General features: G+C 36.5%; 4 protein-coding genes and 1 long non-coding RNA gene across 7 annotated transcripts; 2 read left to right on the top strand and 3 right to left on the bottom strand.

Annotated features, from left to right (window-relative positions):
* Positions 1–15,340: 15,340 nt before the first annotated feature.
* Positions 15,341–16,166, bottom strand: LOC143361924 (histone H2B). Its single transcript, XM_076801638.1, has one exon. The coding sequence runs from the start codon at positions 16,095–16,097 to the stop codon at positions 15,726–15,728; it is 372 nt and encodes a 123-aa protein (XP_076657753.1). The 5' UTR covers positions 16,098–16,166; the 3' UTR covers positions 15,341–15,725.
* A 1,103-nt stretch (positions 16,167–17,269) lies between these two features.
* LOC143362348 (histone H2A-like) lies at positions 17,270–17,924 on the top strand. The gene has a single exon (XM_076802410.1). The coding sequence runs from the start codon at positions 17,321–17,323 to the stop codon at positions 17,693–17,695; it is 375 nt and encodes a 124-aa protein (XP_076658525.1). The 5' UTR covers positions 17,270–17,320; the 3' UTR covers positions 17,696–17,924.
* Positions 17,925–39,062: 21,138 nt separating this feature from the next.
* Positions 39,063–39,792, bottom strand: LOC143362246 (uncharacterized). Its single transcript, XM_076802245.1, has 4 exons — positions 39,734–39,792; positions 39,610–39,668; positions 39,372–39,539; positions 39,063–39,178 (listed from the first exon to the last, which is right to left on the bottom strand). The coding sequence occupies exons 1-4, from the start codon at positions 39,790–39,792 to the stop codon at positions 39,063–39,065; spliced, it is 402 nt and encodes a 133-aa protein (XP_076658360.1).
* A 16,624-nt stretch (positions 39,793–56,416) lies between these two features.
* LOC143362002 (uncharacterized) lies at positions 56,417–66,254 on the top strand. 3 transcript variants are annotated; one of them, XR_013083565.1, is made up of 5 exons: positions 56,417–56,444; positions 56,829–56,931; positions 57,008–57,328; positions 65,192–65,607; positions 65,775–66,254. It is a non-coding gene; the product is annotated as an uncharacterized LOC143362002 (long non-coding RNA). The 3 variants fall into 3 exon arrangements; XR_013083563.1 differs by having other exon boundaries at positions 56,432–56,498; XR_013083564.1 differs by lacking the exon at positions 56,417–56,444 and adding an exon at positions 56,481–56,598.
* On the bottom strand, positions 57,432–58,487 carry LOC143362000 (uncharacterized). Its single transcript, XM_076801770.1, has 2 exons — positions 58,097–58,487; positions 57,432–57,769 (listed from the first exon to the last, which is right to left on the bottom strand). Exons 1-2 carry the CDS (start codon positions 58,129–58,131, stop codon positions 57,487–57,489), a joined length of 318 nt encoding a protein of 105 aa, XP_076657885.1. The 5' UTR covers positions 58,132–58,487; the 3' UTR covers positions 57,432–57,486.
* Positions 66,255–69,848: the final 3,594 nt, after the last annotated feature.

The raw sequence follows: 69,848 nt of genomic DNA, 5'->3' as shown, positions 1-69,848 counted from the left end.
TATATAAAATTCATTATTACAATCATGATAATAATCGCAATAATAATGATTAAGAATTTTAATACGCTCCCTCCGGCTGTACAGTACGTTCCATGACTTATTTATGTTTTAAGGTAACCATTTTTCATAATTTTTATGTGGATTGAAAAAGGTTATCAAGATCCCTGAATTGTGCAATATTTTATCTTTTTTTCATTTTTAAAATTAAGAACTATACGTATGTAGACTTTTACGACTGACTGTTCGTTTCTCTTGTATAAGTTATTCGGCGAAACACTACTTCTATACACTAATTACCTATTTTATCACGTGAAATCCTTTAAACATTTTGTGAACTTGAAGAAACAAATAAAAGAGGATAACGAAAAAATTACATCTTTTTAGGATTTTATTGTGATGTCTTTTATGTTTTGCAGTTTTATCATTCAATTTCGTACGCACAAATAAAGATCACACTTTAATAAATCAATATTCTTGTTATCAGATAACAAATTATTGCGCTGCAAATTTTCTAGGCGCGGCGGAGGATAATCTAATTAAAACCCTCCAAGAATCTCAAGTAAATTGCTGAAGGATTAACCCAGTAATGCGAGCGCCCTATTTCGAAAACATCTAAGAAAACCGCCCACGAAGTTCCGAAACAATTTATTTGCGTGACAACGTTGCAAATTTTTAATCCTCCGAAGTTCGCTTATTTCATTAAAAGTGCTTGCTAACTTAAAATCAACAGCCCTCGCTCCGTTTACGCAGCAGGAACAGTAATCAACGAGTGCAAATTCATATAAAACTTCTTTCAGAAACTGTACGAAATAATCGAGTCCACCTAAGTGAATGGTATTAATGAAGCAATATCTGCTGATAATATTTCTTTCCTAAGATAATTTTTTATTCGGAATTTCCTGTATGACTTGTTCAATCTTCAAAGGTGTTAATGTCGTCTAATTTGGTTCGCCAGTGTACCTAATTGCTAACGAGCGAGACAATCGATGTTAAGAGCGACGTTAAACAGAAAAGGATGTTTGAATGAAGAGGAACTTCTACAAGCTGAGTAAACAGTCAGCAGACCGTGGCTCGAGTGACTCTGGGTACATTGTCTCGTTCCAGCAATTTTTTCTTACAGAAAGAAGAGACTGTGGTCTCTGTAGACTGTGCCGCAATATGTACTGTATTTTTCTTTTTTTTTTTTTCTTGTTCCTCCACCATTCCTGACTCTTGAGAAAAAGGCGACATCGAGGTCTCTGCGGACGTCTGCATTGCACACTCCTCGTTTTTTGGTCCACGGGATTCCCCCCTTTTCGATTAACTTCTGTCTCCGCTTGCGGTTGTCAGAAACTGCACCAAGACGTATCCCGCCTCCCGAAAGATTTATTAGGCCATTGTTCGCGCGAGAGCATTCACTCTCTATCACTGACATTGTGAGTGAATCGCCGGGTCGTAATGTTCGATGGAGCAAATTATGTATTGTTACGGGTTATTACGGCGGTGTCTAAGAATGGAATCCAATGGTTTTTCCACAAATGGAGAGGAAAACGGAAGAATGTTGGTCGTAGAGAGTTCAACTTTCTCAAACATTTTTCTATATTGAAGTTTCGGAAACAAATAGTGATTAAACAGTGCAATCTTTCGAGATGATAAGAGCAAAGATAACTGGATTGATAATGGAGAGAGGTAATTAAATATCATAGTTCTCTGTTTCTTTCCTCGAGATATGGACGGCATTCAGGATTTAAAAAATAGTGATAAGGATATAGAGGGCCTGTTAACAATGGTCTCTTAGCAAATGCGGTCGCTGACCTAATTCAATCGCGCACGGTCTCTCGCGCATAATCGTTAGATCATACTCCGTATTGAATATTCTGAAGAACAATTTCATTTTCAAAACCCTTTTACGGAATTCATTGCTTCCATCCTTTTCCCTTCCACCTTCCCTCCATTACCCTCCTACTTTCCCTTTCCTGGATCCTCCCAACCCCTCACACCCTTCCTTAGATCCCCTCCTCCACTGTACCCTTCCCGAGATCCCCTCCAACTTTCCTCACTTCCCTAGACCCCCTTCACCCAAACGCCCGTACTTGGAACAGCTCCGCCTTCCCTAGATCCCCTCCAACCTTGCCAAGATCCAATCCACTCTTCCCTAGATCCTTTCATAGAGTTTTATTTAGATAGAGGGCGCTAGAAGACCACCGATGTTGGTATTGCAGATCGGGTAACGTGGGACCGCATGTTTCAAGTTCCACTAGATGGCGCCACCATTCGATGCTTGGCGGTCGGTAACTACTTTTAACACAGACGAGGTCACCGACGAGATATATACAGACAGAGAGGATAGGAGAGTGCTCACGCCCGGGGTTTCGGCGTTCCCACTTTCGTGACATCGCCGCTTTAGCATGGCACAGAACCGTGTCGTCTTTCCTGGAACAGAACCGTGTCGTCTTTTAGCATGACACAGAACCGTGTCGTCTTTCCTGGAACATAACCGTGTCGTCTTTTAGCATAAAACCGGACGCACATTATTTTTTTAACCAGGATTAGAACGTACAGCTTAATTGTTGTATATGAAATATGTAACTAACATGTAAATCTTGGGTACAAAATCTCTAATTAATATAAATTAAGAATAATATTAATTGTAATGATACGTATTTTATATTTCTTTCCAATTTTGTAGTTGCAAACTCTAGTTGTAAAAAATGGAAAACCCGGAAAAAATCGAACAAATACAGATTTCATATCGAAGTTTAAAAGCGACCACCCTGAAAATTAATTTAATAATGAGCTATTGTCATCAACACTATCTTAAATTTTTTCATATATTTAGCTACTGTTATTATTAATTGAAAAAAATTTTCTTTCATGAATAAATATTTTTTCCACCTCAGCACCATAAGATTTTTACTAGATTACTTTAAAAACATATTAGAACTATTTTTAAATAATTTTAGTCGAAAACATTCTAGTTTACTCTTTATTTCACCGTTCTACTAATTTTTTATGGGCTGCATTGCAGCTCTGTTTAACACTCATTTACAACTCGATACCATAGTACCATCCATATTCAAGGAAGAACAATTTTTTGCGACGATCATTGAAAAAACAAAATAGTTTCCACAATTGCAGTACTTTAGTGCGTTTGTGACTTAGCGCCCAGAACACCTACCTGTGTTCTGTGTCCCATCTGGAGTTTTATGGTACGCTAACAATCGCTATTGAGTCGCAAGCCAGACCGTACAAGCGAATGCATCCACAACTTCCAGAGACCTGCCTCCAAACCTAATTAAAGGAAGGCTAAACATGCAGTGTGCACGAAACTCCTCAAAAGAGGTGGATTCCAGTCGCTCGTGTCATAAACCGCATTCGATACTTCATCGACAGGGTGATCTTACATATTGCCGTAACAGTTCCTGAACACATTATCATTCATCTGAAACTGCTTTGTACGACATTACACACGCCACATAATTTTTATTTTCTAATTTTGTCAAAGTAGTATATATAACAGAATCATACAAGTGTCTACAATTACTTGAAATCCAAAATACAGAGCGTTTCTGCCTCTGCGACTGTAAAAAAAGGACTTTAAAAGAATGTTTAGGTAACAGGTGGGCTGTCCTTCCAAAAGGCACCTTTGGCCAGAGTTGGGCATTATTTAGATAAAAAATTATTTAAATAACGATTCGAATAAAAGATACTTTATCTTTATTCGTTATTCGAAGATTCGAATAAAAAAAGTATCTTTATTCGACGAGTATCAGATAAATAATTTTATTCGACGAGAATTTATCTGACGAATAAAGATAATTTTTTTTATTCGAAGCGGATTTATTCGAACTTCGAATAATTTTTTCATCTTTTATCTGTATCTTTTATTCGAAGGCTTTGAATAAATCTTCGAATAACTTTTGCCGAGCGCCGAGCATCAAAGACTCAGCGACGACAGACGACATACAATGTAAGTGGATGGAGAATCGCGCACGAATGAAAGTTTAAACTTTTAGATTTTTCAACATATCCTCAAAAAATTGTGACGAGCGAATGGAGGGGATTTTCCTGATGAAAATAAGATCAAATTCGAGTGTAATCGAACAAGTTTCACTGATACGTAATGGTACGATAAAAATTACAATCTCATTAAAGACAGTCCAAATGATGTCGTGTTTGGACTCATTTCGATCGGAACAAGAACTACAACTCATTCGTCTTAACAATATTGTTCTGATTAAAAACATACAACCATAAAAGCATATATATACCATAACCTACAACCATAAAAAACATAAAAGCATAAATTGCCAGTAATGCTCGATTCTCCATCTGCTTACATTGTAGGCTGTTGGTCGGTCGCTGGTCTTTAAAGTTCGGCGTTCGTCGGTCCTCGTCGGGCGTCGTCGCTGTTCATTCGTCGAGCTGGCAAAAGTTATGCGAAGATTTATTCGAAACCTTCGAATAAATCTACGGATAAAAATACTAAATACAGTCCAATTTGTACCGTGTTTAGTGTCAGAAGTTTAATCAGAAGAATGCCACGAATTACTTGCCGCAAGTCCCATAAAAAAATAATGAAAAATAAAGAAGTTTCGCCATTGGATTTGTAGTTGTTTCACACCGATACCTCGCGACTCTACGAGCTCGGAACTTCAAAGACCAGCGACCGACCAACAGCCTACAATGTAAGCAGATGGAGAATCGAGCATTATTGGCAAATTATGCTTCTATATTTTTAATCAGAACAATATTGTTTATACGAATTAGTTGTACAGCTTATGCCGATCAAAACGAGTCCAATCACGACATCATTTTGACTGTCTTTAATGAGATTGTAATTTTTATCGTAACATTAGGTATCAGTGAAACTTGTTCGATTATACTCGAATTTGACCTCATTTTCATCAGGAAAATCCCCTCCATTCGCTCGTCACAATTTTATGAGGATATATTGAAAAATCTAAAAGTTTAAACTTTCATTCGTGAACGATTCTCCATCCGCTTACATTGTATATCGTCTGTCGTCGCTGGGTCTTTGAAGCTCGGCGCTCGGCAAAAGTTATTCGAGATTTTATTCGAAGCCTTCGAATAAAAGATAAATATAAAAGATGAAAAAATTATTCGAAGTTCGAATAAATCCGCTTCGAATAGAAAAAATTATCTTTTTTCGTCGGATAAATTCTCGTCGAATAAAATTATTTATCCGATACTCGTCGAATAAAGATACTTTTTTTATTCGAACCTTCGAATAACGAATAAAGATAAAGTATCTTTTATTCGAATCGGCATTTAAATAATTTTTTATCTAAATAATGCCCAACTATGCCTACGGCACACCAAAATCACTGGCATTCAAACGGAGAGAATATCCGTCTCCGATATAATGTTGTACGGAGAAGCGGACAGCGAAACTCGAGAACCCTCATCGCCGAAGTGTGGGCCACACAATGTCGGCTATATCGGTGTGAGACCAGGAGACCACTCCTAATCCAATTACAAAACTTCTTTATTTTTCGTTATTTTTTTTATGAAACTTTTACCAACATATTCGTGGCATTTTTCTGATTAAAATGAAACCAAATATGATACAATTCCGATGATATTTACTTGTAGAATGAACGATTGAAGTTTCGGACACGAAGAAGGACAGCGTATGAAAAGAAAGAGACGCGGAGAGTCCTTCTCGCCTTGAGTTCGACTGCTCGCTTTTCGCCGCGTTGCACAGTGCGGACAAATTGCCGAATTTCGGGCAAAGTCTAGATGTGGTTACTAATGTATATGTATTGACAATTACTGACAGAAAATGAAATTTAACAATACTATTATTGAACAAGATTCGGTTTGGTGGGACTGTAGCGTGTGAAGTTTTTAGCCGGACGGCCGGGATTCAAATCCTGCTTACTAACAATACAATTATTGATTATACATAAAGTTTATTGCTTATAAAATATAAAATGTAAAGAAACAATACTATAAGGTATAAAAAATAGCAAACAATACAATTATAATTAAAACTTAAAATGACTTGGACACTTTTCAAAACTTTTTTATTTAAATTCGAAATAATAATTTAAAATGTGTGTCTTTACCTCTATGTTAGTGACACTCAAACTGAAAATTTCATTGAAATCGGTTGACGGAGAAAAAAACAACGTGCATTGCAAGATATAAGAGTCTGTGATGTGCGTTTGTACAAATAGCAATAATACTGCCTCGAAATAGCATTATATGGATAAGAGCCGTCGAAAGTTAGTTTCATTACTTAACACTTTTATTTCGTTACTACCTCTACTTGAATAATTGCAATCCAGCATTAGAAGTGGTATTATCGGTTAAATAAGTAAAAAAATTAATTTTCTTTTCTTACTACGGATCACAATAAGAACGATTGAATTTTGTCATTACTTGAATATTGTATTTGTTCTTTTTTTTATTTGTTGGAATTTATTTCATAAACAGAACAAAATGAATCTGTTATTTCTTTAGAAGGAAGGATCGTTTGAATCGGCTTTTGATATACATTGTATCTGCAGTTAATATACATTGTATGTTGTCCCCGGCATGGGACCCTCGATCCTCTGATGTTCATATTGAACTGTTGCTCCTCTGTTTCGTTTTCTTGTTTCATTCACGACGTTTCTCTCAAACCGTAAAGACGTGTCTGACGACGTGCTATTAGAGAATTTGTTGAAATATAATCTCTATTCCGTGTGCTACAAAAGAGTGTGCTTTCATTATATATATACCCATATCCCATTATTATTCTATAACTATTACAGAATATATTTTGTTGAATAATCATTATTTTATAAATATCGCAATAAGTTGCAAATTAATTAATTACACCTATAAACTATCGATTATAAAATAATGATTACAATCGTGAACAATATGGAAAATAAGAAGGCAATAAGAGTGTAATGAAATTATACAATAAAAAATAATTATTTTCATTCTACACATTATACGTTTATTTATTGCCTATGTCACTGACGTTTCTTCCGTAGTTCACGAGTAAATGTTCTATTTAGGTAGCGAGCGCAGCATGTTTAGCGATACTGGTATTTGAGATCAGTGATAGTTCCACGTTCTTAGTTCCACAACCGACGAGAGTATCTCGACATTGGGGCCGTTACCAACCGCTCCCAGCACCCACCTGGCACCCACTTTGAGACTCGCAGTTTAACACGGGGGCTAGCAGTCTTTATATACAGGGTGGCCCACATAACTATGAACAGCTCAATATCTCGAAAACTATGCCATCGATTTTAAAGTTCTTAGTCTTAAATTGCATGGAACTGAAGGGCCTTTCTGACTACATAAACGTGAAGTGGCCTCCTTCCCTTTTAACGGGGGAGGGGAGGTACCTTTATAATTTTAAATGGAACCCACTATAAAATGTTACATATTTAGATTCTACTGGAAAAAACAAGTCAATTTTGTCTGAAACATTTTTTTGTCAGATACTTCTATGATGAGATATAACAGTTTGAAGTTTCGAGTTGTACTTTAAATTAAATGTTCAAAATGTCCACCACGGGCTTGTAAACATTTATTTACTCGAAACATCAAAGTTGTTCTAACATTTTTTAACATTTCAGGAGTCACTGAAGCGCAAGCGTCACGTATTCTTTGTTTCATATCCTCTTTTGTCGTCGGTGGTTCAAACATAACTTTGTCCTTTACATATCCCCATAAGAAAAAATCTAATGGTGTTAGATCGGGGGATCGAGGAGGCCATTGACGAGGTCCCCCACGACCTATCCATTTGTTCCCAAATTTTTCGTTGAAAAATTGCCTGGTGATGATTGCAAAATGTGGAGGAGCGCCGTCTTGTTGGAACCACATTTCTCTTCTAACGTGCAGTGGCACATCTTCCAAAAGCGCAGGCAAATGATTTTTTAAGAAATCACAATAACTTGCAGATGTTACAGTTTCTTGAAAAAAATAAGGTCCAATCACAAAATCTCCTATTAGGCCACACCAAACATTTAAAGACCATCGATGTTGAAAGGGAACACATCGCATCCAATTTGGGTTTTCCACGGCCCAATAATGCAGATTATGTCTATTTACATGCCCTGAATTCATAAAAGTGGCATCATCGGAAAAAAGTATTTTGCACAAAAAGTCATTTTCCACAACACCCTGCAGCCACTCACAAAATCTTACGCGGTGATCGTAATAATCTGCTATCGAAAGCTCTTGTGATAAAACCATGTGATATGGATGATACTTTTGCCGTTTCAAAATTCGTTGAATATGATGAACGACTAATATGTGATGTTTGTGCAAGTGTACGTTGACTAATATGAGGATATAATGTAATTGCAGCAAGAATACTGGCACTATTATTTTCATTAGTGACAGCTTTAGGTTTATTGCGAGTTTTTTTACACAATTCACCGTGCTCGCGAAGCCGCTTTTCTAAATTATGAAATGTTGCATGACATTTTTTGATCCCATAACGTTCAAAAAACATCACTGCTGCACGTCGATAATTTTTTTGGCATTCACCTAACGTTAATAACATATTCACTTCTGTGTCAAAAGTAGCCATAATCACAATGTTACTGCTTGAATAACAGCTCTAAACTGAAAACGTTTTCATAGATAAGTGAGTCAAACTCAAGAATTTTAAATATTATTGTTTGTGTTTCTTCATGAATAAGCAAAAAACTCAAGCGCGTATAATTCCATAACGCTATTTCCGAGCGGTTCAAGTACCTACAACTCGAAACTTCAAACTGTTATATCTCATCACGGAAGTATCTGACAAAAAATGTTTCAGACAAAATTGACTTGTTTTTTCCGGTAGAATCTAAATATGTAACATTTTATAGGGGGTTCCATTTAAAATTATAAAGGTACCTCCCCTCCCCCGTTAAAAGGGAAGGGAGGCCACTTCACGTTTATGTAGTCAGAAAGGCCCTTCAGTTCCATGCAATTTAAGACTAAGAACTTTAAAATCGATGGCATAGTTTTCGAGATATTGAGCTGTTCAGAGTTATGTGGGCCACCCTGTATATCTCGTCGGTGACGAGGTCACAGACGAGGTATAGGAGTAGACCAATCACCATATGGAGTTTCGTGTCTCACATGTAAACAACTGGTTTTCTTACGCCCTCTACGCTGACGAACGATAAATGTTGGAACTAGACCCACAAAAATAATCAAATCTGGTCAAATACAAATGATTGACGATTTATGTACATATCTGATGTTATGACTATATGTTCAAATTATATTTTTTTATTTGATGTCATTATGTTATATATCTACAATTATCTTTACCAATACAATATTAATAAATATAGATACCACGTTTCCAAATTATAGAAATACAATTTTCATATATATTGAACGTAAATAACATTTCTCCATACGTATAATTATTATTCGCATTTCTACAATTTTTTAACACTATTAATACGCAACCATTTTGAATATATTTTGTAACTGAACTTAGAAAAGAAATTAAATTGAAATTTACTATATATTTTCATGTATATTTCATTTAAACAACATAAATTTTAGCTTCAAAGAATCATGCAAAATATCAATTAATTGTGAAATTCGAAAGAGTTAAGAATTAATTAATCAATAATTATGTAGTTGATCTTTTTTGCAAGATCTTTTTCTGCAAGTTGTATTATTTTTTGTCACGTTTGTAGTGAGAAAATAAACGACGAACGCAATAGTACGACACGTACGAACACTACCGCATTCGTCAGACTCGTTCACTCTCACGTAGCGTCGTCGCCTTACGTTGCTTATACTATACACGTGCTACACACAAACGTACCTCTATTCTGTCCGTGTGAGCTGCCTGCTCGACTGTTCGAAGCGTTCCACCGAATTCACGTTACCAAAGTTTCGAGCGCCTGAGCCGCAATCGATTAGCGCAATCGATTCCCGGTTCGGCGAGGCGCACATTTTGCTACAACTTTTAAACTAAAAAGGATATCAATGCGAAATTTGGACCAAAAATCTTTTTTAAAGATCGGGTTTAATGGCGTACACTGAAATATGTTCTATATTTTTAAAATAATTTTTGTTGTTGATTTTTAAGACAAAGCCGGAAAATATGGTCAAAGTGCCTCCAAACCAAATTAATTTTTAGTCGTACCATGTTCAACAAAAAATTACGAAAGAATTCATGAATATTTCATGAAATTCATGAATTTTTGGTTGCAAAATCGATTTTTAAACAAATCCGAAAGCATAAAATTACCGATTTTATATCGAAGTTTTCAGTTTACCACGTTTATGTTATTATGTTATTTGTGTCTCATCGTGATTAACCCTTTGCACTCGGAGCCATTTTAACTCCAAAACGAAACATTTCTTCCGACCTAGAATATTGCCCTTCTATAGATTTTTTTCAGGTTATACATACAAAAATGGTGGAATTTACTTGTACAGTACTGAAGTGTTTAGTAATTTATTAAATACGAACAAATTTAATAAAGTCAAATATATTTTGGATAATGATACAGCAATTTTTAGTGGCGCCTTACAGTTGTCCTTCGAGTGCTAAGCGTTAATAATGTGTATTTTTTCCAGATTTTCCAGATTATGCAAACATGTTTAAGAAAATTGGATAATTGGATGACCAATCATTTGAAGAAAGTGCACATTTCGAATTGAAATTTCAAAGATACCAGTTTTATAAAAATTCACTAGTTAGATATTATTGAAATATTACAATCGATCTGATTACACTCGAGTTTGGACTCATTTTCACCAGGAAAAGCCCCTCAATTCACACATCGCAATTTTATGGAGGTATAATGAAAAATCTAAAAGTTTAAACTTCCATTTGTATGCTATTCTCCATCTGCTTACATTGTATGCCGTTTGTCAATCGCTGGGTCTTTGAAGTTCGGCGATCGTCGGACCTCGTCGCCGGTTATTCGAGCTGGCAAAAGTTATTCGAAGACTTATTCGAATAAATCCGCTTCGAATAAAAAAAATTATCCTTATTCGTCGGATAAATTCTCGTCCAATAAAATGGTTTATTCGACAAAGATACTTTTTTTATTCGAATCTTCGAATAACGAATAAAGATAAAGTATCTTCTATTCGAATCGTTATTTAAATAATTTGTTGTCTAAATAGTGCCCAACTCTGTCTGAAGGTAGCGCATTCGATTCCCGGTTCGGCGAGGCGCACATTTTGCTATAACTTTTGAACTAAAAAAGATACCAAAGTGAAATTTAAACTGAAAAAATTAAAAAGAATCGGGTTTAACGGTATATACTGAAATATATTTTGTATTTGTAAATAATTCTTTGTTTTTTAAATTTAATTACCCTTAAAAAATGTTCATAACTACTTATTATAAATATTGTTGTTCAATCTTTTTTCAATGCCAAATAATTAAATTTATTAGAATATATATGCTGTAAATGAAAAGCAATATCAGAAGTACATTGAATAGGTAGCAATTAAATAGTCAAATGAAATTAGTGATATCAACGTCGTATTTTTTAAAATTAAATTTAAACTACGTTCTTACTTTTGGCTAATATTGAACGAATTTAATTTCTTATTATTATGTTATTACACTGTTGTAATTGTAATTGCACAGGGAAGAAGACTGACGTAGTAGAAAGAACAAGAAAAAAGTGTTTAACGAAAAAAAATTATTCCATGCGGGATTCGATCCGGGACAAAAATATTCTCAGCCGGAGACGTTATTATTATTACATTACGCCTCCTTCGATGCACTCGCGTAACAGGCGTAATGGAATTAAAAGGAAACAACATTCTTTTGTTTCATTCATCATATGGGCCTAGCATCCGCGCGATGTCTGATAGTCTAGAGCCCCCCGAGCGTGAGACAGAAAAATACATTGGGTGATTGGTCTACTCCTATTAGGCCTGCAGCCAAGCTCGCATATGCGAGCCGAGCTCGGGTCGAGTCGAGCCGGGACTCGCTTTTCGAGTCGAGTCGAGTACTCGCACGATGCGAGCTGCTCGCACCGATGCGAGCTGCTCGCACCGATGCGAGCTACTCGCAACGATGCGAACTACTCGCACCGATGCGAGCTACCCGCACCGATGCGAGCTATCCGCACCGATGCGAGCTGCTCGCAACGAAGCGAACGGCTCGAAATAAAATCAGGCGTAAAATGACATGATGCGAGTTACAGCGGGAAGATCAGCACATCGATATTATCAAGCATTTTAGTATATTGACAATGCTAAATGTTTGCGATGTTTTATTATATATTTTGATAGTGAAATGTTGATTCAGAATTTGTATAACCCTTATTGAAAATAATTATGCAATAACAACTATTTCCTAGATTTATGTAAATAACTAGATGTGAAGAACGGTATTTTATATATTCCTTTATATTATACTCCGGTTCAGTGTACAGTCGTAAAAATGTATTGTCGCAAAATTGTTTATAATGTTGAAAATTAACGTTAAACTTCGTTAAATAGTTTTTGAAAGGAATGGATATATAAATATTGTATAATATTGATATATATTTGTACGCATTCGTGCCAATATGTGCCAGTCTACAACCTTTCACACATGTTGGAAGTTCCAACAGCCTGTCATTCGGTACTGTGCACGTATAGGTGATAAGATTTAAAAGGGCATAGCCGATTAAGATGGTCAAAACAATTGGAACCGCAAAAAGATTCCATTTCAAACAGTATTGATTTCTTGATTTTCTGGAAATGACAGAAGTGGATTTCAAAATTCTTTTCACGGAATCTTACCAATTTTCACAAGCAATTTCATATCTGGCGGAAATCGTGGACGAACACAATAATATAAATATTCATTGCCTAATCAATGTTACTTCAATATTTTTAGAACATTAAAAAAATATTGTTAAAATCACATGAATAAATAATATAAGAAATTGAAAAAATAAAAATGATGTATGGGAAAAAACATTTACCACCGACGGGATAAGAACCCCAGCATATCCGCTCCTTAGTTCGACGTCTGGCGATGTTACAAAACTTTACGAACATTCTGGTATATATCACACAAAATACAATTTATTCTTTCTCTTAAATCACATTTCTTAGGTCAAACAATTACTTGTTTCAATTTAATAATGCTAAAAATTACTTAATATATATCTGCGATAAAACCAACAAATGTAACTTTCCTCCTAATAGCAAAAACGTCGAAAAAATTTGGTTTTTATTGTTTTTTGACGATGATGTCTCACAACAAAAAATCTAAAAAAAATTGACGACACTGCCTGCTATAGTACTTTAACAAGGAACTAAACAGTAGAATAGTATGTTTTCACATTTTTGAAGAATCTGCATTTTTCCGATTTTTTGGAGGTTTTTCATTTTTTTACGACCACAGTTTGTAACAAAAAAATCTGAAAAAATTATCAAAAGTCAGCCTTAGAATCCAAAATATGTCACATTTTTTCAGAATTTTAGGAAGCATCAGAGTGCGGAAAATACGCGGAGAAGCGCGAAATCTAATTTACCCTGTAACCAACCTCATGGGCAAGATAGGGGGTTGAAATTTTACTCAGAGGGGTTTTTCTTAGTCAGCTTTCGAATTGTTCATTAATCATTGAAAAACCTCTAAGGGCAGTTTTGACCATAAATCGGCTAGGTCCTTTTAAAAGGATCTGATGTCTACGTTCAACACTCGTCATACTTTCTGTTTAGTTAATATTTTAATGTTTGTAAAAAGTTTACCGATTTTCATCTCGAAATCATTTTTCAATTTGCAATTGTTGGCTCTTCTCCGTGGATAACAGTCGATCTTTTATACGATGGTCCAAAATCATGCTAACTACCAAATAATTCGTAGTGGCAGCAAAGTTCAATCTACTTCCTAGCTAGACAATTAACGCAATTATATAACGCAATTTTTCCTGAGTTTTCATTACATGTCATCTAGTAGCTGTCACGCCGACCAAAGATCACGCCGATCAAAGAGCACGCCGACGAAGCGCCAGCATACATTGTAGACGCGGCGGCGACCTCGTATAAATACACATCAATATTATACAATATTTATATATCCATTCCTTCAAAAACTATTTAACGAAGTTTAACGTTAATTTTCAACATTATAAACAATTTTGCAACAACACATTTTTACGACTGTACACTGAACCCCGGAGTATAATATAAAGGAATATATAAAATACCGTTCTTCACATCTAGTTATTTACATAAATCTAGGAAATAGTTGTTATTGCATAATTATTTTCAATAAGGGTTATACAAATTCTGAATCAACATTTCAATATCAAAATATACAATAAAACATCGCAAACATTTAGCATTGTCAATATACTAAAATGCTTGATAATATCGATGTGCTGATCTTCCCGCTGTAACTCGCATCATGTCATTTTACGCCTGATTTTATTTCGAGCCGTTCGCTTCGTTGCGAGCAGCTCGCATCGGTGCGGATAGCTCGCATCGTGCGAGTAGCTCGCATGGTGCGAGTAGCTCGCATCGATGCGAGTAGCTCGCATCGTGCGAGTACTCGACTCGACTCGCACAATCGAGCCGAGCTAAGCTCGGCTCGCATTTTCGGGTACTCGCACAGCCCTAACTCCTATACCTCGTCTGTGCTTTTAATAAATAGGTATTTATTGATCAATTCAAATCGTTGTTTTCATACACCCAGAACATTCCTGACCATTCCATCTCAGTCTTTCCTGAACATTTTGATGCGCAAAGTACCGACGAAATCTGGCTGTCCCGTCGGTACTAATTCTTTTTGTCTGTCGGTAACGTCGTCCACCAGTTTCCGCGTTTTGCCGCTGCGAAAAATACTTAGGAGATTTTACGAAACAACCATTTTGTACGATTTACGAAGAAATAATATTTTCAAGGAAGAAAAGGAGAAGAACGGGCTTTCGTGAGTTCATACTGAAGAGAATAGGTAATAAATTGCATAGATTCACATTTCTCAAAAATATTGAAATTGTACTGCTTCTATTCGATCAGATATAAAATTGAAAAATATAGTTACGGTCTGCTTTTCGAAATACTCCTGATAGACGTTCAGAATTATAACTGTCCACTCCATTCCTATAATTTCAGACATGCAAAAAGTGGCTTTTTCGAAAAACAAATTACAACGAAAAATATCTGGATAAACTAAAGGAAAGTGTTAGTTCTACCAAAGGAATGTTGAAAGTAGACAAATGTGCCTCTCTACAATGCGGTACTTTCCCTTCCAGGAAAAGCCCGAACACTTTAGGAGTGCAGCAAACAAAAGACATCTCAGCAGGAATGCGTTCCTAGCACTAGATACTACCTGAGAAGGCAATCTTCTTTTAGTGACCGTCCCCCATTTTCGACACACAAATCCAAACGAGTTTTATGGTACGCCCACGTCTATCTTTCACAATGCTGCACAATGCCTTACAGAAGAAGTGTAAGAAAACTGTGACTTCGAAACGCTCCCACAATGCCTAGACTTTTCGTGGTCATAGAATACAATTGAGGGTGTAATAAACTAGTCCTTCCCTGATGCTTTTCCTTCTAGGACAAAAGGACTGTTCTGCGACTAGGCACAGGTATTCTCTAAAATATAAAGGTTAGCCATTTAGTACGTATCTACAAGAGCTCTTATGTGTTTTAGTACGTTTTTGCATTGTATCATTTCTTCTAACAGAAGGTTCAGGAATATCAAATAGTGAATTAGGCAAAATTTCGAGCGTATGAAAGATTTGTTGGTCCTGAAAAGGACCGTTGAGGTATAGCCGGAGAAAATCAGCTTATTTGGAGCTGGTATATTTGGTGACTGCCTTGGTGCCTTCACTGACAGCGTGCTTTGCCAGTTCACCAGGAAGAAGAAGCCTGACCGCAGTCTGGATTTCCCGGGAAGTTATGGTAGAGCGCTTGTTGTAATGCGCCAGCCTCGATGCCTCGGCAGCAATGCGCTCGAAGACATCGTTCACAAAGCTGTTCATGATGCTCATAGCTTTGCTGGAGATTCCGGTGTCAGGGTGGACTTGCTTGAGCACCTTGTAGATGTAGATTGCGTAGCTCTCCTTCCTCTTCCTCTTCTTCTTCTTGTCAGTCTTGTTGATGTTCTTCTGGGCTTTTCCGGCCTTCTTCACAGCTTTACCACTGACTTTCGGCGGCATGGTGAGAAGTCAACGATTGTTTAGGATCGACGAAAGGAGCACTGTATTCGGAACTCGATCAGAGAGCTGAATGATGATGCCGAGAGCGACCGCCTGCTTTTATGTGGTTTGCGTGATCAAACGGCGCACCAATCAGAGGCTCTCTTCAACCCGATTGGCGCGGCGCTGGTCCGTGGCACTCTCACAAGCAATTGATTTTATATGTATACTACACTGCACCACGTGTGCGATAAATTTCTAAAGTTTTTATTCAACAATTGCAAGTGCAATATTGCGACTGTGATAAATTATTGTATTGAAATTATAATTATATAGAATTTGAAACAATTCGGAACGAAATGAAGATTATTCATGTTTATGTATTTGCAAACATATACCGTTGGGTAGACTAAAACAATCGGAATTGTGTAGAACAAGAGACAACTAAATAATCCAACTAGTCATTCTTGGACATTTACTGTAACAAGATAACTCAATTATATCTCGCATTGTTACAGACATTTACGTAAAAATTTATTGTTTCGAGGGAAATCAATTTGTACGATGTGTATCTGGTTGATAAATTTAACCATTTACACGTTTATTTCCTGCGATAAAGATGAGTGAGAATATCGTAAAAAGAATAGTTCTTTCAGCTGGGAGATTTGTATAATGTTAACCACTGCTATATTTGTGCATAATATATACAAGAAACGTTATTATTTTAGAACATTGTAAAATAATATGTCTGTACTTTCATTCATTTTAAACGCACATATGTATTCGTTTATGGTGTTCGACGCAGGTATGGGGCATTTCCGTAGGCAAGAAGCAGATGTTAGTTCCACGTGGCTTTGTCCTGATCCGGAGCAGATGTCTACTTCGTGAACCCATACGAATAGCTTAACAGCTAACAGAATATTATACGAACATATGCTCATTTTATCAATAATAAATGTTACTAAAATAATTATGCTATAAATAACTACTATCTCTAAAAAAAAGGTAATACCATATTGAGAAAATATAATAGTTATCACAAAACCCTGTAAAAAATACACGGACTTCAGAAAGCGACCAGCGCCGCACCAATGAGACGGCAGCTCGCTTCTGATTGGTGTTGCCCTGAGCACGCCGAAGGGTATAAATACCAAGCTTCGACTCGGCCGGGCATCAATTCGTCCTCAGTCGAGACTGCTTACAGTTCGTTCTTCGAGTCTTTTGTTCTTCAGTGAAAGTGCAGGATGTCTGGCCGTGGAAAAGGTAGCAAAGTTAAGTCGAAGGGAAAGTCCCGCTCCACCCGAGCCGGATTGCAGTTTCCGGTGGGTCGCATTCATCGAATGCTGAGGAAAGGTCATTATGCGGAACGTGTGGGTGCTGGAGCACCGGTATACCTAGCCGCGGTCATAGAGTACTTGGCTGCTGAGGTGCTGGAATTGACTGGGAACGCAGCTAGGGACAATAAAAAATCCAGGATTGTTCCACGACACGTCCAGCTGGCCATCCGCAACGATGAGGAGCTGAACAAACTACTGTCTGGCGTCACCATCACACAGGGAGGCGTGCTGCCTAACATCCAAGTGGCCCTCTTACCTAAAAAAACCGACAAGAAAGCTTGAATTTGTTCACAACATCTACATGCAGAATTGGCCCTTTTCAGGGCCCAAAATCATTTAAACTGAGAAATTCGTATCCAATTCACTACTGTACGTTCAGTGCAGCTTGTTTCTCGAATTAAACGATCTGGAATTCGTCTGTGGTCATATTACAGGGTAATCCAGTAGATGGGGGCAATGTCGTTATCAAAAGATCACAGCGGGAAACGCGTTTTTTGGCTACACTCAAGTACACTGTCCAACAAAATAAAACTTTTTCCGAGTTTTGCAATACCAGTTGGGTGATTTTTACTTTGTCATTCTAAAACCAAATCCGAAAGTAGACTTGCTCTATCACGCAACGTTTTCGAAAAATATTGGTTTTTGCAAAAATGCATGATTTTGATAAAAAATGACGTGTTACGCAAAAACTAAACACGCGAGAAAGTTCAAGTTTGAGTCAAGAGATAGAGGGGGACTCTCCTCTACATATCCATATAGCCAATTATATTTTTAGGTACTTCCTAATACTTGTAAATGGTTGTTAAAGTTTAAAAATGTACCGACGCGGGTACTTTGTACGCTCTATTTTTGTATTTATGTGAAAAATCTTTTATCTAGCAGGAATTTACTATACAGGAATGCATTCTACAGACATTTCTGGTAAAGAAACCATTCACGAAAAGTATTTGGTTCCCTTAATATACGAGAAGGTTCAGAAAATATTCATTGACAGCTTGTGCGCGACGCGTTCGCGCCTTTTCTCGACTCGCCAGGGCCGTCGCTATGCGTAGTCGATGTTGGTACCACTCAAGAATGTCTTTACTTACTATGCTTAATTACATACATTTTTTTGTCTTTTTGGGTGCCAATCATTACAAAAAATTATAAAAATACGAGTTATATTCACATTTCTTTGTGGAAATGCTTAAGGGCCTATTCATATTTGCCGGGACTGGATGGTTTTATGTACGGACTCTAGGTCCAAGTACCGGGTTGCCGAAAATCTGTCGAAGATCGGATCGGCCTTCGTTCCAGCCGTTTGACTATTCCATCCAGCCGCCGCACAGTGTGACGAATGGCCTTTTAAGTTGGACAAAATTCTAAATCGCCTATTTTTCTATATTTATCGATTAATATGTTTACAGTTGTATAAAATATGAATAATTATTAATTTTTTACAACATTTAGTTGGTTTTTGTTAATTAAACAATATATTTTAAGTGATTTATAATTAAATATAAAATACAACAAAGTTAGTAATGGACCTATGTAACACAGAATGATTTAACAAGTACTAGATATTATCGAAGAAGACGTCATTCTTAATTATGGACAAAAAGAATGTAATTTTGGAAAAATTATAGTAAATGTTACTTTTTGGAGATTCAGACATATTCTAACGGGAAAGAATTATTCTTTGGTTTAGTATAAGCTAATATTGTTTATACCAATTTGTTTAGATTAATCTAATTTGTATTTCCTATTTAAACTTTTCATAATTTTATTATTAAGTTGTTATAACGTTTTCACGTATAAAGTAATAACGTAACAAATAAAACACTAACAATAATCACAGTAATTATAACAATAACAATAAAACAACAACAACAATAAAAGTAACGAAACTGAAAGATATAAGAAAAACGCAAGGGAGATGTACACTGCACGCTGATCGCTCTGAGACTGAAGAAACAAATTTTCATACGAAGAAATTTCGGGGGAAAACTCGGGGATCTTATCATTGTTCATTCCTTCAATGTACAATGAATGAGACCAATCCATAGGTTTCAACGAGTAGACTAAACAAACCGCTAAGTGGCAACGGCAATCGGCATCGGCTGCGTTCGAAACGCCCGGCCCGAGCTATGACTGTCACGAGCGTGTACGTAAAACGACGTAACTTCATTGTAAAAATTAGTATAGTTGCGCAACGTCGAGCAAGCCAATTTTGGTATTAAAATAAAGTAGAAAATCTCTACTTTATTATATGGAAAAATCATCGCGTGGACCGGCGTGGACCATATACTAATTCATTAACGAAGAGTAGTAACATGGGCGTTTCTGTGGAAAAATAAGTACCGTCTTTGACACTTAATTTACGAAAATAGAGGAATATTATCGATAATTTAGAATTACTAAAGTGAAAATACATGTTTTGAGATGTTATATCCATCATATATAGGAAATTTAAACACTCGTTAGTACATTTTAACATATTTCTAGCGCGTATGGAAATGTGCCCATTCATTTATAGGTTAGGTGTTCGTTTTTAGGTGAAGTTTACACGCTCTGTAAACATACACCAAAAGAATTTTAAGTTTTAATATTTAAGGGTTTTAATACATGGTTATTTTAGATTATATTAGCACAGTTAGTTTTTGTTTATTTGAAAGTTAATTTTGTCCAGCTAAAAAGGCCATTCGTCACACTGTGCGCCGTTTAGCTCGAGTCCGGCAAGCGGCTGATCATTACCAGATGACCTTTCGAGAGCGCGTTGACAGTTCTCTGCTGTGCGTGGCACAAAAAAAAAAGGTTTTTCGGGGCTCTACAGCTCCTTAGGTAAACTATCGGTATCTCTCCTCTACAACATTATGGAGATAGGAATCGTTCCTGCCTCTTCGTGAAACAGCATCACACATCCTTATATATTAACGTAAATTATACGTATATTGTAAAAACAAGAATAGTTGTTTTTTTTTAAGGAAGTATCCACTTTAGGAAGGGGATCATGCCATGTGAATTCGATCATTTTTTGGGGACTATGTCTCGAATTTTGATGACATTGAAATATGTTGTGGTCCAAGTGAAAGTGGAAGAAATCCGATACAATACTCCCAAAAGTGTCCGATATCGCGTGGAATGACTCAATTACATGATAATTTGTAGAATAAGAAGAATTAATTCCACATAAATTGTATATGGAAAATGTATATGGAAAACTTCTAAATTCTTGTCCATAATGATTTAAAAATGATTAGATGGAAGGTTCCGTGGCAGGAATGCGATGGCCTAAGTTATCCTTACAAGATAATTAGCAAAGGACGCACGCTGGTGTTTCACTGCCTCGGTACCTCGTTGGACAGAGCATAGGTACGAATGCGCGGCCGATTGGATCAGAGTGCAAGGAACAGGCCTCGTTTCACACGTACTTTCGGCTACAGTCGAAATATTGGCTACAGCGGACACTTTTTTGTTATTGTTGCGTCCTAAGACCTTACGTACGACGCGACAAGCGCGCGACCAAGGCCAGGTATAAAAATCCCTATCGACGACGTACCGACCATGGACGTCATAAATCAAAAATCCTTCCGAATGTACCTACCAATTTCGTCATTTTTAAGATAGCTAAAAGCAGCACATGTTGAACCTTGTACACCGTTAGCGTATTAAGATTTATAACCGTAGATGCTTGCGAACCAAATGTTGTACGTATACTTCCACTTTTCAATTTTCCACTATTCCCACCACCTTTCGAACACACCTTGCAACCAATGAATTCTAATCATATTAAACTTGTTCTCCGGAGTTTTGACTTACAATCACTTATAAGATATAAGATATAATTTAACAATGCTAAAATTAATTTGTGAAGCTGAGTTTTATTATTCCAGCGTTAAATTAGATTATAGTTTCAACTATTACTTCTTAACATTACAACTCAAATGAACAATATTCTCTTCTGTACTTCGAAAATGGATTCTGTTCGGATGCTGTGGTGGCATCCGGCGGCCGGAGAGCATCGGACGAGATCGGATGCCCAACGGCTTGCCGGATGACCTACACCGGATTGTCATCAGGCATCCCCGGGGTGTAGAGGGGAGTAAACTGTTCTGGTGTTAGGTAGAAAACCCCCGCTGTGTGCGGCTCTTAGCGTTTGTTGCGAGCATCTCGAGCGCCTCTCAAGTGGCCTTGCTAGGGTTCCGGTGCGTATGGATTAGGAAAACGTGGTAGTATCCATACTAGCATTCGTCTCCGGCAAGTATGAATGGACCCTAAAGGTCGCCCCAAACAAGACAGGCAAGATGCCGAAGTTGTTTGAACGGTCGGAATCGTTGTCCATAAGGACTGAGCGTATCGACAGGCCGCTTGAGAGGCGCTCGAAGGTCCTCGCAACAAAGGCCAAGTGCCGAAAACCGCAGAACCGTTTACTCCCCTCTACACCCCCGAGATGCCTATGCTGGAGCGTGTTGGCCACGGGCAACCCACAGACAAGATTGGGCAGCGTTAGAAATCTCTGCGGATACGGACGCAGTTACGGTGCAGAATTTACTGGAAAAATTCAATATTCGTGTATATCACGATATGAAATACATTCCCTTTGCATAGAATGCGTATGATACTAAATGCGTATGTATATGGGGATGGAAATTGTTATTAATAATCATATAATAATAATTTCTATGCATAAATAATTTTGCAATAATTATATGTCAATAATTTGTATTTATTCTTAATTTTCTTTTACTACATGTTTTATACCTATCCGAAAATAATAAGAATGTAAAGATAGATCGAGATTGTTTGGAAGAACGTGAATAGGGATCACATTCAAAGTACTGAGAATGAGTCGGATAGCGAATAACTTTCATTTATTATTAATTTCGTTTTGAATTTGTTAGTTTTTAAAAATAAATTTTTTTATAAAAATTGTTAATTTCTTGTCAAGTATATTAATTTTGTTGGTAAATTATTTATATATGTGTAATTATTCACAGAAAATGAAATTATTAATATACGGGTTGTTCACACTATTACTAGCCAACATTTTTCTCGTAAATAGTGAATAATAGAAAAAAATGAAAGAGGAAAAAGTGGTACTGTTTTTTATACGCAACACAATGGCGTGTGTAATTTTTTTTTTGTTTATACTATTTTGCTAGATATGAAGGCGACCTTCAATTTTTTGAATTGGTCGAACAGTGTAGGACGTAAATCATTTGTAGGTAATTATGGATAAGAATTCTAAAGTTTTCCATGTACATTTTTTCGTGTAGCAAGGCAAAAATTAAAAAATTGCGGCCAGGTAAGACCGGCGAAGGACGCGGCGTTCGGCGATTCAGGTAGCTAATTGCAAGTGTACCGACTGATCGACCGCTATTCACCGACAGGCTTGGAAAAATCAATGTCCTTTGTACTGTTATGCCGCAGGAAGGGGTAGATGAAGAGAATCCTCGAATAAACTCCAAAGTCTTCCAAGCACAACTTAGGTTTATTTTGGAATAGGTCGCCAAGCAAAGATACAAAGCGATTTTGTACACGACGAATAACTTAATAACACACGAGTCGACTGACGGCTTACTTGTAACTTCTTCTCTGTCTGTCAGCGCCCTTTCGCAGGGCCTTATATAAGGGTACATTTAGGTATGGAAGTTTGGTTTTCGCAGGGTTGGACTTTAATCTGAAATCTCTGTACCGGTGAGTAATTTGCCTTAGTCTAGTTGATGAGAAAGCCCGTGAGTTCTGACTCATATATTTGTCTGACTTATCTATTCTGATAGATAAGTATTACTGGCAGTCTCGCATAACAGTACTATGGATGGCATTAACCTTTACTGTACACTCGGAGTGCACAACATCCTAACAACAGTTTAGGTAAAATATGTAAATGACCTTCCCCGTGCTCTTCTTTTCACTACGTGAAAATTTTGATTTTAGGACAGACGCTGTCGACCCTCACTTCAAAATGTCTAAAGAATATCCAGCAACTTAATGGACACAAAATAATAAATAGTTCGGAAAAAAACGGAATTTCAAACAGGAAGAATCGTAAAATGTGGCCATATTTTTTCAAAATTTTTTAACACTTCAACCGATGGTAAAATTTGCAAAACAAAGATATTAGTAATATTTTTGCATTAAGAAATCACATTCGAATATAAAATGATGAATTATTTAAAAAGTACAGTCTTTTGCGATGATGATTAAAAAAAGAAAATGTTTTTTATCTTTAATAATAACTGTGGTATAAAATGTGTTGTGTAGACAGTTTCATCCAAATTCGAAACATGGTCCCCAAAAAAAGATTTAATTCACATGGAATGATCCCCTTCCTAATTTAGATATTTCATTAAAAAAATTTTGTAATTTACGTATAACATAAGGATGTGTGATGCTGTTTCACCAAGCGACAGGGACGATTCCTATCCCCATGATGTCGTAGAGGAGAAATACCGATAGTTTACCTAAGGAGCTGTGGAGCCCGTAAAAACATTTTTTTTTTGTGCCATGCACAGCAGGGAGCGTGTCAACGTGCTCTCGAAAGGCCATCTGGACGTTCAAAGTTATGGCCCCAACGACGTCGGGGCGACGTCGGAAAGATTTCGAGCAGTAAGACCAATTCTTGACCGGCAAATTTCTAACCCGTGTTCTTGAATCTGGCCGCCCAAACAACTTCGGCATCTTGCCTGTCTTGTTTGGGGCGACCTTAATACAGAAAATTGAATACAAAAACTTACCTATTTCTGATGTAAACAAATTTAAAAATGTTTCCGCCTTGCTTGACGCTTGTTCCTGATATCCCGATTTTCAATAATAAGTGTCCAACAGTAATTAGCAAGCATCGCACATAAGTCTCTTTCATTGTAACGTTTTTCTATTGTTGAAATATCTTGATGAAACCTTTCTCCATGTTCATCACTCACATCACCAAGGTTTGCAGGAAAAAAGTCTAAATGCAAATGCAAGAAATGCATTTTTAGCGACATGTTGCATCCTAGCTTTTCACAATTTTTTAGAAGTTTATTCACTACGGATACATAGTTTTCTGATTTATGTTTCCCAAGGAAATTTTCAATTGTTTCCGCAAATGAAGTCCACACTCGTTTTTCTAGTTTATTTAATTTTTTACTAAAATCTGTATCATTAATTAACTTTTTTATTTTGGGTCCGATAAATATGCCTTCTTTTATTTTAGCTTCAGAAATCGCCGAAGTTTTTAAATATTCAAATGCAGGTCCAGTTTTGTCCATAGCTTTAACAAAATTTTTCATTATGCCTAATTTTATATGTAGCGGTGGCAAAATCACGTTTCCTGAATCAACAAGATTTTTATGTTGTATATTTTTTCTTCCTGGAATTAATTTTCTTGGTTGTGGCCAATCTTTCTTCAGGTAATGCTGACTTCTTGGTCTGCTATCCCACTCGCAAAGGAAGCAGCTATATTTTGTATATCCGGTTTGAAGACCGAGTAATATTGCTATAACTTTCAAATCTGCACAAATTTTCCACTTATATTTGTTATACTTGATTTTACATAATACAGTCTTCATAGACTCATAGCATTCTTTCATTGTTGTTGAATATGCAACGGGGATATATGTTTCCAATATGGAGTAATACAACTTTTAAACTTGATTTTGATAAATCCATAAATAGCCGCCATTCGGTTGGAACATGTTCAAAACCTAATGCTTTTGAAAGTGAATTTATGTCACTACAAATGCATAGGTCATCGGACATAAAAAAATATTGCTGCAATGTATGCTGCCGGGTTCTGAAGTCAGAGTTGGGCAAAAATTTATTTTAAAATTTCGAATACAAATAAATGAAAGCTATCTTTTATTCGAACTCATTTCTCTCGGATATATATTCACCACAGTTTATCCGTCAGATACTTTCCACGATTTTCATTTGTCGCCCATGGGTCATCCGAATCGCGAAGTAACGGCTGGTAAAGTCAGGTCAAGTCAGAGAGGAAATGAGAGTGCTCACGCGCGGGATTTTGGTGTCCCCTATATAGTGCTGCCCCCTAGTTTGATTTGTAGCCTAGACCAGAACCTGCATCATCTTTTTAGCCTGGACTAGAACCTGCATCATTAGCAGCGGATTCCAATAATGCCTAAAAGATGATACAGCTTCTAATACAGGCTAAAAAGATGATGCAGGTTCTGGTCCAGGCTAAAAAGTTGATGCAGGTTGATGCAAATGTTTGTAATCGCACTTTTGCGAGCAAAAGTCGGTCATTTTGGTATCGAAAGCATGCTCGAAGCAGGATTTGGTCCTTATTTGCAAATAATTTGCCACAAAAATTTGTCGACAAATTCCGAGACTAATATGGAAATAGATGGCTCCGTATTTGAGTGCAAAGTTTGCATGTAAAAATCCATGTCAAACGGAGAGCAAATCGAGACCACACCTATCGGTCGCACTAAGAGTAAATATCGGGCAAAATCGGAGGAAATCTTTCTGTAGAAGGGAAAACGGAATTCGAAATTAAATAATTTTAAGTTTTATTTATTTTTTAATATTGAAATATTTACAGATCTTAAAATTATAGTGTGTTTTCCCTCCTACAACAAGATTTCCTCCGATTTTTTCCGACATTTAGGACCTACCCAGTAAGCAAAATGCTTTGAATCTGCCACTAAAATTTGACTCGGAAGTGCCATCCATCTGTATGCGCATTACCATCTGTATATCCAATGGAAAGTCTGCCACGGCATATTCGTGCCAAACTTTCGCTTCGATCAGCCTTCGTCATAGAGGGCAGGTCCGTCGCAATAAGAACGGGGTAACCTTGTTCGGGAAAAATCAGAATAAACGACGAGAGGGAAAATTGAGTTTACAAACGTATTTATTTTAATCTTAATTTATTTTTATTTTACATATATTTGTATTGTATTATTTATTTGTTTCATATTTATAATGTTAAGAAAGAAAACGAATAGACAATAGAATTTAAAAAAATGAACTGTACAAGTTACATAAAGGAAATAAAAATTTTTATTTCTAATTTTTAGCTCTAATTTTAGAGCGTATACGCTCTATAAGGAGACCAAGGTTTGGTCTCAATTTGCTTTTCATTTGGCTTGGAATTCCGCCTGTGAACTTTGCATCCAAATAACGCGTCTAATGCGGAAGTAGATGGGTCGGAATTTCTAGATAAATTTTGGTGGCAAATTCAAAGCAAATCAAGAGCAAATTGTTTACTAAAATGCGCAAATTTTTATGGAGAAATCGGGGCAGTCACGCGCGTAGGGAGTGCAGACTCTCCCCGATTTCCTTCTCGCTGCGGGTACCGTCGATTGCGCGGATAACTTTGCTTACTTATTCCGACTATTGTAAGGATCCAGAACCAAGAACATTCTACATGTATACGCGCAAGTATTAGGTGTTAGGTCTGTGACTATTGGTAAACATCAGGACAGGAGAAAATTAATACATCCAAATATTTTTTAATACAGTTTATTTTACAAAAATTGAGAAATATTTTGAAGAAACAATACAATTAAAGTATTGTAGCATTTATAGAACGATAAATATATATTTATATTTACCTCCGCTTCGCGGAATTCGCATCCGCATAACCGGGGAATATACCCCGGACAGACTACCATACCGGGCCAAAATGCCCTTTCCTCCCCCCTTCTAGCTTTATCTTCTACATACATATTGTATACATTAATATATAAATATGCGAATGCATTAATATACATAATTTTTTCATTTGGCTCCTTGTATACGCGAAAATAGAGTATGAAAATTCGGCGAATACGCGTGCTATTAAATAGGAATCGTCGTCATAAACAACTGATTCTACTTCCTACAAATCCTAGGGCACGCAAACTGGACAAATCTTCAAAGTCGATTTTCTCGAAAACAAAGTCTCAAACATTCTGTATTTTCGACTTATTTTCTCACGTAGAATCACTCCCTCCACGATTGTACCATCAATACTGGGACACCCCGTATAACTATTATATGTTTTTAAACATAACATGAAAAGAACATGATCGTCTTTATTTTATTTATCGATCATTCAATTAAACTGAACAGCAATATACATGTGGAGCTGATTCCCTATAGATGTACATATAAATATACACGCAGCTGTGTGCAGAGGCTTATACTGAAATGTAAATTTTTTCGTTATACCTTCATAATTTGTACACAAACCAAAACACGGATATGATGTCATAAAATTTTTAATGACATATAAAAACCAAAGAAATTACCGATATAATACTTATATTTTACATTTCAGTGTAACTCCCTGGCTTTGTATCACCATTCCTTTAAAGTTAAAGTATGTAATTAATAACCAATAACAAAAAAAAAAGTGATATCAGTATCATCTTATTATCATACTTTAATATACACAATATTTTTTTAATTTAAACGAAATAAATTTTCTATTAAATGTAAGGGCAGAAAAATGTAAGAGTAGAAATCAATCAATTATATGCAGCTCATGGTGTAGGATGTATGTTTGTTTTCCATGCTTTTATGATACTTATCACCCACAATCTTGCGATCTTTTACCCTTCCCACTACGATTCCCAAGCTTATCATAATGTAATTTAACCAATCTAGTACATAATTTGAAAAATTTAAATGCAATTTAATGATAAAACATTTATCTGTTTAGTTCGTAAGTAATGTGCATTTTTGTATGTCGCGTACAAGTGTGAGTAAGTAATTTACTTGTAAGAAAAAGATAAGATTCCCACAAGATTCCTAATGTGTAACAATACTGTGTATAAAATATATTTATTATATGAAAGTATCATAATAAGATGATATTAGGATATATCATAAAAGACTATCCATAAAGGTGACGACCGCTCTACACTAATTACAATGACTAATCACACAATATCGGCTCATGATTAGAATCAAATTTTTCTTTAAGAAAAGATTCAAAAAAGTCCATAGTTGTCTTATTGTCCTTTTCCATGTTTTGTAAGACCGTTTCCAGATTTGAGTATTTTGTTTTTATTATTCTTTTTCTGGATTGATTCAAGCTTTCATAATTTACAGTAGTTTCCTTTACGCCTATCAACGTGGCATTTATCAAATGTTTTGTACAGAGTATTAACTCATAACTACCTTTATTATCTTTACGAGCGGTTCTCCCCTTAATTTGCGTCTCTTCTTTTATATCAAGTGAAAAAAACGTCTGTATAACATGCACTCCGCCTTTCTTTTCCACAGCAACACTAGACTTGAAATCAACACCACGACCCATACCTTTCGTTGCTAATGTTACTGTCTTTGCAATGCCTGCTTCATCAATGTATTTTTGTTTAGTCTTAGTTTCCGTGTTTTCAGTTAACGTATGTAAGCGATCAAATTTACCGCAGAATTCGTTTTTAAATTTATTCATTTCAAAAATTGTATCGAAAAATATTAATACTGATCGTTCTGAGTGAATCTCAGAATTTGCACGATCATAAATTTTACTGAGCCATTTTTCCTCCGAATTTTCAGTTATGAAATCCTTGTATTTATCAAATTTTAAATTAGAATCACCAAAATAAGATGGCATTACAGAATTTTCATAGATGCCATAAGAATTTTTTACTGCTTCTCTTTCGTGATCATTTAGTGTAGTTAAAGTACCGCTCACTCCTAAGATAATAGGATATTTCTTAGGTAATTTTGCATAGGAAATGCAACCGGATTTTAGGTTCAAATAACCATAATTTCTATAGTCTTTGTGATCATAATCTATTTTCTTTAACCTGAAGTAATTAAACACATTGTAATAATCCCAGTAAGTATGAGTGTCATAATACTCATTGTTCCTGAAGCTTATGATTCCATTATCATTAATTTTATAGTCTCTAATAACATAATCGTCTTCACTCGCTGTCGCTATTGCATTATCAATCATTGTGTTGAGATGCTCTTCGTAGAGAGATCGATTCGTATATTCATTTTTAATAAGTGCATCAGAATCTTCTTTCAAGAGATAGTATTTTTCAGGGTCAAGCAGAAATAGATTAAATTGTTTAAAATCTTGATTTCTCTCTGCTAGTCGGATCCTAATAAACTCTTCTACCCCTTTCAAGATAACACTTTTTTCATTATCTTTGTAAGCCATCTCCCATATTTTTTCCTGGATACCAACTAATGCTGGAAAACTCATTACCACACATGGATTATAGTAACTTCCATAGTATTTGTTAGAAAAAAAAACGTCTACTTCGTCTATTAATAAGATAGTATTACTCGTGTCTTCATACTGTAGCTGTCCAATTTGCTCTGCACTGTGATTACGAATACGATCTACAATTAATTCTCTTAAGCCTTGTTTCTTACCATTTATGATAGGATATAGTACTTCATTGGCCATCTCTACAAATGTGCCATAAGTTATTTTGTGTTTAATACCAAAGAGATTAAAAAGCAACTCAAAATCTGCTTCATCTCGAGTTGCCAAGTATTGACTATAACAAACAGTTCGGACCTTATGACCCGTCAATGCCAACAGCAAAGATAATAGACCTAATACAAGCGATTTCCCTTGTCCTGTTAAGACTTGCGCGAAATGCTTCTCAATACCTTTATTATTTTTGTCTACACTTAATAACCGCAAAATGCACAATACTTGAATACAATGTGGCTTTAAGGTTTTTCCTGTACTTCCAATATCTTTCGATACCTGTAGAGACCACACAGCAGCCAGTCCAGCAAGAAGTTCTGGTAGAGTTTCCTTTTTGATGTTTTCTTCCCATTCCTTAATATTAATCAATTTCAAGTTGTCCTTCACTTCTTTAATAATAAATTTAATCCTATCTTGATAATTTTTGTCGAAATTCATTTCTATGTAGGAATTAAATTTCTCTAAATATCTGTAGTAGCAATGTTTCAGTATTGACTCTCTTTCAGCAGAGAACGTTGCAACAGCAGAACAGTTTTCTGTTCCGAACAGCGTTAGGGCTTTCTGTATATCGATCTCATCTTGTTTTCTTAGATACCAAAAAGATTCCCCTATGATACCAACGCGCTTCATAAAATCCTCATAAGAGCTACTATTTTCTACTACACAAGCAAATGGCTTTGTACTTTCTTCTTTGTATGTATCAAAAGATAAGTAATTGGGTTGCTCCTTCAGATAAAGAAAAGACTTTTTAATTGCAGAAACTAACTCACTTGCAGCATTTACATTATAATAATCAGACCATTCTTTTCGTCCAAGTAAATTACACACAATATTTAATAGATCATCAATTATTTCAATTAAGTAATGATCAGGAATATTTGCATGTTTTTTGATAAAATTTTCAGGATCTAAAACCTTATATGATTTTTTATCTTTATTAACTAACTCGACTTCTCCTACAAATGAATTACTAATCTTTTTAATAAACCAACTAAATTCTACAGCACTTAAGTCTTCTAGAAACTCATTGTACGATCTAAAATACTTAATTAATTCTTGTGGCTTTACTTCTTTGCTAAGAACAGTATTTACAATATTGAATAATTTTTGACGTATTCTTTCCATGTCTTGCTTAAACTTCCCATAAGGGAATTTATCAGGAATTTTTTCTATAAAAGATTCTCTGTTCTTCCAATATTGATTATATACATCAACTAAATCTCTAAAATCAATAAATTGTTTTTGTGATATTGCTTTCTTAATAGATTCTATGTGATATCTTAAAGTAGTTTCATCAATTTCTGAAGCTCCTTCTGAAAGATAAGGTATTGCCTGTACGATAAACCTTATAGTATTGTGCATTACTATTCTAAACGACTCATAATGAACATCTTTTGTCTCTTGAATGAAACCACTATAGCCTTCTAGCAAAGGCATAAATAGTTCAAGACAATTTTCTGACTCTTTAAGAAACAGCTGGGCAATGGCATCGTCAAGAACATACATCCATACTAAACGCTCCTCAGGTATATCTGAAGAATTATTACTGCCATGAAACCAGCCCTTGACACGTTTCCACAATGTTTTATCAGAATTTTTTGGCAACTTGAATTCATACTTAAATTTTCCTTTTTTAGAATTATAACCAGGCTCAAAATGTTGTATCAACTTAAAAATAAGGCGATATTGTTGCCCAAGGGAGTGGCTTAGAGGGGAAGTTGGTGGCCAACTTATAGTGTCTACCAAGTTCAATCTTCCTTGTGCATCTATTATAATCAAATTATTAACAGAAATATCTGTTTTCGCACTAATCTCTAAAATTAACTCCTGAAAGTGCTTACAAAGATAAAAAAAAATAGGATGAGTTAAAGGCGCTAACTTCTTTAGCGATTTGTGATCTTTTGCTTTCTTCACCTTACTAAATAATAAGCCCTGCAAATTATTCAAGAATTTTAAAAAAAGTTCATTCATTTCATTAGCAAGGTCAAAAAACAGATTTATATCTTTAGTACTTATGTAAAATACTTGTTGTCCAGATAGTGCATCTATACTCGAATCCATTGAATAAGCTAATTGAGAAATGGAGGAAGAACATTTGTCAAGTAATGATGTTTTATGATTTATCATCGCCCTCTCACAAATTTCATGTAACTCTCCCAATACGTGTATTGAATGAAATTTATGATATAGAGGAAAAGCGTTTCTTCTCGCAACTAAAGCTCCTTCTGTATTGAGCAATTCTTGACAAGCGTCTTTCAAGTCAGATGATACATATATATTGTTAACTATATTATCCAATATCGTTTGTTTAGGGGAGACTTTGTACCTTTCTAATATTCTAGAAAGCTGAAAAATATCTTCTGCACACTCAAGATTGTCTACAGTTTTACCACTTCTATCTTGCAAAAGTTCTTTAAATTTCTTGTAAGCAGCATCCCTGTTATTAATTGATTTGTCTCTTATGATTTCAATGATTCTAAGCTTTTTAAGAAAATCTCGCTTGAAGTCTACAGATAATCGGGCGAAATGCAATTCTCCGAGCTTGTCAAGGCTCACTCTTGCAATAAAATCCTCCTCATCAAAAGTAAATAGATAACCTGAACTTTGCTTCCTAATATAAACTGTTTGATTATTATGTGGATCTGTAAATTGACATGAATATAACTCCATCAACTGATTATTCTTCCACTTTCCATCCACATATTCATTTTTCCCAAATTGTCTTCGTGTTTCCCAGCTTTTAACATTATGGCTTTGACCCAGTCTATCAAGTTGACTACCTCCCCAAGTATGTAAGGAATCACTGTCACAACCATCCCCTTTTGGTAAATCTGATACTCGGTCTCTTGGCCTACTGACTTGGTAAGAAGGACCCGCCTGAACCTCCTGCTCCAGCTCAGATTTAGAATGATGGTTATCAGAAGATTCTAAATGTTTTTCCTTTGTCTGCTGGGCAATTTCTGAATTGATTTCCTCTTCATTTTGGATCAGTTGCGCATGTTCCTCAGGAACATTATTAGATATTTCCGTCCTACTTTCTGGTAAATCTGATACTCGGTCTCTTGGCCTACTGACTTGGTAAGAAGGACCCGCCTGAACCTCCTGCTCCAGCTCAGATTTAGAATGATGGTTATCAGAAGATTCTAAATGTTTTTCCTTTGTCTGCTGGGCAATTTCTGAATTGATTTCCTCTTCATTTTGGATCAGTTGCGCATGTTCCTCAGGAACATTATTAGATATTTCCGTCCTACTTTCTGGTAAATCTGATAGTCGGTCTCTTGGCCTACTGACTTGGTAAGAAGGACCCGCCTGAACCTCCTGCTCCAGCTCAGATTTAGAATGATGGTTATCAGAAGATTCTAAATGTTTTTCCTTTGTCTGCTGGGCAATTTCTGAATTGATTTCCTCTTCATTTTGGATCAGTTGCGCATGTTCCTCAGGAACATTATTAGATATTTCCGTCCTACTTTCTGGTAAATCTGATAGTCGGTCTCTTGGCCTACTGACTTGGTAAGAAGGACCCGCCTGAACCTCCTGCTCCAGCTCAGATTTAGAATGATGGTTATCAGAAGATTCTAAATGTTTTTCCTTTGTCTGCTGGGCAATTTCTGAATTGATTTCCTCTTCATTTTGGATCAGTTGCGCATGTTCCTCAGGAACATTATTAGATATTTCCGTCCTACTTTCTTGTAAATCTGATAGTCGGTCTCTTGGTCTCCTGCCTTGGTAAGAAGTACTTGTCTGCAGCTTCTGCTCCTGCTCTGATTTCGAATGATGGTTATCAGAAGATTCTAAATGTTTTTCCTTTGTCTGCTGGGCAATTTCTGAATTGATTTCCTCTTCATTTTGGATCAGTTGCGCATGTTCCTCAGGAACATTATTAGATATTTCCGTCCTACTTTCTTGTAAATCTGATAGTCGGTCTCTTGGTCTCCTGCCTTGGTAAGAAGTACTTGTCTGCAGCTTCTGCTCCTGCTCTGATTTCGAATGATGGTTATCAGAAGATTCTAAATGTTTTTCCTTTGTCTGCTGGGCAATTTCTGAATTGATTTCCTCTTCATTTTGGATCAGTTGCGCATGTTCCTCAGGAACATTATTAGATATTTCCGTCCTACTTTCTGGTAAATCTGATAGTCGGTCTCTTGGCCTACTGACTTGGTAAGAAGGACCCGCCTGAACCTCCTGCTCCAGCTCAGATTTAGAATGATGGTTATCAGAAGATTCTAAATGTTTTTCCTTTGTCTGCTGGGCAATTTCTGAATTGATTTCCTCTTCATTTTGGATCAGTTGCGCATGTTCCTCAGGAACATTATTAGATATTTCCGTCCTACTTTCTTGTAAATCTGATAGTCGGTCTCTTGGTCTCCTGCCTTGGTAAGAAGTACTTGTCTGCAGCTTCTGCTCCTGCTCTGATTTCGAATGATGGTTATCAGAAGATTCTAAATGTTTTTCCTTTGTCTGCTGGGCAATTTCTGAATTGATTTCCTCTTCATTTTGGATCAGTTTCGCATGTTCCTCAAGAACATTATTAGATATTTCCGTCCTACTTTCTTGTAAATCTGATAGTCGGTCTCTTGGTCTCCTGCCTTGGTAAGAAGTACTTGTCTGCAGCTTCTGCTCCTGCTCTGATTTCGAATGATGGTTATCAGAAGATTCTAAATGTTTTTCCTTTGTCTGCTGGGCAATTTCTGAATTGATTTCCTCTTCATTTTGGATCAGTTTCGCATGTTCCTCAAGAACATTATTAGATATTTCCGTCCTACTTTCTTGTAAATCTGATAGTCGGTCTCTTGGTCTCCTGCCTTGGTAAGAAGTACTTGTCTGCAGCTTCTGCTCCTGCTCTGATTTCGAATGATGGTTATCAGAAGATTCTAAATGTTTTTCCTTTGTCTGCTGGGAAATATCTGAATTGATTTCCTCTTCATTTTGGATCAGTTGCGCATGTTCCTCAGGAACATTATTAGATATTTCCGTCCTACTTTCTGGTAAATCTGATAGTCGGTCTCTTGGCCTACTGACTTGGTAAGAAGGACCCGCCTGAACCTCCTGCTCCAGCTCAGATTTAGAATGATGGTTATCAGAAGATTCTAAATGTTTTTCCTTTGTCTGCTGGGCAATTTCTGAATTGATTTCCTCTTCATTTTGGATCAGTTGCGCATGTTCCTCAGGAACATTATTAGATATTTCCGTCCTACTTTCTGGTAAATCTGATAGTCGGTCTCTTGGCCTACTGACTTGGTAAGAAGGACCCGCCTGAACCTCCTGCTCCAGCTCAGATTTAGAATGATGGTTATCAGAAGATTCTAAATGTTTTTCCTTTGTCTGCTGGGCAATTTCTGAATTGATTTCCTCTTCATTTTGGATCAGTTGCGCATGTTCCTCAGGAACATTATTAGATATTTCCGTCCTACTTTCTTGTAAATCTGATAGTCGGTCTCTTGGTCTCCTGCCTTGGTAAGAAGTACTTGTCTGCAGCTTCTGCTCCTGCTCTGATTTCGAATGATGGTTATCAGAAGATTCTAAATGTTTTTCCTTTGTCTGCTGGGCAATTTCTGAATTGATTTCCTCTTCATTTTGGATCAGTTTCGCATGTTCCTCAAGAACATTATTAGATATTTCCGTCCTACTTTCTTGTAAATCTGATAGTCGGTCTCTTGGTCTCCTGCCTTGGTAAGAAGTACTTGTCTGCAGCTTCTGCTCCTGCTCTGATTTCGAATGATGGTTATCAGAAGATTCTAAATGTTTTTCCTTTGTCTGCTGGGCAATTTCTGAATTGATTTCCTCTTCATTTTGGATCAGTTTCGCATGTTCCTCAAGAACATTATTAGATATTTCCGTCCTACTTTCTTGTAAATCTGATAGTCGGTCTCTTGGTCTCCTGCCTTGGTAAGAAGTACTTGTCTGCAGCTTCTGCTCCTGCTCTGATTTCGAATGATGGTTATCAGAAGATTCTAAATGTTTTTCCTTTGTCTGCTGGGAAATTTCTGAATTGATTTCCTCTTCATTTTGGATCAGTTGCGCATGTTCCTCAGGAACATTATTAGATATTTCCGTCCTACTTTCTGGTAAATCTGATAGTCGGTCTCTTGGCCTACTGACTTGGTAAGAAGGACCCGCCTGAACCTCCTGCTCCAGCTCAGATTTAGAATGATGGTTATCAGAAGATTCTAAATGTTTTTCCTTTGTCTGCTGGGCAATTTCTGAATTGATTTCCTCTTCATTTTGGATCAGTTGCGCATGTTCCTCAGGAACATTATTAGATATTTCCGTCCTACTTTCTGGTAAATCTGATAGTCGGTCTCTTGGCCTACTGACTTGGTAAGAAGGACCCGCCTGAACCTCCTGCTCCAGCTCAGATTTAGAATGATGGTTATCAGAAGATTCTAAATGTTTTTCCTTTGTCTGCTGGGCAATTTCTGAATTGATTTCCTCTTCATTTTGGATCAGTTGCGCATGTTCCTCAGGAACATTATTAGATATTTCCGTCCTACTTTCTTGTAAATCTGATAGTCGGTCTCTTGGTCTCCTGCCTTGGTAAGAAGTACTTGTCTGCAGCTTCTGCTCCTGCTCTGATTTCGAATGATGGTTATCAGAAGATTCTAAATGTTTTTCCTTTGTCTGCTGGGCAATTTCTGAATTGATTTCCTCTTCATTTTGGATCAGTTGCGCATGTTCCTCAGGAACATTATTAGATATTTCCGTCCTACTTTCTGGTAAATCTGATAGTCGGTCTCTTGGCCTACTGACTTGGTAAGAAGGACCCGCCTGAACCTCCTGCTCCAGCTCAGATTTAGAATGATGGTTATCAGAAGATTCTAAATGTTTTTCCTTTGTCTGCTGGGCAATTTCTGAATTGATTTCCTCTTCATTTTGGATCAGTTGCGCATGTTCCTCAGGAACATTATTAGATATTTCCGTCCTACTTTCTGGTAAATCTGATAGTCGGTCTCTTGGCCTACTGACTTGGTAAGAAGGACCCGCCTGAACCTCCTGCTCCAGCTCAGATTTAGAATGATGGTTATCAGAAGATTCTAAATGTTTTTCCTTTGTCTGCTGGGCAATTTCTGAATTGATTTCCTCTTCATTTTGGATCAGTTGCGCATGTTCCTCAGGAACATTATTAGATATTTCCGTCCTACTTTCTTGTAAATCTGATAGTCGGTCTCTTGGTCTCCTGCCTTGGTAAGAAGTACTTGTCTGCAGCTTCTGCTCCTGCTCTGATTTCGAATGATGGTTATCAGAAGATTCTAAATGTTTTTCCTTTGTCTGCTGGGCAATTTCTGAATTGATTTCCTCTTCATTTTGGATCAGTTTCGCATGTTCCTCAAGAACATTATTAGATATTTCCGTCCTACTTTCTTGTAAATCTGATAGTCGGTCTCTTGGTCTCCTGCCTTGGTAAGAAGTACTTGTCTGCAGCTTCTGCTCCTGCTCTGATTTCGAATGATGGTTATCAGAAGATTCTAAATGTTTTTCCTTTGTCTGCTGGGCAATTTCTGAATTGATTTCCTCTTCATTTTGGATCAGTTGCGCATGTTCCTCAGGAACATTATTAGATATTTCCGTCCTACTTTCTGGTAAATCTGATAGTCGGTCTCTTGGCCTACTGACTTGGTAAGAAGGACCCGCCTGAACCTCCTGCTCCAGCTCAGATTTAGAATGATGGTTATCAGAAGATTCTAAATGTTTTTCCTTTGTCTGCTGGGCAATTTCTGAATTGATTTCCTCTTCATTTTGGATCAGTTGCGCATGTTCCTCAGGAACATTATTAGATATTTCCGTCCTACTTTCTTGTAAATCTGATAGTCGGTCTCTTGGTCTCCTGCCTTGGTAAGAAGTACTTGTCTGCAGCTTCTGCTCCTGCTCTGATTTCGAATGATGGTTATCAGAAGATTCTAAATGTTTTTCCTTTGTCTGCTGGGCAATTTCTGAATTGATTTCCTCTTCATTTTGGATCAGTTTCGCATGTTCCTCAAGAACATTATTAGATATTTCCGTCCTACTTTCTTGTAAATCTGATAGTCGGTCTCTTGGTCTCCTGCCTTGGTAAGAAGTACTTGTCTGCAGCTTCTGCTCCTGCTCTGATTTCGAATGATGGTTATCAGAAGATTCTAAATGTTTTTCCTTTGGCTGCTGGGGAATTTCTGAATTGATTTCCTCATTATTTTGGATTAGTTCATCATGTTCATCATGATTGCCAAGATCATAATCTTGAAGAATAGAATCTGCACTACTCTCAGGTGAAGAAAGGCTATTCCGACTCTGTATCATTTTTAATGTATTTAGTGCTGGGGCGACTGAATAAGAAAAATGCGCTCCATAACGTGCATCAGCTCCTACCTTAACGTTACCAGGGAAGTATTTCCTTGGCTTGTCTTCAAGTACTTTAAATTCTTCTTCTTCGTTCTCATCTATTCCCTCTTTCACGTGTTTAAAAATGGAGTTACTAGGGAAGTATTTCCTTGGCTCGTCTTCAAGTACTACAAATTCTTCTTCTTCGCTGTCATCTGTTGCCTCTTTCGCCTGTTTAAAAATGGTGACAGGTTCTTTAGTTAACAGAACACTGTTAGTATCTAAATATTTTGAGAAAATTTCTAATGATTTATTCAGTAATGGCTGTGCCTTTACCATGAAACCTTTACTTACTCTACATAGAAACTTAACTTAGTAGTTTTTATTGTACTAAAACTTGTAATGCAATCAATTTTTGTGGACAGTTTACTATCGTGTTTCGGGTTGTTTTTTTTTTTACGTTTTTGTGCTTGGAATCAGTGCTATGAAGAGTTCTCAAATTATATTTTTAAAGTCGGTTTTTGCTATATATCTGTTCTTTATTGAACGAATTAGTATTAACTTAGTAATACATACCATTGACTTTTTAAATATTTCCTAGTAGTTTTTCGACTAAGATTAACCCAACAACGACGTCATAAAACTATTTATTCCTAAAAGAGGACTAGTTTCTTATTAATAATTGCGTTAATATAAAAGAAAAATCTGAAAAATGCAAAATATTATGTCACGATAAATATTGGGACACTTCCTTGACTCGAGTTACACAATAAAAATAATACCTTCCTTATAGACAAAATTCAATGCAGTAGTGGCTGTAGTTTTTCGCAAATTCATATTTTGGAAAGTAACGCCGAGCGGCGCGACGGTAACATATGCATAATAGGCAAAAGTTGTTAAAAATCCTCATCTTGACAATATATTAAAAAATCATCAAAGTCGGTGAAGTGTAATTTTTATGCACAATTACCCATATCTATAATATATAAATTAAAAATCGGCGAACAGCTGGGACGATCCGATGGTAGCATCGGTTTTACAACATAGTTTATATTCAAAAATCCAAGAGGAAGTCAGCTGTTCTGCAGTTTTGCCCTGAGAGGCCACTATTAAATATATTATGATTGTAAGTCTGATGAGGAAACAAATATTAGATATATGTATGATATGTTTCATTTGCTAGAGATTCCTTTCTTGAAAAGTTTTAGTTCTTTAAAGGAATGGTTATAAAGCATCGTAAATAGACTAGTTATTAAAGAAGGAACAGAAGATTGTATTAGAGACAAAAATTTCACTTACTAAAAGACACGATGGGTCTGATGATGCTTCGAAATCCATGGTTGCAGCCCTTGGTGCGAGTAGTTGTTCTGGTCGTGATAAGAAGCCATCTTCTTCGTGCGATTGCTTTGTTGATGCTCCGCAATCCATGCTTGGAGTCCCAAGTAGTCCCAAGTGTGAGTGGTTGTTCTGATCGTAGCAAATAGAAAAGTTTTGTGGCTTTGGTTAGAAGTTTAGTGGATGCAAAAAAGATTCAAACGTTTTTTTATATTGAGACCAGTCGTTTCTTTTCTAAATTCTTTCTTGACATATTTGTTGCTGCGCGTAATGCACGCGTTTTACTTGCAATTGAGCTTACTTATTTAGTACGAACTACTACATACACTTCTTTGTCTAAACCTTGGTCAGGGAGGGCAATCTCCCATGTATAATGTGTGGACATTAGCAGTGCCACCTAGACCCATTCCCTCCTGACCTCAACTAAAAGCTATATATATAGCTATACGATTCTACAAACATACACATACGCATACACACATACACATATATCTACTGTACAGTACGATTACTACATAAATTTAGAAGTAAACTTATATAAAAAAAAAGGATATAATATAATAAAAGGATATAATATGTTTTGCAACAATACATTATTTTTACAATATTTTATTTCAAAACATAATAATACATAATTATACATGTAACAGATGAAGAAGATCCCGCTATACAGCGACGCCTATCGGCGCCGTGCAATATTAATAGTATTACATGTAAGGTTACCCATCTATGTTACCACAAAGACTGACGATTATAAGACAGAAGACCGTTCTCTGTGATACCGTTGCAATATGTAGATACGTTATATTTTTCATTTATGTATTTTATACTACCAAGTTTATTAATATAATATAGTTGTGTGAACAGTAAGATGGCGTTATTTTTCTACAACCATTAACAACAGATAATTACATATAATATCAAACTAATACAAATGATAATATCTTCATCCACTTATTTTGTACACTCTTTACACTTGCTGCTGCACTGCTCTGCACCTCACTATCCTAAAACAAACTTTAAAAAATTTTATAATTCATGCACAAAGTAAAATTCGAAAAATAAGCTCAGAAATAAGTTCACCGAGTTCGCTCAATTTTGAAAAATTATTTCTAAAATTGATTCAACACTGAGCAAAGTTTTTTTCAATATTTTTTCAATATTTCCTGGGCTTATTACTCGAATTTTCAATACACTTAAATTTTTGTCTTATTAAAACAATATGAAGAAGGTTTTGAAGCTTATAATATCACAGTCCGCAACGAGTCACACGATCATTCATGCCATGCAGTAGTGGTTTTGGCAGGAATAGTAGCGTCCAATAGCAGCAAAGATTGGAACATCAGTCACGTCCAATCACGTTTAATCATGTGATGGCTGTGAACGTGGTGCCATCTAAGCTCATTCCCTCGCAAGTGAACTAAGCGGTCCAAGGTCATACATAAGACAGAGAGGAATGAGAGTGCTCACGCCCGGGTTTTCGGCGTTCCCGATATAGTGCTGACATCTGCTCAGCCTTAGCATGGCACAGAACCGGTCAGTCTCTCCTGGAACAGAACCGGTCAGTCTTTTAGCATGGCACAGAACCGGTCAGTCTTTCCTGGAACAGAACCGGTCAGTCTTTTAGCATAAGACTGAACGCACATTATTTTTTTAACCAGGATTAGAACGTACAGCTTAATTGTTTTATATGAAATATGTAACTAACATGTAAATCTTGTGTACAAAATCTCTAATTAATATAAATTAAGAATAATATTAATTGTAATGATACGTATTTTATTTTTTTCCAATTTTGTAGTTGCAAACTCTAGTTGTAAAAAATGGAAAATCCGGAAAAATTCGAACAAATACAGATTTCATATCGAAGTTTAAAAGCGACCAACCTGAATATTAATTTAATAATGAGCTATTGTCATCAACACTATCTTAATTTTTTTCATATATTTAGCTACTGTTATTACTAATTAAAAAAATTTTCTTTCATGAATAAATATTTTTTTCCGCCTCAACACCATAAGATTTTTACTAGATGACTTTAAAAACACATTAGAACTATTTTTAAATAATTTTACTCGAAAACATTCTAGTTTACTCTTTATTTCACCGTTCTACTAATTTTTTATGGGCTGCATTGCAGCTCTGTTTAACACCCCTTTACGACCAAATACCATGGTACCATCCATATTCAAGGAAGAACAATTTTTTGCGACGATCATTGAAAAAATAAAAGTGTTTCCTTCATTTCAGTGCTTTAGTGCGTTGGTGACGTAGCGCCCAGCACACCTACCTGTGTTCTGTGTCACATCTGGAGTTTTATGGTACGCTAACAATCCCTATTGAGTCGCAAGCCAGACCATACAAACGAATGCATCCACAACTTCCAGAGACCTGCCTCCAAAACTAATTAAAGGAGGGCTAGACAGTGTACTAAACTCCTCAAAAGAGGTGGATTCCAGTCGCTCGTGTCATAAACCGCATTCGATACTTTATCGACAGGGTGATCTTATATATTTCTGTAACAGTTCCTGAACACATTATCATTCATCTGAAACTGCTTTGTACGACATTACACACGTCACATAATTTTTATTTTCTAATTTTGTCAAAGTAGTATATATAACAGAATCATACAAGTGTCTACAATTACTTGAAATCCAAAATACAGAGCGTTTCTTCCTCTGCGACTGTAAAAAAAGGACTTTAAAAGAATGTTTAGATAACAGGTGGGCTGTCCTTCCAAAAGGCACCTGTGGTCAGAATTGGGCATTATTTAGATAAAAAATTATTTAAACAACGATTCGAAGGTTCGAATAAAAAAAGTATCTTTATTCGACAAGTATCAGATAAATAATTTTATTCGACGAGAATTTATCCTACGAATAAAGATAATTTTTTTTATTCGAAGCGGATTTATTCGAACTTCGAATAATTTTTTCATCTTTTATCTGTATCTTTTATTCGAAGGCTTCGAATAAATCTTCGAATAACTTTTGCCGAGCGCCGAGCATCAAAGACTCAGCGACGACAGACGACATACAATGTAAGCGGATGGAGAATCGCGCACGAATGAAAGTTTAAACTTTTAGATTTTTCAACATATCCTCATAAAATTGTGACGACCGAATGGATGGGATTTTCCTGGTGAAAATGAGGTCAAATTCGAGTGTAATCGATCAAGTTTCACTGATACGTAATGTTACGATAAAAATTACAATCTCATTAAAGACAGTCCAAATGATGTCGCGTTTGGACTCATTTCGATCGGAACAAGCTCTACAACTCGTTCGTCTTAACACACCGCACAATGGTAATTTTTTGGGTTTAATACAATTAATTGCAAAATTTGATTCTGTTCTAAATGATCATTTAAATAGAACAGCCATAAAAGGGCATCATTATTTATCGCATTCAATTCAAAACGAATTAATAAGTGCAGTGGCAAATAAAGTACAAAAAGTAATTATCGATGCAATAAGGAGAGCAAAATATTATTCCATTTTATTGGATTGTACACCAGATGTGAGCCATCAAGAGCAATTATCGGTTGTTCTTCGTTATGTCAACATAACAGACGAGAAGGTTGAAATCAAGGAACATTTTATCAAATTTTGTAACGCAACGAGGAAACAATAAAGCGTCGAGACCCCTCGTCACCCCCCCCCCCAGGTAACAGAAGAATTGCGCCGAGGCAGAGTGGCCGGCGGTTCAAGGGGAACCGCGGGGTCTGGAACCTTCTAGACCTCTAGTAACGCGTTATTGATAAAGATAGCAACGAGTCCATATTAATATCGGTAGATTACCGCGGAGCAAGCACTCTTGCTGCACCTGTAGGAGAGGACGAGGTAAGACCTCGGCCGCCTACAGGATGGGAGAGTACGAAGCAATGCTATCGGACGCCCAGCAGCAGGGCTGCACCTGTGGGAGAGGACGAGTAAGACCACGGCCGCCCACAGGATGGGAGAGTACGAAGCAATGCTATCGGACGCCCAGCAGCCCAGGAGAGGACAGGGGTTGCACCTGGACGCCTCTCTGGATACATGGGAGAGGACGGCCATGAAGGCCGGCCGCCGATCGGACATGAGAAAACAGGCGAAACCGCGTCGTCGTCGTATTCCCAGAGGGAGAGTACGGTTGAAATAAACCGGACGCCCGATGGTGGTATCGCGTATTATATAAAATCTTTTCCTAAATTAATCGTTGCTAGCTTTGTCTCTCACTCTTTTGAAAGAATCTATTTTATAACAAAACCTAGGCAAAACCTATCACCTCATCCTTTGTACTAACGTGTTTGGAAAATATATCCTATGTCTCCAGATATTCCGACTCCTGTCATTCCGCAACCACCGCAATCCTTTACGTTGCAATTTGAAATAGTTCACGCTACAACAGGAAAAGGACTATCTGAAACTATCATGCTCATTCTTGATCAGTTGGGAATAAAAATATCCGACTGTCGCGGACAAGGATATGATAACGGTGCCAATATGAGGGGAATGTATCAAGGAGTACAAGCAAATATATTACGTGTAAATCCTAAAGCGTTTTACTTACCATGCGGTAGTCACAACTTGAATTTGTTATTGGGAGATATAGCAAAATGATCAACCCAAGCACTACATGTTTTTGGTGTTATACAAAAGATTTACACGATATTTGCAGCATCGACATCGCGTTGGGATGTTCTAAAAAAACACGTTGAAAACATTACACCTAAACCATTATCAGAAAATGGGAATGGGAATGCCGTTTTGATAGTGTAAAGGCTATTCGATTTCAAATTCGCCAATTTCGAAACGCCTTGATCAAAATTGGCAACAACGCATCTGACAATAAATTGAAAATTGAGATTTTGTCTATTATGCGCAAGATAAATGAATTTGAATTTATTACCAGTTTTATCATTTGGTACGAAATATTATCAAAAATTAACATCGTCAGCAAAGTATTGCACAATCAAAAGATGCACATCGATTTGGCCACGAAGCATCTGAAAGGTCTTAACGTATTCTTTGCGGAATACAGAAATGAAGGATTTAGCAAAGCTATGATCGCAGCAAATAAAGTTGCAAAGGAAATGGACATAACACCAGATTTCAAATCATCATACCTTCTCGGTAATTTTTGTATGCGTTTATTACAAAAAGACTTCTCCAATTTGTATTTTACATATTCCATAAAACATTACATGTGTGAAACATAAAAAAAAATACATATAAAATACATATTTAGAAAGTAAAAAATAGTTCGGAAGTTTATATTTAAACAATTACGTTTTAATAAAAAAGATCCATGAGAATTAATTAAAAATTATTGTTTAACAAATTCAAAAAATATTTATTGTTGTATAGTAAAAAATGCGATCTGCGATCCAGGTTTGTACATAGAGTAGCTTGCTGAGACGGCAAAATTTTCCGGGTTTTCACCGGGTGTGTACGCGCTGCCGAAGACGGGCGGGAAGGTTGACCCGAACCCCAGTACATGGTCGTGACCAGCTGTTTTCGTGGCTGTAAAATAATTTAGTTTGTTTTAATTTGGAGCCTTTCTTGTTCCACGACGGAACCATGAGCGAACACAGAGTTAATCGTGTTCGATAATTGAGAGAAGATACTTCCTCAGTTACATATCCAAGTAATTAAAATATTCACTTGCACTGTTGTTTATATACATATATGTAAAGGGTTCCATATTTATATTCTATAATCTGCACTGTGCTAATTTTTCTATATCTATGTTCACCTTTTGTATTATATTTATTTTCTCCTTAAATTAGATAACGTTTCTTATTTTATTACATTCATTGTATTGTTTATTATCTGTATTATATTTATTACTTTATTTAAATAAGTAGATAATACTTATTATTTTGTTGTTCGAATGACAGTAAAAAAGGATTGTTATCAAGGTTTCTTGGAATAAATAATTCCTGAAATTTAAAAAATAAAGTTTAAGTAACTTTAGCCCGCTCTTTCTAGAATTTAAGAACCGTTCCCATACAGTTAAAATGGATTACATTAACCTTCCTTGGTTAACCCAATTTAACCCCTTGGTTATGGTTAAGCGACGGTTCGAACCCCTGTTAACGAATAACAGAATTTACGGTACGAGCGACTGAAATCCAGTGTTTTTGAGGATTTTGGCACACGGCATTTTCTGTGTTCCTTTACTTATTTTAGCCTTGGAGTCAGGCCTCTGGAAGTTGCGAATGGGTTTGCTTGTACGGTCTGACTTGCAACTCAATGTCGATTGTTAGCGTGCCATATAACTCCAGATGTGACACAGTAGGGATGTGCGGGCCGGCTCGTGAATCGGGCACTCGAATCGGGACACGTCGAGAGGCCCGAGCCTTTCGGACGACCCATGACCCGACCTCATCGAGCGCGTTCGAAAAGAATCGGACAAGTTCGGGCGAGCGAGTTATCGCAATACCCAAGATTCAACTCTGCGTTCTTTTTGAAATAAACAATGGTAATAATAGTATTTCATTTGTAACTTATAACGCGATTTTTAATATATTTGATTTTTTAAATAACTACATTAGGTATATTCGGCAAGTATGTGCGTAATCTTTATTTGTATTAATATTTGAAATAATTCACGTGAAAAACTTAAAAGACAATATTCCCGGCATTCTAACGAATTTGTTTCGAATGAACTTACATATGAATCGATAATATCATTAAAATACCCTTACGGAGTTACATAAACATAGAAGGTATATAAATATGGTAAATCATCATAATTTTTTGGAGGGTGATGTTATTATTAACTGCTATATGGCTTGCTTAATATCGTGTTATTTAACTTACTGAACTATCATTAACCTTACGTAAATTGTGCAACGCCTACTGACGCCGTGAATTCATTGTCTCACGTAAGCCTTGCAGGATACTGCACAAAGATCCCTTGTTCAAGGATCTTTCCCCGAAACTTGTATCGCCTTACTCCTGAGTGTCTGCCTGCGATGTGTCAATTGTCATTGAGTGGAGTACGGCTGGTCTGTCTTCTTGTTTCTAGACCCGTACCCAAGCCCGTAACAAATTCTTAAGGCCAAGCATGCCAATAAATAACTAAAAAATTACAGTGTCCCACTCATTCGTAACACAGACTCAGACATGATGTCTGAGCATGGGCAATCATGATGCCTAAACAATTCTAGAAAAATATAATATTAAATTCCCTACATTTCAATTTAAATAAGATAAGTTAATTTTTAAAGTAAGTTAAATTACAATCAAAGTAAATACTTTTGTCTACACGTATAACTTCACACAATCAAATTGTACAAAAATTTTAACAGCTTACAGCTAGCAAAGATTATTCGAAGAAAATTATTCGAAGCGTTTGAATAGCAATACACATCAAATTATATCGTGTTTAGTGTCATTTTAATCAGAAAAACTCCACAAATAGGTTAATGGAAGTGCTATAAAAAATAATGAAAAATAAAGAAGTTTTGTAATTTGATTGGTGGAGTTTCACACCGATATACCTGTTCTCGCCTCGGTCGCGCGGCTGCCGTTTATTGCACCGCTGGGCGACCGAGGCTTCTGGGCCTGGGCCGACGGGGCTCGAAGCCGCTTATTCGAGCTGAAGAAATTATTCGAAATTCGGAAGAATTAGTCGTAGCCTCCGAATAACAGTACAGATAAAAAATGAAAATTTAATTTGGAGCTTCGAATATAAAAAAGTATTTTTATTCGTCGGATAAATTCTCATCTAATAAAATTATTTATTCGACACTCGTCCAATAAAGATGCTTTTTTTTTATTCGAACCTTCAAATAACAAATAAAGATAAAGTATCTTTTATTCGAATTTTTATTTAAATAATTTTTATCCCAAATAATGCCCAACTCTGCGAGGGCCGTTAGCAGCGTGAAAGATTTACTTCATATTTTATTGAATTTAATTATTACAAAGAGTGTATCATGAACAAAGTGTATGCACTTTCGATGCAGTATCGAATGAGGTTTATAACACGAGCGACTGGAATCCGCCTCTTTTGAGGAGTTTATTACACACTGCATGTCTAGCCTTCCTTTAATTAGTTTTGGAGGCAGGTCTCTGGAAGTTGTGAATGCATTCGCTTGTATGGTTTGGCTTGCGACTCAATAGGGATTGTTAGAATACCATAAAATTCCAGATATGACACAGAACACAGGTAAATAGGTGTGCTGGGCGCTACGTCACCAACGCACTAAAGGACTGAAATGAAGGAAACACTTTTATTTTTTCAATGATCGTCGCAAAAAATTGTTCTTCCTTGAATATGGATGGTACTATGGTATCGAGTTGTAAATGAGTGTTAAACAGAGCTGCAATGCAGCCCATAAAAAATTAGTAGAACGGTGAAATAAAGAGCAAACTAGAATGTTTTCGAGTAAAATTATTTAAAAATAGTTCTAATGTGTTTTTAAAGTCATCTAGTAAAAATCTTATGGTGCTGAGGTGGAAAAAATATTTATTCATGAAAGAAAATTTGTTTCAATTAATAATAACAGTAGCTAAATATATGAAAAAATTTAAGATAGTGTTGATGACAATAGCTCATTATTAAATTAATTTTCAGGGTGGTCGCTTTTAAACTTCGATATGAAATCTGTATTTGTTCGAATTTTTCCGGGTTTTCCATTTTTTACAACTAGAGTTTGCAACTACAAAATTGGAAAGAAATAAAATACGTATCATTACAATTAATATTATTCTTAATTTATATTAATTAGAGATTTTGTACCCAAGATTTACATGTTAGTTACATATTTCATATACAACAATTAAGCTGTACGTTCTAATCCTGGTTAAAAAAATAATGTGCGTTCGGTTTTATCACAGACGAGGTATAAGGATAGACCTATCATCTTATGGGACTTCGTGTCCGATGTTCTGAAATATCGACCGTTCAAAAAATCAGAGGTTTTGGTATGCCCTCTACGATTTAGAGTGGTGAGTTTAGGAATTATATTGAATCACAGGTATCGAAGGCGTAGTTGCCAAACCACATCGGAGAATCTTCGTCGCATAGTTGCCAATTTACTGTTACTGCCGTGTAATGCATAGCGCGTATTTCGGCTATTTTCCAAGTTACAGTCGCAATTCTGGAAAAGTAAACGAAACGAGATATTACATGATTAATTCAACCTGAATATTTCATCTCTGTTTAAGTACAATGCTTTCTGTTTATATACCCATTTTAAAGCTAAATAAATGCTTTTTCAATTTATATAAATAAACTTTTATTTATTGATAGTAAACATAATAATAATTGTTGTTAAAAATTGAAATACCTATTTAGCGCTATTTTTATCTTGAAATTGATTTATATGAACTGTTGTTGGCTCCTTTGAACGTTCTTTTTATCCAATACAGTTTTCAAAAGAACGGAAAAATATTCAAAAGATTGTCAACAAAAATTTTAATGACAGCTGTTATGCGAGGTTCCATATTCGTTACAAGTTGCAGCGTGTCTGTTATTATATGTTAACATTACATATACAATTATTAGTTCTTTTTTCCAAATATTTACATAAGTTGTGCAAGAACTTATTAATTATAAACAATAAATCTGTATAAAATTCTGTTTATTGCTGATCTGACTTATCGTTTAATCGTAAAAGCATACAGGAGTTCAGATTTAGTTGATCTCTTACCATTATTGTTATCAGTTTTGAAGTAATTGTTTATCAATTATAACAATATCGATAATAATTATCGATAATAACAGACATGCCGCAACTTGTAACGAATATAGAACCTCGCATAACAACTGTCATTAAAATATTTTTTGACAATCTTTTGAATATTTTTCCGTCCTTTTTGAAAATTGTATTTGATAACAAAAGGTTTAAAGAAGCCAACAACAGTTTATATGAATCAATTTCAAGATATAAATAGCCCTAAATAGGTATTTAAATTTTCAACAACAATTATTATTTTGTTTACTATCAATAAATAAAAGTTTATTTATATAAATTGAAAAAGCATTTATTCTGCTTAAAATGAGTATAGAAACAGAAAGCATTGTATTTAAACAGAGATAAATATTCTGTTTGAAGTAATAGCAAATTCCACAAAATAATACAGTGATTATTAATAATCACATTTTTATTAATTGTTTGCAATTAAAAGATCAGTACCTAATATGAAACACAGGATGTAATAAATAGTACCATTTTATGTATTTAATATATTTATTAAAAAGTAATATACAATACATATAGGATTCAGAAAGTAGAGACAGTTTGAAGAAAAAAAAATGGTATATTGATACATATTCTATGTGTATATCGACCTGTTCGTTCTCACTAAACACTACCACTGGGTTATGTGTCGTTTATTGCTTTATTAGTAGCTAAAGAAGGTGGTGCAGGTACCAGCGTGACGCGGTGCTAATTACCGCGGCGCACAGTGGTCTGAAAAGGCCGAAAACGGGTAAAACCCTAGGAAAGCTCTATTTCGAAAAAATTCTCGATAGAAAGTGTTTTTAATTGTTCTTGGGCACGATAGAAATAAATAAATAAATTAAAAAATAAATAATACATTAATAATAAATAATAAATAATAAATTTTACACATAGATTGAATATAAAATAAATTTTAAATGAAATATAATTCAATTTAAATTAAAAATAATAAAAAATAATTCCTCTCCATAAAAAAATACTACTTAATTTAAATAATAATAATTTTATGTAATTTAAAATAAAATGAAATGAGAAGAATACGCTTATGTACAAGATTCAATGAAAATTTATGATATAGAGGTAACGGTTATTTACATTTTAATTAAGCTTATTATTTACACGAAAAAGGTATACTTTTTTTTCTTTAAGTAAGAGGAGGAAAATGACTTACGCACATCCCAGAATGGGGTAGTGTGGGGCTCAGGTAACAGATTTTTGGCGTACCTAGACCCACTAAAAACCTGACCTCACCCGGGACACCACGTTTTTCACCGACATTTCATGAGATAAAACGCGAAGCTGCAGGTTGCCGCAGTATAATTTTGGATTTATTATTTACTTAGACATCTACAAACGTGTTTTTAGCATGCGCACGTTTTCACACGTTGGCGCAAGAGAGATATCACTTTTTAAACTTCATTAACACTCTTTTCCACGTTTAATGGCATTACATGTAAAACTACTCGAAGAAATTAAAAATAAATAGTTTCCACGATTGTTTCCGAGTCTTAGTACTCGAAGTAAGCCAGGAAAAAAAAATATTTTTCGTATTTCTATTTTTACAGGCGCATACGGTTTCTTCAAACATGCGCTTGAGTTCATTCTGAAACCTAGGTATCCTTAGCATGGCCGAATTTAATTCATTTTTATGGAATTGCCGAATTTGATTCATCCTTGAAACGTTTTAATTTAATCCCCTACTAGTAAAAAATATAACATATTTCATTTTATAAGACACTTGAAAATATGGAGTTTTAGCCAAGTACCGACTTTTATAGCCAATTCGCCTGTCAAATTCCGCAATCGTTGGGCCTTCGGTCAAAATATACCTGCAGCCTTTTTAAACTGTGAATCCTCGAAGCTGGAGTTTCCCTCGTCTTTTATGGTAGCTCTGAAAAGAGCTGATTTTGAAAGAAGAGATATCCGCAAAGATTATTCTACATAATTCTGGCAATAATGATACTCAAGGATAAAATGAGAAAAACATAAATGTTCTTTGCACCAAGAACATTTAAGTGCAACTACATTTGAGGAATGGAAACACGTTAGACCATCTAATTTTGTAAAGCAGAACTCTACGGGATTTTCAAATTCTCCTGGCCACTCTTCTATATGTATATCCACTGCGGAACCAAGCATATTGAAACAGCCGTTTATAACGCGCAGCTGATAATTGGTTGTGGATTAATGAGTGTAGTTTAATAATATTATCTCTTGCGTGTAGATTGATATCAATATTTAATAATATTGCAAGATCGGAAGATCGGCCCTCTGGAAGGGCGTTACGTATGATCTCGTCGTTATATCCATTCCATGAATCAAGAAGTAAAACAGAATTTTCTGGAGTAGATGGGAGAAATACTTCAGTCAACCACGTTCTAAATAATTTTTTCGTTAGTTTACCCGATGTGGAAGCTTCAATGTGGACATTAGGTGCCGTAAACACACTTCTTCGTACACGAGGTCCTAACTGCCCTTTGACTTCTTTCAAAACAATATACAATGGCGATAGCCGTTGATTCATAAGCACATACATAGAACGGTCAGTTCGGACAAAAGGTTGACTTCTCTCTTCAAATAAATTTGTTTACAAACGAAATACTGCGAAATTCTTAGATAAATCTAATGAACACTTGTGCAAAGTATTCTACATTAATCTTGATTGTTTGTAGGGAGGGACATCATTCAATTTCTTCGAGATAGAAATAACATCTGTGCGTCTAGTAGTGTTGGTGTCAGAAATTCAATTTATGAATATGTGGCTCAGACATGTAATTTTGAAAATTTTGATAGACGTCAGAAGATTTTGTTAGAAAAATTATTAAACAATTTTCTATCAATTTAGTAAAAAAATGGAAGAACAACGAACGCGATGTTGATAGATTTCTTTTAAAATGTCCCGATTGGTTTGAACAACCACTGTTTGAATTTGAAGGACACAGTGAAGGTGGACGACCAAAAAAAGGGTTTTCTGAGGCAAGTAACATGATAAATCGCAGGCAAATAGAAAGCCTGTTGACGCAGTACACCCCGTAAGAGTTGGAGTACATAGCACGAGTTGCACACAGAGCATCGGGGAATGAATTTATATCCATGGTATTATATATTGGTAACTGTACATAAAGTGCTCATACAAGGTGCTGATGTGGTAGAAAGCATCCTATTATCCATCGGAAATCTTTCAGAAGATACCCAGAAAGCAACGCATTAGGAATTATGTACTATAATTTCGCGAGTACCACACTCGGAAAAGGGCCTAGCCGAATAAGATGGTCAAAACTGCCCTTAGACGTTTTTCAATAATTAATGAACCATTCGAAAGCTGACCAAGAAAAACCCCTCTGAGCCAAATTTCAACCCCCTATCTTGCTCGTGAGGGTAGTTACAGGGTAAATTAGATTTTGAGCTTTTCCGTGCATTTTCCGCACTCTGATGCTTCCCAAAATTCTGAAAAAAATGTGGCATATTTTGGATCCTAAGACAGATTTTTGAGAATTTTTTCAGATTTTTTGGATGCAAACTGTGGTCGTAAAAAATGAAAAACCTCAAAAAAATCGGAAAAATGCAGGTTTCTCAAAAATATGAAAACATGCTATTGAGCTGTTTACTGCCCCAATAAAGTACCATAACAGGCAGTGTCCTCAATTTTTTTTAGATTTTTTGTTGTGGGAAGTCTCTCTCAAAAACAAGAAAAACCGAATTTTTTCGACGTTTCTGCTATTAGGAGGAAAGTTACACTTGTTGATTTTATCGCAAGTATATATTAAGGCATTTTTAACGTTATTACATTGAAACAAGTAAGTGTTTGACCTCAGAAATATGTTTTAAGAGAAAAATAAATTCTATTTCGTGCGATATATACCAGAATGTTCGCAACGTTTACAACATCGCCGGTTGGCCGAGCAGTCAAGGTGTCGGACTACGGAGCGGAAACGCTGGGTTCGAATCCCGTCGAGGGTAAAGTTTTTTTTTCCATACATCATCTTTATATTTTCAATTTTTTATTACATGGTTTATTCATGTGATTTTAACAATATTTTTTAAATGTTTTTAAAAAATATTGAGGTAACATTTTTAACTAACTTTTATTTATATTACTCCGATTTGACTTCGAATTTAATGATATTATTTTCTTGGATTAGGCAATAAATTAATATTTATATTATTGTGTTCGTCCACGATTTCCGCCAGATATAGAAATTGCTTGCGAAAATTGGTAAGATTCCGTGAAAAGAATTTTTAAATCTACTTCTGTCATTTCCGGAAAATCCAGAGTATCTACCGAGGATACTGTTTGAAATGGAGTCGTTTTGCAGTTCCAATTATGTCCAATTTTTGGAAAGGTTTCGTTGTCTACTTGTTTATGTAGAAGCTGGTACTTTTGACCTGGTATACTATACATTGCCTCTACAACCCAATGAATTTTCGTGACTTTTCGGGAATAATTCGACACTTTCGTCGAAAGTTGAGAACGATTACCTTTTAAAGCAGGCATGAGAACTCTGAATCCAAGACCTGTTAAATGAGATGTGACATCTCGAAAACCTCTGTCGACAATACAAAAGTCTCCCCTCTTCATGATGGTTTTCAATCAAGTAACTATAAACGGAAATACATCCTCATGTACGTTACAATAAAGAGGAATGGCTAAGGCTTATTTGTACCTGATACCCCACTTTAAAAATAGTGGTAGTATGTAGCCCTTTTCTTTCAATTGGACAAAAACCAATACTTTGCTGCGTGTTATTTATTCAGAATTCTTCTCATTTCCTCCCTAATTTATGAAGACGCAAGGCTTAGAAACCAGATTAATGAATTTTAATATTAAGAATGTTAGAGAGGACCGTAATGAAGATCATATACAATTAGAGAATCGAGGAAGTGATAGATACTCTAAAACTATATTTACATATATTTTATTCAAAAATGTTTCTTAAATATTTTTAAAACATTAAAAAAATATTTTAAAAATCACATGAATAAACCATGTAATAAAAAATTGGAAATATAAAGATGATGTATGGAAAAAAAACTTTACCCTCGACGGGATTCGAACCCAGTGTTTCCGCTCCGTATTCCGACACCTTGACCGCTCGGCCAACTGGCGATGTTGTAAACGTTGCGAACATTCTGGTATATATCGCACGAAATAGAATTTATTTTTCTCTTAAAACATATTTCTGAGGTCAAACACTTTCTTGTTTCAATGTAATAACGTTAAAAATGCCTTAATATATACTTGCGATAAAATCAACAAGTGTAACTTTCCTCCTAATAGCAGAAACGTCGAAAAAATTCGGTTTTTCTTGTTTTTGAGAGAGACTTCCCACAACAAAAAATCTAAAAAAAATTGAGGACACTGTCTGTTATGGTACTTTATTGGGGCACTAAACAGCTCAATAGCATGTTTTCATATTTTTGAGAAACCTGCATTTTTCCGATTTTTTTGAGGTTTTTCATTTTTTACGACCACAGTTTGCATCCAAAAAATCTGAAAAAATTCTCAAAAATCTGTCTTAGGATCCAAAATATGCCACATTTTTTTCAGAATTTTGGGAAGCATCAGCGTGCGGAAAATGCACGGAAAAGCTCAAAATCTAATTTACCCTGTAACTACCCTCACGAGCAAGATAGGGGGTAGAAATTTGGCTCAGAGGGGTTTTTCTTGGTCAGCTTTCGAATGGTTCATTAATTATTGAAAAACGTCTAAGGGCAGTTTTGACCATCTTATTCGGCTAGGCCCTTTCTCGACGGGCTACCAACCAAGATCTCAATGACCCAAAAGAAGCCATCTGGGGATGATTTAAACATTTCGGATAATCTGGCAGAATAATGTTTCCAACAAAAGTTAATCGATACTCAGTTATCTATAAATCCCAATAGAAAAAAATTTTTTTGATAAAAAATTATGGTCATCTTAATTTTTTAAGTAAATATAAAACTAAGTATTTTTTATTACATATTGTTGTAGCTGATGTTAAGACGAATCTTTTATTTATTGTTAACAAATATAGTAATAATTGGTGTTCAAATTTCAAAATTACAAAAGGTTATTTATATATAACCAAGTTACGTTCAAAGCTTGGCTTTGTAGTTTTTAGTAAGTTATTAAAACATTTGTCTTGTAATGTTCATGAAAATTTTCATAAAAACCATTTAAAAAATATTTATATAATAATTACTGTTCAAAGCAATGTAGTTAATTAATAATAGGAACAAAATGATGTCATCCTATAACAATAACAATACAGTTCTGAACAATGAATTTATTCGCGCATACGTTACATTTATAAAGTACATATTAATATTTGGCTGTTTACAACATTTCGAATTTTGCAGTTAAACATATTCTGTATTGTACGTACAGTTTCATTCATTTGTTATTTATACCCAACATAAAGTTTAACTAATCATAACCGAAATTAGTATTTGAAATCGTTAAAGCGTTTTAGAAAACAATATTCTATTGTATTCGCGAGACTGCAGTGACTATATATATAGTTATTTTTAATAACGCTGTCAGCAGATTCTAGTTCCAGTTGGTAATACAGGATGTGACACGAAAATGGTAATGGGGTTACGTGACCCCAAAAACGTTGGACACGAAAATGCATTGGATGATAGGTCTATCCTTATACCTCGTCTGTGGTCATGCTAAAAGACGACACGGTTCTGTTCCAGGAAAGACGACACGGTTCTGTGCCATGCTAAAGCGGCGATGTCACGAAAGTGGGAACGCCGAAACCCCGGGCGTGAGCACTCTCCTATCCTCTCTGGCTCTACATTTACGGCGAGAATTCATTCTCCAGGAGGTGCTGCCACGCGCGGTCGGTCAAAGAACCACATCCACCAAACGTGGAACATTCACCGTCCAGGAGGTGCTGCCCCCGCGTAGACAGTCAGACAACTACGCGCCTGCACTTACAGGGCCTGCATATACAGGGTCATCCGTTTCTAAACGGCCAAACGTCAACCAGCTATAGAGGACCCCAAATGAAACAACTTTCACCCCTAACACTTTTTTTGATTCGGTCTTGATTTTTAGATAATTGCAAAAATCCGTCATTTTTTGCGTTCACTTAAGATTAAATATATTAGGACTGCAATTATGTATCTTGATGAGTTTTCCTTTATTTGGTTTAAAATAAATAGGGGCATCTTTTTTATTAAGTCAACTTTTTTGTATGACCTTCGGATCTTGGTTTTTTTGTATTTTTAATTCATTAATTTCTTTTAAAGCTATAATATGTATAATTTTTAATTTATGATGCGCGTATGTTAGGTGTTGCGCGTTACGCGATCATGCGCAGTGCAGTTTGCGACACCAGACCGGGAAGGTGTCTCACGACGAAGGTGTTAGTGTTTCGACACGCGCACTGATTCCGTCTTGTTTGATTAGTGATTCCTTTGTTAGTTAATTACTAATTATTAATATTCCCACCATATCATCATTCACGCATGATTCCTCTTCTACCTTTTCATGCGATGATGTGGTTTGGGAATCTGCTGGTACTGTTTCAGAAGTATCATTTCGTGATCGTTTAGCATCTTGCTTTGTGGACAATAATTTAACGCACGCTCAGGGGAATAACATCTTATCTCTTTTACGTACCCATTCGTGTTTTTCTAGTTTGCCGAAAGATATAAGAACGCTCATTAGTATACCATGTAGCAGTGTTGTCATTATTTTAGTACCCTAAACTTTATATAGTACTCACAAATATTTTTAATTATTTCAGATACCTATTTTTCCGAGAATGCTTTACTACCAGGATTACCACCGAAAGTAATTTGGAACAAATGTCAAAACAGTATTATTATGAGTTGATTAATTAATTGAAAGTGAGTATATACATTATTCTAGAATTTAAAAAATTTTTTCTTCGAAATATATATTGATTGTACTGTTATGCCGCAGGAAGGGGTAGATGAAGAGTATCCTCGAATAAACTCCAAACTCTTCCAGCACAACTTAGGTTTATTTGGGAATAGGTCGCCAAGCAAGAATACAAGCGATTTTTGTACACGACGAATAACTTTGTAACAAACGAGTCGACTGACGGGCTACTTGTAGCTTCTTCTCTGTCTCTCTCTGTCCGCGCCCTTTCGCAGGGCCTTATATAAGAGTACAACTATGGAAGTTTGGTGGGGATGGATGACACTAGCCCTTAGAGATAGGGAATGACGTGGAGGTCGGAGTTTTCGCAGGGTTGGACTTTAACATGAAATCTCTGTACCGGTGAGTAATTTTGCCTTAGTCTAGTAAATGAGAAAGCCCGTGAGTTCTGACTCATCTATTTGTCTGACTTATCTATAGAGAATAGATAAGTCCGGTAGTCTCGCATAACATCCCCTTCCTTATTTTAAAAGAATATACCTTGGTAAGGTATGTTCTTTTTACAAGATTGGTTTGAGTACGGTTTTACGCTTTGACGGTTTTACATAAATTGGTATGGGTTCGTCGCTAACTTCCTCGACAGTGAATGCTTGCTCATTTTGAGGTTTTGATGTGAACCTGACAGAATACTGAGGTGACGGTGTCGTTACATTTTCGTTATAAACGTGGGTACCTCCTGTATTGAAACAGTTTACATACTGATTGCAAGGTTTGAAGCATAAACTTATGAGTTTCCAGACTTTTAATTTGCATAATACATATAATAGAGCTAGTAGGATTAAACTAACGGTGATAATTTTAAGTGTGGTCCAGATGGTTTCGGTTCGCGTCGCGCTTCTTACGTGCGTGGCTATGTTATTTGCGTCTCTAGATATTTCGTCCAATGATTTGGAATAAATTTGCAAGTGCTCTGGAGAGATTATAACATCAGAGATTAAAGGTATTTGTGCAAAATCCAGAATGGTGTTGTTTAATTTAGGAATCGTCATGTCGGTTATACCTAAAGATATGTGATGAATTAAAATATCTTCTTCTTCTTTACACGTTTAGAGTAAAGTTGTATCCAGATGGGATTTAGAATTTTGATGATGGATATTTGATATTTCCTACTTTCTGGGAATATATGAATTGCTTGCGCTATACATTGGTCTTGAAATGATGAAGTGAGAACTGGAGTCGTTCTTTCACAAATTCGGATTTTCTCGAAGATTTTACATTTGTGAATATCCATAGACTCGACAGGGCTGTAGTATTTAGTTGTGCTGTCTAGTAGTATATATCGAACAGTTATGCTAACTACATACATTAGTTTGTCCCGAATAAGGGGGATTGGTACTAGTTGATAAAGGTTATATTGTTCTGGTTCAAGAATTGGAATTTTCATTTCAAAGCAAAGTTGTGTATCATGTAAGACAAAAATATTAACTTCGATGACTCGTTGATATAGGAAGGCTGATTCTTTCGTGGCAGGAAATAGCATCCTTTCAGCTCCAAATTTGGATTCAATGCTTTTTAGAATTGTTGGAATGTTCAAATTATGCGCCATTCCAGAAAATTCGTGGACCTTCTTTCGTTCTAGTTTCTTTTGTTTTTGACCGCTGTATTCAGAGAGTGTGTGTCTTTTTCGTTTGTCTCTTGTACGACGCGCGCGTATTTATTTTTCTTTATATGTATCCAATATGTAAAACTAACATTATTCAAAATAAAACTAACAGGTTATGGGCCCAGGAGACCCTGAAGACTCAAAGTCAGGTAGTACATATGAGTAATTAAATGTGCGAATAGTGACCGAAAAAAAAAGTAAGGTTATCCTACGTGCCACGTGTTCGACAAAAAGAATCGAAAATGAATATTGCTAAGGTAGACCAAGTTCAGAAATTAAATTCTGCAAATTACGATACATGGAAAATCCAAATGAAGAGCATACTTCGCTACAATGGATTATGGGGGTACGTAGATGGAAGCGTTACAAAACCTGCAGAGAACTACCAGGCATGGACTATAAACGATGAGAAAGCTCTGGATTCGATTATCCTCAGCGTACAACCTGACCAATACAACTATGTCAAAAGGGCAGAAACCTCTGCAGATGCATGGCAAGTATTGAAAGAAAAATATGAATCTAAAAGCCCAATGAGGCAATGCGTTTTGTTTAAGCAGTTGTACCGTCTAAAGAAAGCTTCAAATCAAAGCATGACACAGTTCATAAATGAATTTATGAACATAGCGGAACAACTAGAGGAATGTGAGCTAAAATTGCCAGAAAATCTATTATCTATTTGGTTGTTGAATTCATTGCCTCATGAATATGAAACTTTGTGTATAGCAATTGAATCAAGAGAGCAAATGCCACCCTTAGAAGAATTAAGAAACAAGATACTCGAAGAGGAGTCAAGACGAGCTGAGAATACAAAGGAACACGAAGGAGGCGCAGAAGAAGCACTACTGTCGAGTAGAGGTAATTCATATAAGAAAGGTACACACAAAAGCACTACACACAATGAACAAGGAAAGAAGTTTGAAGTTAAGTGTTTTACATGTGGTAAAGTAGGACACATTGCTAGAAATTGCAGATCAAAAGCAAAATTAGGAAATAAGAGAATGACACAGGATGCATTTACAGCCACTGCTTTCAGCACTACCACACGAAGAGCAGGAGTTTGGTGCTTGGATAGCGGAGCAAGTACACATATGTGCTACGATGAAAAGAAGTTCCACAATCTGGACAACAATGAGAAAACGAGAATTTATACAGCAGCAGAAGATAGCATTAATTCGCAGGGACAGGGAGAAATAAACATAAATATAAAAACTCCCAAAGAAACAAAAAGTATCAAATTACAGCAAGCAATGTATGTTCCAGAATTTAAAAGCAACTTATTATCTGTGTCGAGTATTACAAGCAATGGATATTCTGTGGTGTTTTATGAAAATCATGCACTCGTGAGACGCAAAGATGGATCAACAGTAATGAAAGCAACGATGGAAGATGGCTTGTATGTGATAAAAGAACAGCAAGTGCAATCGGCTATGATCTCTCAACAGTGCAATAAGAATCTAATGAAATGGCATCAAAGAATGGGCCACTTGAATTTCGAGGATTTAAGAAAACTTAAAAAGAAAGAAATTGTAGATGGACTGAGAGACGAATTGTGTTTGAAAAATGAAAACCCAGTATGTGAAGTATGCATGAAGGCAAAAATTCATCAGCAACCTTTCAGGCAATCAACAAGAAGAGAAAACGACGTCTTAGATTTAATACATACCGATATTTGTGGGCCATTTAAAACCTGTTCGCTAGGGGGAGCGAAATACTTTGCAACCTTTATTGACGACAAAAGTAGATACATTGAGGTAGCAATTTTGAAGAAAAAGTCTGACATCTTCGAAGCATTTAAAGAGTATAAAGCTCGCGTTGAAAAGCAGACAGGGCGTCAAATAAAGAAGATTCGAAGTGACAATGCCAAAGAATACCTATCTCGCAATTTCAATGAGTTTTTAAAACAAGAAGGTATTCAAAGAGAGTTGAGTGTGGAATACACACCGCAACAAAACGGCGTGGCTGAGCGCGCAAATCAGACGCTAGTAGAAATGGCGCGTTGTATGTTGTTGCAATCTAATTTACCATACGAGTTGTGGGCTGAGGCGGTGTGCGCAGCCGCATACATTAGGAATAGATGCCCAACCAAGGCGTTAAACGATGCAACTCCTATTGAAATATGGACCAAAAGGAAGCCATACGTAGGATATTTTAGAACATTCGGAAGCCGAACTATTGCACTCAATAAAAATAACAGAGGAAACAAGTTCGCAGCAAGAGGAGAAGAATACATTTTAGTCGGATATTCTCAGGAAGCAAAAGCTTATAGATTATGGAAAAAGGGAACAAACCAAGTAGTGAAACGAAGAGATGTACGTTTCATAGAAGAAATTCCAGAATCAACGAACTTCGAAAAGGAGAAGCAACCAGAATCTGAACTGGAACATTTGACCTACGATATGATTGAGAATTCGAAAGAGCCCATGTATGAGGACCTGGACAAGGAAGAAGAGCAGCATGAAATGATAAATGAAGACAACTATAAAGATGATCCTGAAGATTCTCAAGAAGAAGAGGAAGAAACAGCAAGAGAAGAACAGGAAATTAATCAAATGTTGGAACCTACCCCACGAAACAGAGGTTGCGGACGACCGAAATTGGAAAGAACCGGACGGCGTGGTAGACCGCGAAAATTGTATCATAGCGCTAATGTTGCAAAATGTCACGAATGCAAAGTACCGAAAACGGTTGAGGAGGCGATGCGCTCGTCAGAAAAATCATTCTGACTAGAAGCTATGGAGTCTGAGTTCAACACTCTAAAGGGCAACAATACCTGGAGTTTGGTAAGTAGACCGTCGAATAAAAAGGTTATAAAGAATAAATGGGTTTACAGGATAAAGCGAAACCAGGATGGAAGTATTCAAAAATTTAAAGCCAGGTTAGTTGCACGCGGAGACCAACAAATACCAGGACAGGATTATGACGAGACGTTTGCGCCTGTAGCAAGATTTGAGATGTTGAGAGCACTTTTGGCTATAAGTGTTGAAAATGAAATGTTTGTCCATCATATGGATGTCGTTTCGGCCTATACGCAGGCTGAGTTGTCCGATGAGATATACATGGAACAGCCAATATTATTTGTAAGGAAAGGACAAGAAGATAAAGTATGTAAGTTACAGAAATCATTGTATGGATTAAAACAGGCAGGTCGCGAATGGTATAGTAAATTAAATAAGTATATGATAAGTATTAACTTTATTAAGTCCGAAATAAATCCGTGTGTATACGTTGATAACTCAAATGGAAGTGATGTTATAATAATAATCTACGTAGACGACTTGCTAATAGCCTCTGCTGATTTTAAGAAGTTAAAAGTTGTAAAAGACTTACTAAAGAAGCAATTCGCCATGAATGATTTAGGGCCAGTATCAAATATCTTAGGCATTCGCGTTGAAAGACAAGGTCAAAAGGGTAAGATAAAGTTAAATCAAAGTTTGTATATAGAAGATTTACTTGAGCGATTTAATATGAAAAATTGTAAAACTGCGAATACACCTCTAGAAGCTAATGTGAACCAACAGGTAAAAGATTTGAAACCACCAACAGATTCGGAAATCGACGAAATGAAAGAAAAACCATATCGGCAATTAGTGGGAAGCTTATTGTATTTAGCAAATACAACTAGACCAGATATAATGTTTGCGGTAAATTTTCTATGTCGTTTTTGCGAAAACTCAAGAATTATACACTGGAAAATGGCAAAGCACGTATTAAGATATCTGCGAGGGACATGTGATTATAGTATTAAGTACGAAAAGACAAATAAGTTATTACAAGCGTATGTAGATTCTGATTGGGGTGGAAATCTTGAGGATAGACATTCGAGTTCCGGATTTGTGACGTTTTTGGGTGGAGCACCGATAAGCTGGGCGACGAAAAAGCAAAAATGTGTCGCGCTTTCCACCATGGAATCGGAATACATAGCCCTCTCGGAAGTAACGAAAGAGATTGTATACTTGCGAGAGTTATTGAAGCATATGAAGCAGTCCAAATTTGTTTCCAAAGAGACACAAGTATATTGCGACAATCAAAGTGCAATCGCGTTGTGTACGAATAATATATATCATGCTAGAAGTAAACACATCGACATACGATTTCATTTTTCTAGAGAGGCCCAGGAACAAGGGCATATTAAGGTTGAATATAAACCTACGAATGACATGGCAGCTGATATACTGACGAAATCACTGCCAAAACTGAAACATGTAAAATGCGTTGAATTGTTGAAACTATGTAATTGAGAGCTTAAAGCTTATTTGTAAGACATGTACCTTGCGAATAGAATTATTCTGCGTCGGCCCACGAATTAGGGGGAGTGTTGGAATGTTCAAATTATGCGCCATTCCAGAAAATTCGTGGACCTTCTTTCGTTCTAGTTTCTTTTGTTTTTGACCGCTGTATTCAGAGAGTGTGTGTCTTTTTCGTTTGTCTCTTGTACGACGCGCGCGTATTTATTTTTCTTTATATGTATCCAATATGTAAAACTAACATTATTCAAAATAAAACTAACAAGAATTGTTACTAAGTCTACTGAATTTAGCAATGTGGGGTCCAATTTTCCTTGGATTCCATTGTTGATTAAACTTCTGAGTTTGTGCGTTAATTCCCCGTATTCAGTTACAAGTTCAGATAATAAAGTTGCTGTACTGAGTTGAATTTGTCGCTGTTCTATCTTATCTATAACCTGATAGATTGCTTCAGTGGTTACATTTATGAATGATTGAATTCTATCACGATAATTGGAAAAGTCTTTAACAATGCCTTTTACAATGGTTGTTTCTTTATCTAGGTGTAAGGCTAAACTTTTACTATCTGTATAAAGTTTATCAAGTTCCGAATCGTAATATTCGGCGTCCTTTTGACTAAGGGTTCCGAATAATACATTGGCTAAATCTCCAATGGGATTCAACCAACCACGTTTTACATGTTTACTTCTATTAGGTAAAGTTATGCCTATACTGTATAACATACGCCATTTTTCATTAATATCGCGGTTAAAACGTTCGTGTAGGAGACGATAAGTTTGATTAATTACCGGATTTCTACTAAGTGCATCAGCGTTAGAATTCAAACATCCCTTTTTGTATTGAATCTCGTAATCATACTCTTCTAAAATGATCCTCCATCGCGTCTGCATGGCAGTTGGGTCTTTCATGTTATTTAGCCATTTCAGTGGCTGATGATCAGTAATTATAACGAACTTTCGACCACATGAGTAGGGGCGGAAGTGCTTTACACTCCAAACCATGGCAAGCATTTCGCGATCCGTGGTTGAATATTTTTGCTCAGCTTCGTTTAGGGTCCGACTTGCAAAGTTGATTGGTTTTTCTTTTCCGCTCTCATCTTTTTGTGCCAGTACCGCTCCTAAAGCTTCACCGGATGCATCAGTAGATAAAATGAATTGTCTTTTAAAATCTGGGTACATGAGTACACGATCTCCGCAAAGTTCTGTCTTCAGATGTTGAAAAGATTCCTCTTGTTGTTGCTTCCACTCGAAGTTCCTGTCCTTTCTCAGAAGCGTATTCATTGGTTTAGCTAACTGCGAGAAATTTGGGATAAATCTCCGGTAATATCCTGCCAATCCTTGGAACTGCTTGACACATATAGGGGCTTCATCTGTGACAGGTATGCTATGCTCGGTCAGTTTTGTCATAGGCAGTGCGTCGCCTGGCAAAGCAAAGATGTCCTCAAACTCTCGCGATACCTTCCTGACTAATTCAATAGCTTTCGGATCTGTCAAATGGGCTACCCGTGTATTTTCGTCTAATAATTTTAAACGTTTTTCTCGACCCTCAATCGAGTCCTTACTAAAATGTAGGATCCTATGCAAAGTACCTGTTAGTTCTATCGTCCTATGCTTGGTATCTATCTCGGCTTCCTCCCCCTCAAGGAACGGCATGCCGAGTAACCCGTCTTCTTCTATAGGAAAACTATCTGGTACTATTGCTAAAATATGTTCACGATTTCCTACTGTAAGTTTAGCTTCTCTGGTTGAGACGACTTCTCTATCATCAATTCCATAAAAACGATTGATTCGCGCTCGTGTAGGTAAAACAACTGCTGCTGCTGCTTTTATTAAATTTATTCTCGCTCCTGTGTCTAGGAGGAATACTCGACTTGACCTGCTTTGTCCCATTCGGAGAGCGATTGTAAGGTTTCCTCGATTTGTAATTCCTCGGTCAGATCCCGTGGGTTTGTTGACTGTATAAACCTGTCTTGATTCTTTCGTTCTCGTGAGCAAAACGCGTTGTTCGTCCGTTGACCGAAAGGAGCTGTCACTTTCATCATCTCTGATTCTAACGTTTACAGGTTCTAGTGGTACTGAAGTTTCCCCATGTCGTAGTTCGTCGATTTCTTTCCGTTGCTCTTCGCAGAGAGTCATTAATTTAAGACATTTTCTCAGTAGTTCAGCCATTTGTTGTTCAAGGCTGCTTCTAACAGGGCTCGCGGGTCGACTCATTTTCTCGAGAGTTTTATGAATAAAACTATGTAACGACTCGCTGCTATCACTTTCGGTGTGAATTTCTGATTTCGGGTTCCAATATGTGTGAAAAGGCATTCACTTACCCGAATAGAATTTTCATAATCGTCTTATATCCTTCCAGATTTCGTCTTGTCGCCTTGTTGACCTCGGTCTTCTTGCTGAATTGCGGCCTATCCCACCGCTGCCACCAAAAATTGGTCCTCTGTTATGCCGCAGGAAGGGGTAGATGAAGAGTATCCTCGAATAAACTCCAAACTCTTCCAGCACAACTTAGGTTTATTTGGGAATAGGTCGCCAAGCAAGAATACAAGCGATTTTTGTACACGACGAATAACTTTGTAACAAACGAGTCGACTGACGGGCTACTTGTAGCTTCTTCTCTGTCTCTCTCTGTCCGCGCCCTTTCGCAGGGCCTTATATAAGAGTACAACTATGGAAGTTTGGTGGGGATGGATGACACTAGCCCTTAGAGATAGGGAATGACGTGGAGGTCGGAGTTTTCGCAGGGTTGGACTTTAACATGAAATCTCTGTACCGGTGAGTAATTTTGCCTTAGTCTAGTAAATGAGAAAGCCCGTGAGTTCTGACTCATCTATTTGTCTGACTTATCTATAGAGAATAGATAAGTCCGGTAGTCTCGCATAACAGTACAATGAGAACAGAACATATATCACGTCCTAATGTAAGGCCCTTTTTGTTTGTAGGAAAGAGAAACTTCAAGAGTGGTGTACTGTCCGTGCTGCCCGTGCCTAATGACCTCTATTATACAGGGTGGCCCACATAACACTGAACAGCTCAATATCTCGAGAACTATGCCATCGATTTTAAAGTTCTTAGTCTTAAATTGCATGGAACTGAAGGGCCTTTCTGACTACATAAACGTGAAGTGGCCTCCCTTCCCTTTTAACGGCGGAGGGGAGGTACCTCTATAATTTTAAATGGAACCCCCTATAAAATGTTACATATTTAGATTCTACCGGAAAAAACAAGTCAATTTTGTCTGAAACATTTTTTTGTCAGATACTTCCATGATGAGATATAACAGTTTGAAGTTTCGAGTTGTAGGTACTTGAAGCGCTCGGAAATAGCGTTATGGAATTATACGCGCTTGAGTCCTTTGTTTATTCATGAAGCAAATGAACCGCTTGCTTGCTTACCGCCGCTTTGCTTGTCTTTTTTTTAATATAAAAATCGAAAATTTATAAAATGGATTTTTTGCCGCCTTGGCACCACTGTGCGCCGGGGGAGGGTACCTAAACAAACCGAGTCTATCGTAGGTACGCCTATCCCCATCTCAGCCGCAGCTGGTGGCCCAATGTTTTGACGCCGAAGGCCGTCACGCTACACAGTATGTGTGACCGCTGTAGCCAATATTTCGAATTCAGCCGAAAATGCGTGTGAAACGAGGCCTGCCTCTTCCACTCTGAACCAATCGGCCGCGCATTCGTATCTAGATTAGTCACCGCAGTCCTATGCCGTGGAACCTTCTTCTAAGCTTCGCATCAATACAATGTCACCACTTCGAACCCATACGAAATGGCGTCTTGTCACCCCCCACAATCGTGTAGTAATGGGCGGTAACAGTTTAATATCTTAGCCCTCTCCTATAACCCACAGCTCACGTCCAATATCATGGACTTAATCACATGGGAATTTCTTAGTAAAAATAGTATCTATTGTTATGTTTCCCGACTAGGAGGTGCGATATTATGATTTACTACGAGATGGAGTCCCTTCCAGCACGTGTTGGCCGTGTGTTTTCCTTCGTGTATTCGTTGGACGGTGAACATTAAGTAATTAAAACTTGCCGCAGAAACTAATTTTTACGCTAGCCTCATCTTTACAGTTGACCCCAACATCTGACTTTGCCCGTCGTAAAATTGATGGGCTTGAGCTAACGGGCGAACGGTTCAACACCTTTTACCTGCATTATTGCTGCCCGTCCCAAAACTTGCCGAGTGTAAAAAGCTACCAAAATGGTTCTCTAACAATTGCCTTAGCAACACAAAACGCTTTACACATTACTCCCTTTTGTATATTTATATAAATAGCATATTTACATATTTTTTCCTGGTACAAAATGGTTATCTAACAATTGTCTTAGCAACACAAAACGCTTTTAAAAAAGCTACCAGAATAATTAATAATACGGTACTCCCTTTCGGAGCTATCGGTTCGAGCTACCATATGTTGGGTTTGAGGGGAACTTCTGTCGTATTTTAAATAGGCAGGTAATTTTGTTTGTGAATCAAAAACACATGTTGCTATTGAGTTATTGGGAAACAAGATGGCAACAAGTCCTTACAAATAATGGAAATTATATCATTGAATAATATTAAACACGTAGTTTTATAAATTGATTCAAATGTTTTCTTTAAAATACGGCAATACTTTCCCTCCAATCTAATATATTTTTATAACAGTTTCAAGTACCCAATATTTGCAATTTTTGATGCTCTGCGAATTAAAAAACGGAATTTCAAACAGGAAGAATCGTAGAGTACGACCATATTTTAAAAAATTTTTTTCACTTTATAACCGGTGGGAGAATTTCCAGAACAAAGATGTTTCTAATATATTTTCATTAAGAAATTACATTTGCGTATAACATGATAAATTATTTAAAAAGAATTTTATATGTATAATTTACGTATGATAAAATACATATAAGGATGTGCGATTCATGTGCAATTGCAGCAGTTCATGTACAATTAACAATTGCATCATTTCTTTAAATAGAAATGCATATTTTTTTTTGCACAGATCGTTTCTTCCTTTCATTCTACGTAAAAAATGATTAGGGTACCATGGCAAAAAAATTATTAGATCTCGAGATATTTTCAAAAAATGTCATAGATTTTCTTGTATTTAGTGAAATACAGCTACACTTTTTCAAAATCTTAGTTTTCGTACTCGAGTTACGATACGTGAATTGCTACTGAAGTATGAAATGGTTACTCGTACAAACCGGTTTCTGTCATGATAACAATGTCGAAAGGGTGTTTACCTTTACAACATAGTTATGAAGTGTTTGAGTATCTTCTTCAATAAAGAAATTTTTTGAAAATATCTCGAGATCTAATAATTTTTTTGCCTGGTACCCTAATCATTTTTTACGTAGAATGAAAGGAAGAATCGATCTGTGCAAAAAAAAATATGGATTTCTATTTAAAGAAATGTTTATCTTTCTCCTTTATCATTTTTTCGTAAATGCAATAATAACGGAGTTATGACTTGAAACAATTGCGTGGACCACCCTGTATAAGGATGTGCGATGCTGTTTCACTAAGTGCCAGGAACGTTTCCTATTTCCTTGGTGACGTAAAGGAGAGATACGGATAGATTACCTAAGGAGCTGTGGAGCCCCTAAAAACATTTTTTTTTGTGCCACGCACAGCAGGGAACTGTCAACGCGCTCTCGAAAGGCCATCTGGAAAGGGTCGAGAGGCCAGAGAAGAAATTCGGTTCCAAAGTCTGACACGGTTGCCGCTAGTAAACGCTAGGATCAAAACCAGGGTTGTAATTTTGAGCCGGCCGGCCGGGCCTGCGAGATATGCATTGACCTTTAGGGTCTATTCATACTTGCCGGAGGCGAACGTTAGTATGGATACTACCACGATTTTCTAATCCATACGCACCGGAACCATGAAAAGCAACCTGAGAAGGCGCTCGAGATGCTCGCAACAAAAGCTAGGACCCGCACACAGCGGGGGTTCGCTACCTAACTCCCGAACAGTTTACTCCCCTCTACACCCCGGGGATGCCGATGCATCCGCTGAGAGCTGGGCAAGCCGTTGGGCATCCGTTTTCGGCCGCCTGACACAGGTCGCCTGGAACCGGCGGCCGCCACCTGGCACAGGCCGCGTGGCATCGGCCGCCGGTGCCACGACAGCATCCGCACACAATCCATGTTCGAAGTAGAGAAAAGAATATTGTTCATCTGAGTTGTAATGTTTAGAAGTAATGGTTCAAACTATAATCTAATTTAACGATGGAACGATGAAAATCAGATTCACAAATCAATTTTAGCATAGTTAAATTATATCTTATATCTTATAAGTGATTATAAGTCAAAACTCCGGAGAACAAGTTTAAAATGATTAGAATTCATTGGTTGCAAGGTGTGTTCGAAAGCTGGTGGAAATAGTGGAAAATTGGAAAAGTGGAAATATACGTATAACATTTGGTTCGCAAGCATCTACGGTTGTAAATCTTAGTACGCTAACGGTGTACAAGGTTCAGCATGTGCTGCATTCGGCTGGCTTAAAAATTGCGAAAGTGGTGGGTACAATCGAAAGGATTTTTGATTTATGACGTCCATGGTCGGTAGGTCGTCGATAGGGATTTTTATACCTGGCCTTGGTCGCGTGCTTGTCGCGTCGTACGTAAGGTCTTACGTCGCAACCAAAAAAAAAAAACCATTTTAATGTCGCCATTCTTTCAGTGCCACCATTTTTGGGGAGTCTATCGTTAGGTCTGCCTATGCTCATCTCCGCCGCGCCCGCAGACCCAGTATCTTGGCTTCGACGTCACACGCTACATAGTATATGTGACCTCTGTAGTGAATATCTCGACTGTAGCCGAAAGTACGTGTGAAACGAGGCCTGTCCCTTGCACTCTGATCCAATCGGCCGCGCATTCGTACCAATGCTTTGTCCAACGAGACCGAGGCAGTGAAGCACCCAGCGTGCGTCCTTTGCTAATTGTCTTGTAAGGGTAACTTCAACTCTGTCGCACTCGAGCGCCTATGTTTACGTCTACTGTCTCGTCTCATTGGA

Source organism: Halictus rubicundus, chromosome 16 (genome assembly GCF_050948215.1).
Source record: "Halictus rubicundus isolate RS-2024b chromosome 16, iyHalRubi1_principal, whole genome shotgun sequence".
Lineage (NCBI taxonomy): Eukaryota > Metazoa > Arthropoda > Insecta > Hymenoptera > Halictidae > Halictus > Halictus rubicundus.
This window is presented reverse-complemented; position numbering and strand designations above follow the sequence as displayed.

What these genes read in the sequence shown, in the direction of transcription:
- LOC143361924 (XM_076801638.1), bottom strand. Translation starts at nt 16,097, where the DNA reads ATGCCGCCGAAAGTCAGTGGTAAAGCTGTGAAGAAGGCCGGAAAAGCC.
- LOC143362348 (XM_076802410.1), top strand. Translation starts at nt 17,321, where the DNA reads ATGTCTGGCCGTGGAAAAGGTAGCAAAGTTAAGTCGAAGGGAAAGTCC.
- LOC143362246 (XM_076802245.1), bottom strand. Translation starts at nt 39,792, where the DNA reads ATGTCCACACATTATACATGGGAGATTGCCCTCCCTGACCAAGGTTTA. An exon ending in CAAGGTTTAGACAAAGAAGT is followed by an intron (nt 39,669 to 39,733) that starts GTATGTAGTAGT and finishes CATTACGCGCAG; the next exon opens with CAACAAATATGTCAAGAAAG. An exon ending in CAGACCCATCGTGTCTTTTA is followed by an intron (nt 39,179 to 39,371) that starts GTAAGTGAAATT and finishes TATATTTAATAG; the next exon opens with TGGCCTCTCAGGGCAAAACT.
- LOC143362000 (XM_076801770.1), bottom strand. Translation starts at nt 58,131, where the DNA reads ATGTATAGCGCAAGCAATTCATATATTCCCAGAAA. An exon ending in AATTCATATATTCCCAGAAA is followed by an intron (nt 57,770 to 58,096) that starts GTAGGAAATATC and finishes TATCACCGTTAG; the next exon opens with TTTAATCCTACTAGCTCTAT.